We start from the raw sequence: 72089 nt of genomic DNA on the forward strand, positions 1-72089 counted from the left end.
CTCCTTGCATACGCAGAAAGAAACACGTATAACATTTAGGCCCTTAAGCAGTCAAACTGTTTTGGAGGCGTGAGTTCCCTTTGTAATGAGACGCAGCACAGCTGTCAAAAATCCCACCTTGGTGCTGGGCGCGGCCTCCTGAGCGTCGTTATTTGCTGCACAGGAGTCTGCGCTGTCGTGTTATCCCTTGGCCTTGCGCTGTTAGCGCTGCCCATCTTCTGACATCATTTAATGTTGGCCGGTGCGGTTCGCGATGACCATGAATCCCAGCCCCGCAGTGTCTTTACATTGTTAAAACACTGCGGGGCTGGGATTCATGGCCTGGCGCAGTACATATGTTCGCCTCTCACACTCGGGTCCTTACACCTGCTTCAGACTGTGTGGCGTCAGCTGATCCCTTGTCGCATGCCACGGCCATGAAGCCGCACAGTCTGAAGAAGGCCGAAGGAGATGAGGGACAGGCGAACATATGCACTGCTCATGCCCATCAATCACACCCTCGCAGTCAAAATAAATAAGACACTGAGGGGCGTTGTGTGGGCCAGGGCGGCCGCAGAGGCGCAGCCAGCCAAACAATGATGCCAGAAGACGGGCAGCGCTACCAAGGGGGTTGCAGCGTGTCATTACAAAGGAAAGTCACACCTCAGGGACGGTTTAATGGTCACAGAGGACTAGTGTTGAGCATTCCGATACCGCAAGTATCGGGTATCGGCCGATACTTGCGGGTATCGGAATTCCGATACCGAGATCCGATACTTTTGTGGTATCAGTTATCGGTATCGAAACAACATTAATGTGTAAGATAAAGAATTAAAATAAAAAATATTGCTATACTCACCTCTCCGACGCAGCCTGCACCTTACCGAGGGAACCGGCAGCCTTCTTTGCTTAAAATGCGTGCTTTTACTTCCTTCCGTGACGTCACGGCTTGTGATTGGTCACGTGCCGCCCATGTGGCCGCGACGCGACCAATCACAGCAAGCCGTGACGTAATTTTCAGGTCCTCAATGCCTAATTCTAGGCATTCATGATTTTAAAATTACGTTCCGGCTTGTGATTGGTCGCGTCGCGGTCACATGGGCGACGCGACCAATCACAAGCCGTGACGTCACGGGAGGCAGGAGACGCGCGCATTTTTAAAATTACGTCACGGCTTGTGATTGGTTGCGTGCCGCCCATGTGACCGCGACGCGACCAATCACAGCAAGCCGTGACGTAATTTCAGGTCCTGATGCCTATTTCTGCATTCAGGACCTGAAATTACGTCACGGCTTGCTGTGATTGGTCGCGTCGCGGTCACATGGGCGGCACACAACCAATCACAAGCCGTGACGTAATTTTAAAAATGCGCGCGTCTCCTGCCTCCCGTGACGTCACGGCTTGTGATTGGTCGCGTCGCCCATGTGACCGCGACGCGACCAATCACAAGCCGGAACGTAATTTTAAAATCATGAATGCCTAGAATTAGGCATTCAGGACCTGAAAATTACGTCACGGCTTGCTGTGATTGGTCGCGTCGCGGCCACATGGGCGGCATGCGAGCAATCACAAGCCGTGACGTCACGGAAGGAAGTAAAAGCGCGCATTTTAAGCAAACAACGCTGCCGGTTCCCTCCGTGAAGTCCAGGCTGCATCGGAGAGGTGAGTATAGCAATATTTTTTATTTTAATTCTTTATTTTACACATTAATATGGATCCCAGGGCCTGAACGAGAGTTTCCTCTCCTTCAGACCCTGGGAACCATCAGGAATACCGTCCGATACTTGAGTCCCATTGACTTGTATTGGTATCGGGTATCGGTATCGGATTAGATCCGATACTTTGCCGGTATCGGCCGATACTTTCCGATACCGATACTTTCAAGTATCGGACGGTATCGCTCAACACTACAGAGGACACATTTTAGACGTGTTCAGTTCCACGTGTGCAAGGGGAATAAGTTTCTGAGCCACCTTGCACACATGCAGCATTACTGCTGTACAAGGTGGCTGTGAAACATACAAACGCTTGGGGGAGGGGGGACAGGTTCCCTTCAATTTCAGTTCTTGTGTCTGCATGGCTGTTGCAGGACACGATGCCGGCTACACAGCAGGGGAACAGCTGGCGGTGCTGAACCCCACTGACACATTGGCGAGGTGTTTGGCTCTGTGCAGCCAGCACTTCTGGGCCCCAACTGGCGTTGTTAGAGCCCAGGGTCAGCAGGAGGAGGAGAGGGAGCGGAGTGTAGGCCGAAGCCTGCACTGGTGGCAGCTTTGTGTCTGCGTGGCTGTTGCAGGACACGATGCCAGCTACACAGCAGGGGAACAGCTGGCGGTGCTGAACCCCACTGACAGAGTGGCATGTGTTTTGCTCTGTGCAGCCAGCACTTCCGGACAGCAACTAGCGGTGTTGGAGCCCGGGCTCTGCAGGTGGAGCAGAGTGTAGGCCGAAACCTAATTGAACCAATTTTAAAGGTAACCTTTAACCCCCCCTCAGGTGTTACAAACTAGAAGAGCCACGCCTTATGCAGCAGTAGTGCTGCACAAGTCAAAGGTTGCTCTTTTCATTTTGTTCCTTGCACAAGCTGAATGAAACACGTACAACATTTTGGCCCTTATACAGTCAATCTGTCTTGGAGCCGGGAGTTCCCTTCGTAATGAGACGCAGCACAGCTGGCAAAAATACCACCTTGGTGCTTGGCGCGGCCTCCTGAGCATCACATTTTGCTGTACAGGAGTCAGCATTGTGGCGTTATCCCTTGGCCATGCGCTGCCCGTCTTCTGACATCATTTCATGCCGGCTGGTGCGGTTCGCGATGCCCATGAATCCCAGCCCCGCAGTGTCTTTACAGTGTTTCACACTGCGGGGCTGGGATTCATGGCCTGGCGCAGTACATATGTTCGTCTCTCGCTCGTGTCCTTACACCTGCTACAGACTGTGCGGCGTCAGCTGATCCCTTATCGCATGCCACGGCCATGAAGCCGCACAGTCTGAAGAAGGCGGAAGGAGCTGAGGGACAGCCTGGCGAAGATATGCACTGCTCATGCCCGTCAATCACACCCTCGCAGTCAAAATAAATAAGACACCGAGGGGCGTTGTGTCGGGCAGGGCGGCCGCAGAGGCGCAGCCAGCCAAACATTGATGTCAGAAGAAGGGCTGTGCTACCAAGGGGGTTGTTGCGTGTCATTACAAAGGAAAGTCACACCTCAGGGACGTTTTAATGGTCTCAGGGGACACATTGTAGACGTGTTTTGTTCCACGTGTGCAAGGAGAATAAGTTTATGAGCCACCTTGCACACATGCAGCATTACTGCTGTACAAGGTGTTTGTGAAACATACAAACGCCTGGGGGAGGGGGGACAAGTTCCCTTCAATTTCAGTTCTTGTGTCTGCGTGGCTGTTGCAGGACACGATGCCGACAACACTGCAGGAGAACAGCTGGCGGTGCTGAACCCCACTGACACATTGGCTGGTGTTTTTCTCTGTGCAGCTAGCAGTACCGGGCCCCAGCTGGCGTTGTTAGAGCCCAGGGTCAGCAGGAGGAGAGGGAGCGGAGTGTAGGCCGAAGCCTGCACTGGCGGCAGCTTTAGGTCTGTTGTGTCTGCGTGGCTGTTGCAGGACACGTTGCCGGCTACACAGCAGGGGTACAGCTGGTGTTGCTGAACCCCACTGACACATTGGCTGGTGTTTTTCTCTGTGCAGCGAGGCACATCTGGGCGCCAACTGGCGGTGTTAGAGCCCAGGGTCAGCAGGAGGAGCATAGTGTAGGCCGAAGCCTGCACTGGAGCAAGTTGAAAGGGGACCTTTAACCCCCCCCCCAGGGGTTTGTAGCTGAAAGAGCCATATTGTACAGCACTAATGCTGGAAAAGGTAAACTTAGCTCTTTTAATTATGGTCCTTGCAAACGCTGAACTTGACACTTATGAAATGTGTCCCCTCACACCGTTAAACCGTCCGGTCGGAGGGACTTTCCTTTGTCATGTGACGCAGCACAGCTGTCTTTCTTACCCCCTTGGCGCCGTGCGCCTCCTCCTCAGCGTTGTTTGAATCTGTCCCGGAGCCTGCGCTGTTATGTTAGCCCTTGTCCATGCACACATTTTGCGCTGCCCATCTTCTGACATCATTTGGTGTCAGGCTGGCTGCGCCTGTGCGGCTGCGCTGGCCAAGATCCCGCCTCGCTGTGTCATCTAATGTAATCACTCTGCGGACCTGTGATCCATGGGCATGCGCAGTGCATATCCTTGCCTCTCAATCCCCTCCTTCCAGCTTCTTCAGACTGTGCGGCGTCATGGCTGTGGCATGCTATTAGGGATCAGCTGACGGCGCACAGTCTGAAGAAGGCTGAGGGAGATGAGAGAGAGGCGGAGGTTAAGATATGCACTGCGCATGTCCATGGATCACAGGCCCACAGTGGGATTAAATCAAAAGACACTACGAGGCGGGATCTCGTCCAGCGCGGCCGCACAGGCGCAGCCAGCCTGACACCAAATGATGTCAGAAGATGGGCAGCGCAAAATGTGTGCATGGACAAGGGCTAACATAACAGCGCAGGCTCCGGGACTGATTCAAACAACGCTGAGGAGGTGGCGCACGGCGCCAAGGGGGTAAGAATGACAGCTGTGCTGCGTCACATGACAAAGGAAAGTCCCTCCGACCGGACGGTTTAACGGTGTGAGGGGACACATTTCATAAGTGTCAAGCTCAGCGTGTGCAAGGAGCACCACAAAAAGAGCCACTTTTTCCTTTTGCATCATTATTACTGCTGAACAAGGTGGCTCTTTCAGTAACAAACGCCTTGGGGGGGGACAGGTTCCCTTAAATTTAAGTTGCTGTGCCTGCGTGGCGGTCGCATGACACGTTGCCGTATACACAGCAGGGGAACAGCAGGCATTACTGAACCCCACTAACACATTGGCGAGGTGTTTGGCTCTGTGCGGACAGCACTTCTGGACAACAACTAGTGGTGTTGGAGCCCAGGGACAGAAGGAGGAGGAGGAGGTGGAGGAGAGAGGAGGGATTGCCACACACACAGCTGGGGAACAGCTGACATTACTGAACCCCAATAACAGAGGAGAGACTGTGGACTGTGCGTACAGCACTACCAGGCAACAACTAGCGGTGTTGGAGCCCAGGGACAGAAGGAGGAGGAGGTGGAGGAGAGAGGAGGGATTGCCACACACACAGCTGGGGAACAGCTGACGTTACTGAACCCCAATAACAGAGGAGCGACTGTTGACTGTGCGTACAGCACTACCAGGCAACAACTAGCGGTGTTGGAGCCCAGGGAAAGAAGGAGGAGGAGGTGGAGGAGAGAGGAGGGATTTCCACACACACAGCTGGGGAACAGCTGACGTTACTGAACCCCAATAACAGAGGAGCGACTGTTGACTGTGCGGACAGCACTACCAGGCAACAACTAGCGGTGTTGGAGCCCAGGGACAGAAGGAGGAGGAGGAGGTGGAGGAGAGAGGAGGGATTGCCACACACACAGCTGGGGAACAGCTGACGTTACTGAACCCCAATAACAGAGGAGAGACTGTGGACTGTGCGGACAGCACTTCCGGACAACAACTAGTGGTGTTGGAGCCCAGGGACAGAAGGAGGAGGAGGAGGTGGAGGAGAGAGGAGGGATTGCCACACACACAGCTGGGGAACAGCTGACGTTACTGAACCCCAATAACAGAGGAGCGACTGTTGACTGTGCATACAGCACTACCAGGCAACAACTAGCGGTGTTGGAGCCCAGGGACAGAAGGAGGAGGAGGTGGAGGAGAGAGGAGGGATTGCCACACACACAGCTGGGGAACAGCTGACGTTACTGAACCCCAATAACAGAGGAGCGAATGTTGACTGTGCGTACAGCACTACCAGGCAACAACTAGCGGTGTTGGAGCCCAGGGACAGCAGGAGGAGCAGAGGAACACAGTGTAGGCCGAAGCCTGATTAGAGAAAGTCGAAAGGGAACCTTTAACCCCCCCCAAGGTGTTTGTAGCTGAAAGAGCCAGCTTGTGCAGCACAAAGGATGCAAAAGGAAAAGGTGGCTCTTTTCATTATGCTCCTTGCAAACACAGAACTAAACACTTATAAAATGTGTCCCCTGATACCGTGAGACCGTCCCGGAGGTGGGACTTTCCTTCGTAATATGACGCAGCACAGCTGTCATTCCTACCCCCTTGGCGCCGTGCCCCGGCTCCTCAGCGTTGTTTGATTCCGTCCTGGAGCCTGCGCTGTTATGTTATCCCTTGGCCAGGCACACTTAGCGCTGCCCATCTTCTGACATCATTTGGTGTCAGGCTGGCTGCGCCTGTGCGGCCGCGCTGGCCGAGAGCCCGCCTCGCAGTGTCGTCTAATGTAATCCACAAAGAACAAAGAAAAAAGAATGGACTAAATCAAGCCTGCACGACCATGTAACAACAATATCAAAACATATTTATTGAACACCACAGAGAAAAACACTTAAAAACATCTAAAATACACTATGTGTAAAACACCCCAGTGTGTCCTGATAAATAGACAGCAATTTAAATATATTGTATAACAACCGACCATCCTAAATGTATAGTGATATATGCCAATAGACCTGAATATATCCATTAAGGGAGCAATATAATACGAAATCTTGTGCAAATCAAATACATAGAATGCAATAATCAAGATACATTACCAACTGATGGCAGAAAAAATGAGTCACTAGAAAATGTGACCCAAAAGAAAAAATATATATTGGTAAATAAAGCAAAGCTCCCCTCTAGGAGATCTATGAAGTCGGCATGCCGCCAAGTAAGCACTCAGCTGAGTCTAGAGTCATGATAAATATAGATCAGAGGGTCGGAGGATAAAGATACAGCTGCAAAAACCACATGCCATAAATGGCCAGTCAGTGATCAGGAGGGGGTGTAAAAAGCAGAGCCCCACGCGTATCGCCGCCGCAGCGGCTTCGTCAGGGGAAGTGGGGTATGCAGTGTTCAACCCACATATAAATACGAACCTAAATCTGCATGACAGCAAACCGGTGTGTTCCTCCATGGAGCGGCAGGTAGGAGGCGGAGTGAAGATGCAACCGCGTATAGAAAAGAGAGAAATATACGGAGGCCTCCGTAGGACAAAGTCGGCGCCTGCGCAGATGCGGTTCCATGTCCGAGCCACACTGCGCATGCGTCAAAAGTGCAGAGCCACAATAGAACAGGCAGAGCGCCGAAATAGAAGGTATGCAACGAGAGGAAAAACGCCCCCCACCCCTCCCGCTAACCAGAGAGTAGGGAACGGAGTATCCTGTATAAGTATATCTTAACACCCCTAGAGGAAACCCACCAAGATAGGTGGTGAAGTATATTTGAAAATGAATGACAATACGTCATAATGAATAACACCTATACAAAAAACCGGACCTAAAAAGGAAACACGTATATTAATGATGTTAAATAAACAATGCCTAATTGACACCTGTATGCTAATAAAAAGAAAAAGAAAAGGAAAAGCTCAAGATATAAATCCAGAGTGTCTCTTATATATGTCCATGGAGGTGAGTTTTCATATGCACAATAATCCTCCATTGATTGGCATGAGGCAAGATGATAAAAGTCCCCATTAAATGCTTCCGTGCAGATAGAGACTCCTCAAGCAATATAGCTTGTGACAGGAAAAATGGTAATCCGGAAGCAGGATAGCACAAGTCATGTACAGGAGAAATTCAATGCAGATCCATCCTTGTTCTATGATGAACGTACGTCCCCAGCAACTTGAACTCCAATATAATGATGAACGTAGTGAAAACTGTATACATAATAGCTGTGAAGTCCCATAGGGCAGATACTAGCGAATAACGATCCAGTAGATGGCTAGAAGAAAAAAGGACAAAAAAGCAAATAGCAATAAGAGTCAGACCAGGTTTATTACCGATTTCAACAACAATTGGAAACAGGTTAGTGATATTTTGTCCAGGCACTGGCAGATCCTCCGGATGGATACACACACCTCGGAGGTCACCAGCAATAGACCCCTTCTTACGGCACGACGGGCACCTAACCTTAGAGATATCCTGACCCGGAGTCACTTCAAGAGACCAACGTTTAAACTAAATCGTGGCATTACTTTGAGAGGGTCATTTCCATGTGGGGACTGTAATATCAGTCCCCACATGGTACCTACTCGTGACTTTTTTGTGCACCCCATTTTGCTGTCTAGACACTTCCTTAAGTCTTACATCAATTGTAGATCTAGGGGTGTTATCTATGCTCTTATCTGCCCCTGTAGGATGATATATGTTGGGCAGACCACCCAAGAACTCAGGAAGCGTGCCCAAAAACATATCTCTACAATACATCTGGCAGCTTCGGATCAGAGAAAGGGCAAGGCTCTCACCCCAGTGGCTGAACACTTTTTGGTCAAGCACGGAGGCTCTTCAGCTAATTTGCAGGTGGTGGGCCTGCAAAAACTGGTCCCCAATGAGAGAGGGGGGAATAAAAGTAGGGTCCTTCTTCAAATTGAATCCAAATGGATTTTCAAGTTACATACAGTGGCCCCTGCAGGTTTAAACGAAGAACTCCTCTTTACGGGGTTCTTGGGATAGTAGATCCATCTTTACGGAGTTGTAGTCGGTATGACACTAGGTGTCTTTATGCTATTTGATTGACCTATGATTTTAAAGGCATCGTTCGTCTCTTCTTATTGCTATTTGCTTTTTTGTCCTTTTTTCTTCTAGCCATCTACTGGATCGTTATTCGCTAGTATCTGCCCTATGGGACTTCACAGCTATTATGTATACAGTTTTCACTACGTTCATCATTATATTGGAATTCAAGTTGCTTGGGACGTACGTTCATCATAGAACAAGGATGGATCTGCATTGAATTTCTCCTGTACATGACTTGTGCTATCCTGCTTCCGGATTACCATTTTTCCTGTCACAAGCTATATTGCTTGAGGAGTCTCTATCTGCACGGAAGCATTTAATGGGGACTTTTATCATCTTGCCTCATGCCAATCAATGGAGGATTATTGTGCATATGAAAACTCACCTCCATGGACATATATAAGAGACACTCTGGATTTATATCTTGAGCTTTTCCTTTTCTTTTTCTTTTTATTAGCATACAGGTGTCAATTAGGCATTGTTTATTTAACATCATTAATATACGTGTTTCCTTTTTAGGTCCGGTTTTTTGTATAGGTGTTATTCATTATGACGTATTGTCATTCATTTTCAAATATACTTCACCACCTATCTTGGTGGGTTTCCTCTAGGGGTGTTAAGATATACTTATACAGGATACTCCGTTCCCTACTCTCTGGTTAGCGGGAGGGGTGGGGGGCGTTTTTCCTCTCGTTGCATACCTTCTATTTCGGCGCTCTGCCTGTTCTATTGTGGCTCTGCACTTTTGACGCATGCGCAGTGTGGCTCGGACATGGAACCGCATCTGCGCAGGCGCCGACTTTGTCCTACGGAGGCCTCCGTATATTTCTCTCTTTTCTATACGCGGTTGCATCTTCACTCCGCCTCCTACCTGCCGCTCCATGGAGAAACATACCGGTTTGCTGTCATGCAGATTTAGGTTCGTATTTATATGTGGGTTGAACACTGCATACCCCACTTCCCCTGACGAAGCCGCTGCGGCGGCGATACGCGTGGGGCTCTGCTTTTTACACCCCCTCCTGATCACTGACTGGCCATTTATGGCATGTGGTTTTTGCAGCTGTATCTTTATCCTCCGACCCTCTGATCTATATTTATCATGACTCTAGACTCAGCTGAGTGCTTACTTGGCGGCATGCCGACTTCATAGATCTCCTAGAGGGGAGCTTTGCTTTATTTACCAATATATATTTTTTCTATTGGGTCACATTTTCTAGTGACTCATTTTTTCTGCCATCAGTTGGTAATGTATCTTGATTATTGCATTCTATGTATTTGATTTGCATAAGATTTCATATTATATTGCTCCCTTAATGGATATATTCAGGTCTATTGGCATATATCACTATACATTTAGGATGGTCGGTTGTTATACAATATATTTAAATTGCTGTCTATTTATCAGGACACACTGGGGTGTTTTACACATAGTGTATTTTAGATGTTTTTAAGTGTTTTTCTCTGTGGTGTTCAATAAATATGTTTTGATATTGTTGTTACATGGTCGTGCAGGCTTGATTTAGTCCATTCTTTTTTCTTTGTTCTTTGTGCCATACCATAGTGGACTTAGCCTTGCACCCTTCTTCTTATTGCATCTCTGGCTAGAGTGCACCCTGTGTTTATACTATAGTCTAATGTAATCCCACCGCGGGCCTGGGATCCGTGGCCATGCGCAGTGCATATCCTCGCCTCTCACTCCCCTCCCTACGGCTTCTTCAGACTGTGCGGCGTCACGGCCGTGGCATGCTATTAGGGATCAGCTGACGGCGCACAGTCTGAAGAAGGCATAGGGAGATGAGTGTGAGGCGGAGGTTCAGATATGCACTGCGCATGTCCATGGATCTCAGGCCCCCAGTGGGATTAAATCAGAAGACACTGCGAGGCGGGCTCTCGGCCAGCGCGGCCGCACAGGCGCAGTCAGCCTGACACCAAATGATGTCAGAAGAGGGGCAGCGCTAAGTGTGCCTGGCCAAAGGATAACATAACAGCGCAGGCTCCGGGACGGAATCAAACAACGCTGAGGAGCCGGGGCACGGCGCCAAGGGGGTAGGAATGACAGCTGTGCTGCGTCATATTACGAAGGAAAGTCCCACCTCCGGGACGGTTGTACGGTATCAGTGGACACATTTTATAAGTGTTAAGTTCTGCGTGTGCAAGGAGCTAAACAAAAATAGCTACCTTTTCCTTGTGCAGCATTACTGCTGCACAAGATGGCTCTTTCAGTAACAAACGCCTTGGGGGGGAACAGGTTCCCTTACATTTCAGTTGTTGTGTCAGCGTGGCGGTCGCAGGACACATTGCCGGCTACACAGCTGGGGATCAGCTGACGTTGCTGAAACCCAAGAACACTGGGTCGTATGTTTTGACTGTGCAGACGGCACTTCTGAGCCTCAACTGGCGGTGTTGGAGCCCAGGAATTAAAGTTCAGGTGGTAGAAAGATGAAAACAACAGGAGACCTGGATACTGTAGACAGTCACCTAATTATTTAATCAGGAAGAGGAGTGGCAAATTCCTGCGAGATCCAGGCCTTGTTCATTTTCAGGAAAGTAAGCCGGTCAACGTTATCGGAGGATAGTCGCATGCGACGGTCAGTCAGTACACCACCTGCTGCACTAAAGACGCGTTCCGATAATACACTAGCCGCAGGGCAAGCCAGCACCTCCAATGCATACTGGCTTAGCTCTGGCCATGTATCCAGCTTTGAGACCCAAAACTTGAAAGGGGAAGAGCCGTCTGGGAGTACAGCAAGAGGGCAAGACATGTAGTCTGTCACCATCTGACGGAACCGTTGCCTCCTGCTGACTGGAGCCGTCAGTGATGGTGTAGACTTTTGTGGCGGGCACACAAAACTGTGCCACAGTTGGGCCATACTGGTCTTGCCTTGGGCAGAGGCACTGCTTCTGCTCCCTCTTTGTGCAGAGCCTCCTCCACTGCCTGGACGCACTGAGCTGCTTTGTAATGCACTAGCAGCACTTCTCTCAGTTGGAATGGAGAAGATGATGGAATTCACCAGTGTGTCTTGGTACTCCCGCATTTTTCGCTCCCGGTTCAACGGTGTGATGAGGCTTTCTACGTTGTCCCGGTAGCGAGGATCGAGGAGGGTGAACACCCAATAATCAGACATGTTGAGAATGTGGGCGATGCGGCGGTCGTTTCTCAGGCACTGCAGCATGTAATCCACCATGTGCTGCAGACTGCCAACTGGCCAAGAAACGCTGTCCCCTGCTGGAGGCGTGATCTCTGCCCGCACGTCATCACCCCACCCTCGCTGTACACACTGAGTACTGGACAATTGTGTAACTCCCTCCTCTGGACGGATGTCTTCCTCCTCCATTGACTCCTCCTCATCCTCCTCACAAAGTGTCCCCTGCCTACGCGTTTGTGAGGAACCACGTGGCGCTGACTGTCCAGAAGATGATGGAAATGGTGAATCCTCATCCTCCACCTCTTCCACAACATCATCCCTTAGCGCTTGCAGTGATTTTTCAAGCAGGCAGATAAGGGGGACAGTCATGCTGACTAGTGCATCATCTGCACTCGCCATCCGCGTGGAATAATCGAAGGGACGCAAAACCTGGCAGAAGTCCTTCATAGTGGCCCACTCTGTGGTTGTGAAGTCTCAATGGCGCGGAGCGCGACTTCTTTGCGCCTGATGCAGCTGGTACTCCATTACAGCTTGCTGCTGCTCACACAACTGCTCCAACATATGTAACGTGGAATTCCACCTGGTAGGTAGGTCACATATGATGCGATGTTCCGGCAGGCGGTGTCGGCGCTGCAGAGCCGCAATGCGCGATTTTGCCGTGCTGGAACGCCGCAAGTGAGCACACTCTAGGCGGACCTTGTGCAGCAGTGCATCAAGATCCGGATAGTCCCTCAAAAAACTTTGCACGACCAAATTGAGCACATGTGCCAGACATGGGATGTGAGTGAGGTTGCCGAGGCCCAGAGCTGCCACCAGATTTCGGCCATTATCACACACTACCATGCCTGGCTGGAGATTCGCTGCCACAAACCACACATCGCTCTCCTGCTTGATGGCATTCCAGAGCTCCTGCGCTGTGTGGCTTCGATTCCCCAAAGAAATTAATTTCAAGACGGTCTGTTGACGTTTGGCCACGGCTGTGCTCATGTTGGTCGTAACAGGTAAACGTTCATCACTGGTCCATGTGGAGGTGGACTGTGACGGCTCCTGCAGCGATGATTCTGAGGAACTGGTGTAAGAGGAGGAGTCAATACGTACAGAATGGATTCCTGCAATCCTTGGAGTGGGCAGGACACGTCCTGCGCCACTCGCACGATCTGTACCCGGCTCAACGACATTAACCCAATGGGCAGTGAGGGAAAGGTATCGCCCCTGTCCATGTTGACTGGTCCACGCATCGGTGGTGAGGTGGACCTTGCTACTGACGGCGTTCAGTAGCGCGTGTTTTATGTGTCCCTCCACATGCTTGTGCAGGCCAGGGACAGCTTGCCTGCTGAAGTAAAAGCGGCTGGGCACATTGTACTGTGGGACTGCCAATGACATCAAGTCACGGAAGCTGTCAGTCTCCACCAGCCTGAATGACAGCATTTCCAGTGACAGAAGTTTGGCAATGCCTGCAGTCAGAGCCTGTGCTCGTGGTTAGTTTGACGAGAAAGGCTGCCTTTTCTCCCATGCCTGTACTACCGATGGCTGTAGACTGGGCTGGGAGTGTGTGGATGACAGGGAAAGTGGTGCTGCGGGTGGAATTACAGTGGGTCTCTGGACAACAGGGCCAGAGGTTCTTCCACGGCGATCCTGGGAGGAAGCCGAACCAGCTGCGTGTGAGCTGGAGGAAGAGGCAACACGAGCTGAAGAGGTGGTAGCTGCCGCTGTTGGTTGGCCTAGCTCTTCAGTGTGTTTTTCTAACTCCGCCGCGTGTCTGTTGCGCACATGTTTCCACATGTTGGAGGTATTGAGGTTGCTGACATTTCGACCTCTTTTGACTTTGTGATGACACACCTTGCATTTGACATAGCAAATATCATCTGAAACTGTGTCAAAAAAGGGCCAGACACTGCAAGTCTTGGGAGCGCCCTTTTTGGCTTTTGGAACAGACATGCTCCTAACGGGTGCCAAAGTGGAGGCTACAGGCTGCGCAGTCTTCCCCCTCCCTCTACCTCTTTGGCCCGTTCTAGGAATCTCTTCCTCAGAGCTGCTCCCACCACCTTCCTGTCCCTCACGCCATGATTGGTCAAGGACCTCATCATCTACACTACCCTCTGCCACCAACTGCTCCTCCTGGGTAGTCTCAGCAGCAGAGCACGCACCAGAAAGTGGCACCTGAGTGTCATCATCAGCGGATGCGGCCTGCGATGTGGTGACCGGAGGCACTGGCCCACCCGCCTCTTCAGACTCAGAGAGAAAAAGCTGTTGGGCATCACTGCACCCTGCGTCTTCTTCCATTTCTCCAATGCTGCTTGGCTGGCCCCCTGTTTCCAAGCCAAGAGATTCAGAGAACAGAAGTAGAGACGGCTCCTGTCCTGGGCTCTCTGTCTGCCTGGCCAATTTGGCAGGTGGTGAAGAGACAGATGGCTGCTATCCAGTGCTCTGTGTCTGAGAGGATGTGGCACTAATTGAAGTCGATGCGTTAGCTGCCATCCATCCAACAACGGCTTCAATTTGGTCTTCACGCAGCAGCGGTGTACGGCGCTCTGCGACAAAGCTGCGCATGAAGGACTGTTCCCTGGTGAAACTGGGTGCTGAGGAGTCACCGATGCCCGCAGCAGGCACAGAATCCCCACGTCCTCTCCCTGCAGCGCCCACGTGCCTTACTCCCTGCCTTCTTCATCTTGGTTGACTGATAAAGATAAGCAGAAAAGTACTAACGGCTTTGTGTGCTTATTCCTGAACAGCTCCGAGTCCTAACAGGTATAGGAAACACTAATTTTCTAAAGTGTGGACTAGACTTTAATATGAGCTAATGTGGCCTACACAAATGTAAAGTGGTGTGTTTGGTGAACTTTATTATTTATTTATTTTTTGGGGGCTGAACTGACAACAGAGAGAGCTGCAGTCACACGGAGACCGTGCAGACAGCCGTAAACGGCGCTGCAAGGCCCAAAAAACCTCCTCTACTTTATCCTATGTAGTGTTTTTCCACAAGTTAGCTGGATACGGGTGGAAAGACACTAATAGGAAATTTTTGAAAAAATGTGCAGCAGCCTGCACTACTTAAAACAAAAGGAAAATTGATTTTACGGTATGACGCAGTGAAGAACCCTGAGCTGGATACAACCAGGCTATGGCTGCTCACAGACTACAGGGCGAGCTGCAGTCACACGGAGACCGTGCAGACAGCCGTAAACGGCGCTGCAAGGCCCAAAAGACCTCCTCTACTTTATCCTATGTAGTGTTTTTCCACAAGTTAGCTGGATACGGGTGGAAAGACACTAATAGGAATTTTTTGAAAAAATGTGCAGCAGCCTGCACTACTTAAAACAAAAGGAAAATTGATTTTACGGTATGACGCAGTGAACAACCCTGAGCTGGATACAACCAGGCTATGGCTGCTCACAGACTACAGGGCGAGCTGCAGTCACATGGAGACCGTGCAGACAGCCGTAAACGGCGCTGCAAGGCCCAAAAAACCTCCTCTACTTTATCCTATGTAGTGTTTTTCCACAAGTTAGCTGGATACGGGTGGAAAGTCACTAATAGGAATTATTACAAAAAATGAGCAGCAGACTACACTACTTGAAAAAAAAAAAAAAAAAAAAGAACAGTATGAGGCAATGAACCACCCTCCCTGAACTCAATACAACCAGCTATGGATGGCCTATGGCTGCACACAGACTAGAGAGTGGGCTGCACTCACACACACACACACACACACAGACCTTGCTGATCGCTGTGAAAACAGCGCTGCAAGGCAAAAGCAAGGTGATTAGTAGGTGAACACAGCGGTTGCTAAATTAGCCTTGGAAAAGCACAAAGAAGCAAATCGCTATCTCTAAACTGGCCCTCAGTCAGCAAACAGCGTCCTGTCAATAACTGAATTCATAGCAGAGTGAGCGAAAAATGGCGCCAGCGACTTTTAAACTGCATCATGACATCATTTCAGCAGCCAATCACAGCCTTGCCAGTAGTTTCATGCCCTCCATGCTGAACAGGATGTGCCCACACTTGGAATCATTCTCATTGGCTGATTTCATGCAAATTTGTGCAGTTTGAATCCTGGGAACTTCCGATTCCGGTATCCGATACGCGGCAAGTATCGGATCTCGGTATCGGAATTCCGATACCGCTAAGTATCGGCCGATACCCGATACTTGCGGTATCGGAATGCTCAACACTATTCATGAGAAAACAGTCTCAGAATCAGTGGGATCCATTGAAGCATTCTACTTTAAGCTACATTCACACTAGCGTCGGGCTCGGCCCGTCGCAGTGCGTCGGGCCGAGGTTACCGACGCTAGCGTTCTCTGCGCCGCACAACGGGGGCAGCGGATGCATTTTTCCAGTGCATCCGCCACCCCGTTGTGAGGTGCGGGGAAGTGCGGGGAGGTGGGGCCGGAAAAAGCGGACCGTCGGCAGCAAAATACGTTACATGTAGCGTTTTTTTGTGCCGACGGTCCGCCACAACACGGCGTATCCATCGCACGACGGTTGCGACGTGTGTCAATCCGTCGCAATACGTTGCTTAATGTTAGTCTATGGGGAAAAAACACATCCTGCAAGCACTTTTGCAGGATGCGTTTTTTCGGCCAAACGACGCATTGCGATGGATTGCAAAAAACGCTAGTGTGAAAGTAGCCTTAGAGTTATGACCTCATAAATTTACATAAAATTGGCCTGGTCAGGAAGGTGAAAACAGGCTTCTGGGTGAAGGGGTTAAGGGTACTGATTTGATGTCCTATACTTTCTGTAGGATAGAAATTTCAACTTTACCTTCAGTTCAGTTTAATAATTAGTATAAATGACTGTCACTAATTCGCTATGTTTTAGGTGTTTCTTTATTAATGATAAAATGTCTCTTTAGCTTCAATTTTCTAATGAAGACTTGTAAATTTACAAATAAATAAAAATCTTTCGGTTTATATGTAGGGCAGAAAGATAGACCTTTTGCCAAAATAGATTTCTCAGCATCTTTCAGTTGATGGCCAGATAAATTGAAAACATTTGATGGCTCTACTTATAGAACTTCGGTGACAGGCTGATTTATCCTTTTTTCTTTTTGACCTGCCATGACAAAACCATGTATTACCACCACATAGTGACTGAATAATACCAAATACAGTACAAGAGTAGAGATGAGCGGTGTTCGAGTCGAACTGTTCACCAATTTCAAATTCGAGCTGTTTTGGGCGGTGTTCGAGTCGTTCGACGAACCCGAACAATTTGCTTAAAATTCGGCTGTTCGAGTTTCTGTTCGATAACTGTTCGTTCACCAAAAGCCTAGCTTGATTTGCACATTAAAACTGTTTATCATTGTTAATGGACTGTTTCAGTGTATAGTGAGCGGGGGATAGATCTGTGCTGAAATAACGCCGATCTCCATTTTTTTTTCTTTCCCGCATTTACAGAGGGGCGGTGCAGTCTCTCAGCCTATCAGCAGTGTGCACACACACAGCAATGTGCATGTGATGCAGACAAGCAAGGGCATGTGTCATTGGCTGTGTATGTCACATGTCTCTTCTTGCCCAATGAGAACCAGCCATTTGCCCCGTCGTCACCATTTCCTCACTGCTGCAGCTTAGTGTTAGACGGTACCGCTGCTGCTGTGGGCACTATACAGTCAAAGAGTCTTTTTTTGCCAGCGAATTTTCCGAGAGATAGGTTTAGGGAGTCGGGAGTTGGGACTAGTTGTAATATCAGCCCTTTTCAGGGTAGGTTACAGCAGTTCATAGCACTGTTTGCCAGGCAGGTCTGAGCCAGTGCTGTGCAAGTGTTAGTCACAGCATTTGGTGTAATCTAGCTCAGCCAATCCTTTTGGGCTAGTAGCATTGTCTGATAGTCATCTGAGTAGCCCGCCTATGAAGCTAGCTACACCGCCTGTGTATCTCAATTTTTAAGGCATCTAACCCAGTAAATCGTTTTGGGGTTTTGGGCTTAGTAGCAGTGTCTGCATGTCAGCAAAGTAGCCCGCCTGTGAAACAAACTATACCGCCTGTGTATCTCTATTTTCACTGCATCTAATCCAGTTGATAGTTTTGGGCCTAGTAGCATTGTCTGCATGTCAGCAGAGTAGCCCGCCTGTAAAACAAACTATACCGCCTGTGTATCTCTATTTTCACTGCATCTAATCCAGTTGATAGTTTTGGGCCTAGTAGCATTGTCTGCACGTCAGCAGAGTAGCCCACCTGTGAAGCTATCTACACCACCTGTGTATCTCAATTTTTACGGCATCTAACCCAGTAAATTGTTTTGGGGTTTTGGGCTTAGTAGCAGTGTCTGCATGTCAGCAGAGTAGCCCGCCTGTGAAACAAACTATACCGCATGTGTATCTCTATTTTCACTGCATCTAATCCAGTTGATAGTTTTGGGCCTAGTAGCATTGTCTGCACGTCAGCAGAGTAGCCCACCTGTGAAGCTATCTACACCACCTGTGTATCTCAATTTTTACGGCATCTAACCCAGTAAATTGTTTTGGGGTTTTGGGCTTAGTAGCAGTGTCTGCATGTCAGCAGAGTAGCCCGCCTGTGAAACAAACTATACCGCCTGTGTATCTCTCTTTTCACTGCATCTAATCCAGTTGATAGTTTTGGGCCTAGTAGCATTGTCTGCACGTCAGCAGAGTAGCCCGCCTGTGAAGCTAGCTACACCGCCTGTGTATCTCAATTTTTACGGCATCTAACCCAGTAAATCGTTTTGGGGTTTTGGGCTTAGTAGCAGTGTCTGCATGTCAGCAGAGTAGCCCGCCTGTGAAACAAACTATACCGCCTGTGTATCTCTATTTTCACTGCATCTAATCCAGTTGATAGTTTTGGGCCTAGTACCACAGTTTGGCCACTCAGTTCTGCTTGGTTTTCATCCATCGGTTGTTGTGCCAACAACTTCAGATACAGAGTTGCTAATTAAGCACTAAAATGAGTGGCAAAAGGCCTGCTGCTGGTGGAAAGGGGAATAGGCGTGTTGGAAAGGGAAAAAAAGGTTGTGTCTGTGGGGTAGGTGATAAAGCAACAGTAACATCTGCAGAAGAAAGACCATCTTCCAGCCAAAGTAAGATGTCTACTTCTTTTCATGGACAATCTGATATGATCCCTTTCTTACGACCATCGCTACAAGCATCTCCAAAAATTCCAAATGAGGCACAAAAACAGCAGGTGCTTGAACGGATATCAAGTGCTCGTTCAAGTGGGCTCTCCTCCATGTCAACTTCAACATCACAACTACTCCAGTCCTCAGAGTTGTCACCCCAATCGCACTTGCTTCCTCACAGCTCCCAAGTCTCCAGCTGCCCGTCTGGGCATGGGGTAGCACACATGGTTGAGTCTGTAGAGCTGTTTACGCATACTATAGCCTGGGAATCAGAGGTTTGCTCCAGAGCTTCTGTGAATCCAGACGAGGAAATGATCTGCACTGATGCCCAGAATCTTTGTGAGTCAGATCCAGGCCCAGATGAAGAAGGTTCTGAGCATAATGTAGACCCTCCTTCCCAAACTGTAACTCCTGTTGGTGGAGACTATGAGGAAGATGATGATGAGACTGAGATACCTGATTGGAAAGAAAACTTGACTTTTCGGTCGGGGCAGGAAGAGGTTGGCTCTGAGGACGACGGGTGTGAGAACACACAGGATGATGATGACAAGGTTGTAGACCCCAATTACTGTCAACCCCCAGTCCGCCAGTCCATGAGGTCAGCAGAGGAGGTGGAGGAGGATGCTAGTGACAAGTCTGATGATGAGGTAACAGTGCGTCTTCCTGGACAGAGACGGAGTACTTGCATAGCCTGGGCATTTTTTGACATCGCAAAGGATGACTCAACTCATATTGTCTGTAAGATTTTTGTCAACAAAATCTCAGTAGAGGCCAAAAAATCACTAGCTTGAGTACTTCATGCATGAACCGTCACATGGATATGAGGCATAAGTTGCAGTGGGAAGCTCACTGTGCTACAATGCGGCCTAGTGGGCCGGGTTAACCACCGTCTGCCCCATCAAGTGCATCCGCATCCTCTTCATCCTCTGTGACTGTGGGGACAGCAGTCACACATGGTTTTGGAAGCAGACCTTCCACTTCTTTACCCGCAACAGCCAGTGTGATTGGCAGGTCATCATGACATTTGCAAGTGGAAACACCTGCTGGTGTTGAGCACTCTCCGACATCGACACCACATTTTGATCTAGGCAACATAACATCTCTGCCTGCACCTTCCTCACAGACCAGCAGTTTGCTGGGGACATCCTACTCAACTCCGTCTAAGCACGGCAGCCAGCCCTCAGTCCCTCAGATGTGGACAAGTAAAAGACCATTTCCTCCTAGCCATGACAAAGCTAAGAGGTTGAATTTCTCCATCTGCAAGCTGTTGGCTACAGAAATGCTGCCTTTCCGCCTGGTGGACACAGAGGATTTTCGAAACCTTATGTCCATCGCAGTGCCCCAGTACCAGATGCCCAGTCGCTACTACTTCTCAAAGAAAGCTGTGCCTGTGCTACACCAGCATGTCGCACACAACATCACCGCTTCCTTGAGAAACTCTGTGTGTGACAGGGTGCATTTCACCACAGACACTTGGACGAGTAGACATGGACAGGGGCGTTACATGTCGGTGACTGGGCACTGGGTAACCACGGCGACATCAGGAGAAGGGGCTGCTGTCCAAGTCTTGCCGTCCCCATGAGTTGCTCGTCGATCCTCTGTATCTAGAAGTTCCTCCACTGCTTCTGCCTTCTCAACCTCCTCTCGGTCCTCCACCTGCACTGAAAGCCTGTCTGGTAATGCCACCCGTGTTGTAACTGCACAGAAGGAATCCAGCACACCTCCTCACTATGCTGTCACCAGGGCTCAACGGCATCAGGCAGTGTTTACATTGAAATGTCTGGGAAATGTGAGTCACACAGCTGAGGATTTGTGGTCAGCTCTGGAGACCGAGTTCCATCAATGGTTGTCTCCACTCAATCTGCAGCCAGGGAAGGCCATGTGCGACAATGCTGCAAACCTGGGTGCGGCCCTTCGCCGGGGCAATGTCACACACGTGCCTTGTATGGCTCATGTTTTGAACCTGGTTGTCCAGCAATTTTTATCCCACTATCCCGGACTAGATGGGCTTCTGCAGAGGGCACAGTCGCTGTGTGCTCACTTCCGCCGTTCGCATCCTGCAGCTCGACAACTTGCACCTCTACAGAAGTCGTTGGGCCTGCCAGTTCACCGGCTGAAATGCGATGTGCCCACATGGTGGAATTGAACTCTGCACATGTTGCAGCGACTGTGGCAGCACCGACGAGCCCTGGTGCAATACGTTATGACGTATAGCCTGGGCCATCGAGATCAAGAGGTGGGGCAAATCACGCTGCAGGAGTGGTCTCAGATCAGGGACCTATGCACCCTTCTGCACAGTTTTGAAATAGCAACGAAGATGTTTAGTGCTGACGATGCCATTATCAGCATGACCATTCCGGTGATTTACATGCTGGAGCACACCTTACACAGTGTTCGGAGTCAGGTGGTGGAACAAGAGGAGGAGGCGGAGGAACAGGAGGAGTCGTATGCGGAAGGGATCATATATCCAAGGTCAAGAAGGTTAGCAGTACCAAGGCGGCTGGCATTGGAGACTGGGGGAGAGGGATTACTGAGGGTGCATGGTAGCAGCCAAACTGTTGAGGAAGGTGCAGGAGATGAGGAAGAAGTGGAGGACGAACTGGCGCTGGGCATGGAAGACTCATCAGATGAGGGAGACATTGATCAAATTTCTGTTGTGCGAGGTTGGGGGGAGAGGGCAGACGATGGACGCATGATTCTCACCTTGCCACCACCAAGACAGCAAGGACTTGGTCCTCCTGGATGCGCAAGACACATGAGTGCCTTCTTGCTGCACTACCTGCAACATGACCCTCGGATTGTCAGAATCCGAAGTAATGCCGACTACTGGGTTGCCACACTCTTAGATCCCCGATACAAAAGCAAATTTGGCAAAATAATTCCTGCCATAGAAAGGGATTCACACATGCAGGAGTATCAGCAGAGACTGTTACAGAATCTAACATCTGCTTTTCCACAAAACACCAGTGGTGCACGTAGTGAATCTCTGAGTTCTAACTTGCCAACCGTGGGACTATCGAGTCATCACTCAAACCGTAACAGTAACATCGTATTTGGTGGTAACAGCAATTTTTTCCAATCGTTTCAAGATTTTTTTAGACCATCCTTTGCAAGGCCACAGGAGACAAGAAGTCTGATGCACAGCCAACGCCTAGAGAGGATGGTACAAGAGTATCTCCAAGTTAACATCGATGCCATGACTGTGGAACTCGACCCTTGCTCATTTTGGGCTTCCAATCTTGAAAAATGGCCTGAGCTCGCCACTCACGCCTTGGAGATCTTGCCGTGCCCCGCAGCCAGCGTTCTCTCTGAATGTGTGTTCAGCGCTGCTGGTGGTGTGCTGACAGATAAGCGCACGCGGCTGTCCAGTGACAATGTAGACAGACTAAAGGCCCCATCTCACATAGCGAGATCGCTAGCGAGATCGCTGCTGAGTCACTAGTTTTGTGACGCAACAGCGACCTCAGTAGTGATCTCGCTATGTGTGACACGTACCAGCGATCAGGCCCCTGCTGCGAGATCGCTGGTCGTGTCGGAATGGCCTGGACCTTTTTTTGGTCGTTGAGCTCCCGCTGACATCGCTGAATCGGTGTGTGTGACACCGATCCAGCGATGTCTTCACTGGTAACCACGGTAAACATCGGGTTACTAAGCGCAGGGCCGCGCTTAGTAACCCGATGTTTACCGTGGTTACCAGCGTAAATGTAAAAAAAAAAAAACAGTACATACTCACCATCTGTTGCCCGTCAGGTCCCTTGGCGTCTGCTTCCTGCTCTGACTGAGCCGCCGTACAGTGAGAGCAGATCACAGCAGTGACGTCACCGCTGCGCTCTGCTCTCACTGTACGGCGGCTCAGTCAGAGCAGGAAGCAGACGGCAAGGGACCTGACGGGCAACAGATGGTGAGTATGTACTGTTTGTTTTTTTTGGTAACCAGGGTAAACATCGGGTTACTAAGCGCGGCCCTGCGCTTAGTAACCCGATGTTTACCCTGGTTACCCGGGTGCTGCAGGGGGACTTCGGCATCGTTGAAGACAGTTTCAACGATGCCGAAGTTGTTCCCCTGATCGTTGGTCGCTGGAGAGAGCTGTCTGTGTGACAGCTCCCCAGCGACCACACAGCGACTTACCAACGATCACGGCCAGGTCGTATCGCTGGTCGTGATCGTTGGTAAATCGCTATGTGAGACGGGGCCTTAACGTTCATCAAGATGAACAAATCCTGGATCCGCAAGGACTTTTCTACCCCTGTGTCATCTTGGGGAGACTAAAAGCTTGATGATTTTTGAAAATCACCTCACCAACCGTTTTAAAAAACTCTGGCGAAATTGATGCCACTTAAGTGGTGTCTGTGGCCGAATTTTTGGAAAAAATGGAGACTCTTTGATTTAGTCTCCTTGCTGAGTTTTACATGACGTTGCCATCGTCAATTCCAGGTGGGTGGGGTCGTCTGCAGAGTTGTTTACTCATACTATGGCCTGGGATTCAGAGGTCTGCTCCAAAGCTTCAGTGTCTGCTAGTCAGCAGAGTAGCCCAGCAACCCACTGCCTGTTTACCTAAGTTCTATTTTTAACAGCACCTGGACCAGGAAATCCTTTGGGGCCTAGTAGAATGTGGTGCTACTCAGCAGCGTACTTCACCCATGAAGCAAGCCACACCGCCAGTTTACCTAACTTCTTTTTTGTAACGGCATCTAGCCCAGGAAATCCTTTTGGGCCTAGTAGAATTTAGTGCTACTCAGCAGTGTACCGCACCCATGAAGCAAGCTACACATCCTGTTTACCTAACTACTATTTTGTAATGGCATCTAGCCCAGGAAATCCTTTTGGGCCTAGTAGAATTTAGTGCAACTCAGCAGCGTACCCCAGCCATGAAGCAAGCTACACATCCTGTTTACCTAACTACTATTTTGTAATGGCATCTAGCCCAGGAAATCCTTTTGGGCCTAGTAGAATTTGGTGCAACTCAGCAGCATACCCCACCCATGAAGCAAGCTACACCACCTGTTTACCTAACTACTATTTTGTAACGGCATCTAGCCCAGGAAATCCTTTTGGGTCTAGTAGAATTTAGTGCTACTCAGCAGCGTACCCCACCCATGAAGCAAGCTACATCGCCTGTTGATCTAATTACTAATTTTTAACTGATCTAGCCCAGGAAATCGTTTTGTACCTAATAGCATTTTGTGCTACTCAGCAGAGTACCCCACCTATGAAGCAAGCTACACCACCTGTTTACCTAACTACTATTTTTTAATGGCATTTGGCCAAGGAAATCCTTTTGGGCCTAGTAGCAATTTCTGCTACTCAACAGAGTACCCCACCCATGAAGCAAGCTACACCGCCTTCTCTCTTTCTCAATCTAACCCCTCGGCTCTGGGGTGTCCACTCTCTCTCCAGCTCTCTCCTTCTCCCAGGTGGACTACCGCATGTTTTCACACTGTGGCGAATCTTTTGGGCCCAGGCATAAGAAGTCGTCGAGGTAATGGATAATATGTGCCGCCTTACAAATGTCCATGACGACACATTCGAGGAAGCAACTAAATGCCTCAAATAGTGAGCAGGATATGGAGCACCCCATGGGCAAACAGTTATCTATGTAGTATGCTCCTTCACAGAAGCAGCCCAATGGGAGGATACTATTCGGAGGCACAGGTAGTAACCGGAACGCCCCCTCAATGTCTGTTTTGGCCATTAGGGTGCCCCTTCCCAACTTCTTGACCCACCTGATTGCCTCATCAAAGGAGGTACAGTACATAGTACTGTACTTGGTTCCGCGTCGATGTTGTCGTTTACTGACCTGCCCCTTGGATATGACAAACGGTGGATTAGTCTGAATGTATTGGGTTCATTTTTTGGCACAACTCCCAACGGGGGCACCACTACATCTTCTAAGGAAAGTGTTCTGAATGGACCCACCGCCATTCTACCTAAAGATATTTCTTTTCTTTCTTTTTTTTTGTCAAGACGTCTGGGTGTTGGTAGAGTGAGTTTAGATTTTTACTCCAGCCTTTCTTAACTTTAGAAGGGCATGACATGCCTATATCTGTGTCTCCTCCTCCTTTTACTCCTCCACCTCTTTTCTTTTCGCATGACTATGTGTATTTGTGACTTTTCCATGTGTTTGTTGTGTCTTCTGAGCAGTTTGTTAGCTTTTGGACACCTTTTAAGGTGTTTTCTATGTGTTTTCCATGTGTTTGTATGTGTTTGTGTTTGCCTGCCATTTGTTTCAATGGGGTTCGACGGTGTTCGTCGAACAGTTCGACGAACAGTTCGGCAAACATCTCCCTGTTCGATGAACCGAACCAAACCCGAACATTAGGGAGGTTGCTCATCTCTATACAAGAGACAAATACTGCAACACCATGACCAGACCACATATTACCACCACATAGTGACCAAATACTACAATACTGATCATTAGTAAAAAAAATCTTTCTTTTCTTCTTCATCCAGAGCATATTGCCATCACTTCTTCCACCAGGACTCATTTCTGCATAAAATAACACAGGTGATTACACCTGGTCTTTTGTAGGACCTTATTCAGTCTGTTTTTGGAGATATATTCAATGAAATATCACTGCCAGCCTCAATGCAGAATATTGGCATGGTATATTTTTACATGTTTCATCTCATAATCTGCCCCGGAGTATTATAATACATACCTAGGTTTTACTTTTTCCCAATCTATCTCTCCTACTGACTGGGACTGGCGTCTATTATAAGCCGATATTCTCAAGAGGCACATTCTCTAATATTTAAATTATACAGTGAGCTATATTTGGAAACTTATTCTAACACCCATTGATCATACTAAAGATACAGTGTCAGGTTCAAAGTCATATTGGTGATGGCTTGGTGAGGGATTCCATTTTTAGGGTCAAACAGCATTAATCCACGTGGAGCAGGGATGCCATTACGTTCCTGGTGAACAAGCACCCTTAAGCACCAAAATTTGTATTACAAAAAAAAAATTTGTATTACAAAAAAAAAATGGCCCACACACCCTTAGCATAAAATAGATGTATGCGTGCATGGATATACTTTGGCCTATATATAAGCCTTTACTTACACACTGTGTCAACATTGTGCAATAAATAAATACATGAACTCCAGTAAGGTAGTAAGTTAACATTTTTTGATCACCAAAAAAGAAACTCCTTGATGTGGTTGAATGGCTTTTGCATTTTTTGATTAAAATTTTTAAATAAGTACGTTACATTTTTAATGTGTACAGCAATAGTGGAATTTATGTATTCATTTGTTGCAAGGTGCTGACTCATAGTGGGTATATCAAGGTTTTTATATTGGCTATGGTGTATAGCCAAGAAACGTCAAGTTGTGTATTTAACAAAATTAGACACACTGATAGATACAATTAGCCACAAAAGTCACAAGCAGAAATACAAGGTATTTTCCCACAAAGAATACATAACCTTGTGAAAAAGTGAAGCCTTGAATTTGAATCCTTACAGAAAAATCCTTAAATGACTAAGAATCAGCTGTACTTTCGAATAAGTGAGTGGGATATCCAAAAATAAATGTCAAAAAGTGGAAATAATATGCTAAAAGTAAACACTGATAAGTATATGTAGGTAAAGGGGATTACACATTTTATCACTTACCCATACACTGTTCTTTTTATTATATGTTAAAATGACAACCTTTATCTACATATTTGTAAATGTTGGGATTTTTGTGTTTGTCTTCATAAAGTATCATAGTTATCAAGAATTAGAACTCATTCAGGCATCCATGTTTCACATACGTGTTCTACCTGTGTTCTTTTAGATAGAACATGTAACCATTATAAACTTTTGGGTAACTAAATGAGAATCTGATCCAGCCTAACAATATGAAGCTCTCAAAATAAAATAGTACTATATATAAAGAAAATGCCCAATGAACAGTCTTTGATTTGTTGGGGAAAAAGACTAACAATTGTCTTTGTGGAAAATCAAGTTACCTTTTAAGCTGAAGTGAAAAAATAGTCTTTAAGTGATAATAAAGCCAATTATAAACAAACTCCATGTTAGCGCTGGCGGAACGCACCGAGAGATAGTATAGGTACGTTCGCAGCCCGGGGTCCACCTTGTAGGAGTTGAACCTGCTGCTAGATAATGGCGGCACTATATGGCGGTACTACGCCTGAATAGACACAGGTACCATCACCTGGTGGTCTGTATAGGGGAGAGCTCTGTTGCTTCACAGAGTCGCTAGGATTAAAGATAATGATGTGCCCTGTTAGCATTCACAGGGCGCAGCAAATCGATACTAGTGGGATCTCTGCTATTCACCCCCACTATGCTGGTGGTTGATCCCACTCTGACCCTCGGTGGCTTTTGAGCCCATGCCTGAGGATGCCCTGAGTCAGATGCTGGGATCAAGTGGGAGTTCCCACCCTACACTGACGAATAGTCAGGCGACACTAAGATAGCCGCACAGAGTGCGTACAGTACCGCAGTGGCGGTCACTGCAGGATAGACACAGTATATATTGTGTCTGGTGCTGGATGGCACTATCTGGCGCTAGACAGTTACAACACTCACGAGCATTCAACAACGCTAGGGATGGGAATGATTCGGAGCTTTCACCAGAACAGGCATACATCCACACATAGACAAATACTGAATTATACTAGCACATGGCCGAGCGGCCATGCGAACCTTTTATAGCTGCAGCTCTTCAGGACCTTCCTGGTGGACCATTAGGAGCTGCTACAGGACCTGAGCGTGTGACCTCCGACCTCCAATGAGAGATCCTCCCTTGAGCAGAAGGAGAAAAGCAGAACTTAGTCCCAGGGACGCCTGCTCGCTGCTGAACAGTATTGGTTATAACGGCTGAGCCTGGAAAGGCAGCAGTAACCAAGTGCGTAGCATCTGTCTGAGTCAGGCGCTGGGACCGACGTCTCCGCTGAGCAGGCTCCACTGCGGCTGAAGGAGAATGGGAGACTGCAGCAGAGATGGTTCGAGATTCCACCTGTGCAGCGGCGGGAACTTGACACCTAACACTCCATACTAAATTTTCATTTTGTCCAATACATATTGTTGTTGTTTAAGAATAGATCCCAAGGTCACAAATTGCTGGCTTAAAATCCTCCTAAAATAAGGCACCCAGAAAAGCGTTCAACTTTATAGACAATTGACAGTTTACAATGTCGTTGAAAATGTGCATATCTCTAAAGAATTATTTTTAATGTTTTGTAATGTCAGCTATAATTTCATACTTGGAAAAATCATTAAACTGTAATAAAAGCCAACCCAATCCAACCTTAAGGGGATTTTGAAAGTAAAAGAAATAGATTACAAATATCTCTTTTTATGAGATTTTCCAGGCAAACTAGAAGCATTCATATCACAGTTATATTTCAAGAATATAAACTTCATGAATGTTTTCAAACTCAATGAATATTTAAAATAGAGTATCATACCATCCATTAAAATAATCCGCCAAGAAATTTATAGTCCATATTAAAATGTAAATAAACATATACAACTTTAATACACTTTGAGAATGTTTCATAAATTTTGATTATGCAATATTATTAGATTTTTGGTAATAACTGTTGCATACTGTTACTTTGTCGTATGAAGATCTTCTGCTGTATCTCTCACTATAGCGCAAGAACAGTAGTTTACTATATTATATTTTTTCGATTACTCTAAATTAATTGGATAAATAAAGTGACATGTTAGATAAATAAAACAGTGACTTGTGATTGATTTCATTATATTCTTATCTGTAAATCTTCACAACTGAGATTCAGTTTGTATATTTAAAAGGTCATGTGTCTATTCCTTAACAGAGTGGTTTTGAACTATGGGTCACAGGAACTTTCACGGCACTCTGTTTTAATTTGCAGTTTTCCTATAATAAATGTTGAAAATATATTGCTACTGTCTAGACATTTTATCTGAAACAAGTGTCCTTCATAGTCTCAAAGGACTTTTCTGTTTTATTTCCAGTAAATCAAAGCATGTGAAGTGCTTTCCTTCTTATTAAGCCATAACCTTCACAGTCCAGTGATTGCCAATAGTGGCATGCCATTGACAGTTCATTTGCATATAAGTGATTACCTCCATCAGTTAACAGGATAAGTAATACAATGAACATTTAGACCTTACCCAATATGTCTTGTAGGATAATGATAATTTGGTACTTATTGTAAACACAACAGTGAAACAATCAAAGTTTTATGTATATATAACTTACCTGAGAGAATATTAATCTCCAAAGTGGTAACTTATAATTTTCAGTAATCAGCAATTATTACATTATAATAATGCTATACTTATACAAATCTTAATTTAATATTTCCTTCATCATCAGCTGACTGATTCATGATTTTATTAAAGAATAACTTGTTTCATCTCTGAAAAATTGTGTTATTCTAGTTTCGTAAGTTTTATAATTTATGTTGATTATGCTTGAGGTTGGTTGGTGGACTTACGTTTGTCGATACAGTACCTGTGATTTTGGCGCCACTTCTGTGGTCTCCATGCCACAGCACATTTTTTTCTTTTGCTACTTTCTGCATTAACTGACATTATTGAACTACAGTGATTGCCATTACATTTTCTGTGTTTAATATTAGACACTATCCAGCATACCTTTTCAACTGTGAGGTCTTATCATGGTGAAATCACATACTAGGGGGCCAATATGTAATTGGGAAAGAATGAGGAGAAGTAAGAGGAAGCCCCTTTATTCAAGTGTAAGCTTACATCTCCTGCAGTTTTTAGCATTAGAGTCATGGCTTCAGAACATGTGTAAAAAGTGCTGTTCTGTGGTCTCTTGGGAATATCATTGTTTACCAGAAGGAGGTTATATAGTATTTGGCAACACCACCACCAGCACTGCTTAGAGATGGTACAGAATCACAGTGCTTTTTAATTTATTACTGAAATTAATAATTTCTGCAACATGCTTGTACATGGCAGCACATCTAACAATATTGACGGAAATAGTAATAATAGACCAAGAATACCAATAAGGACATTAGGTAAAACTGTGTCCAGTTACTATGGGATAAGGCAACATTTTTAAGATGACCTATCACTTGTCATGAATATGTATTTTTTTATCAAGTATACATGCCATTTGTTTCTTCTAAATATGACATTTTTATTTTGTTTCTGCACCTCTCTCTTTCTAAAAGGTGTGGCCATCAAAGCTCCTCTGTGGGAGTCTTCTTGAGAAACATGACCAGTTGGCTAGAAAAAAACATTTACTCATACAAGGAAGAGAAATCCTCATCTTATTAACAGGAAGAATGAGTTCAATTTTGGAGAATTAATTTAAAAAATAAAATTTATTTTAAGCCATGTTATTTTCCATGTGATCAATTCAGTCTGAGATTTGAAAAGGCAAAGTAAAGGTCACAGATAATGTTCAAGTTTATTAGCCTGTTAGGGTTATGGCTTGTTCACTATCATCATTAACCCCTTCATGACCCAGCCTATTTTGGCCTTAATGACCTTGCCGTTTTTAGCAATTCTGACCAGTGTCCCTTTATGAGGTAATAACTCAGGAACGCTTCAACGGATCTTAGTGATTCTGAGATTGTTTTTTCGTGACATATTGGGCTTCATGTTAGTGGTAAATTTAGGTCGATAATTTCTGAGTTTATTTGTGAAAAAAACGGAAATTTGGCGAAAATTTTGAAAATTTCGCAATTTTCACATTTTTAATTTTTATTCTGTTAAACCAGAGAGTTATGTGACACAAAATAGTTAATAAATAACGTTTCCCACATGTCTACTTTACATCAGCACAATTTTGGAAACAAAATTTTTTTTTGCTAGGAAGTTATAAGGGTTAAAATTTGACCAACGATTTCTCATTTTTACAACAAAATTTACAAAACCATTTTTTTTAGGGACCACCTCACATTTGAAGTCACTTTGAGGGGTCTATATGAGAGAAAATACCCAAAAGTGACACCATTCTAAAAACTGCACCCCTCAAGGTGCTCAAAACCACATTCAAGTAGTTTATTAACCCTTCAGGTGTTTCACAGCAGCAGAAGCAACATGGAAGGAAAAAATGAACATTTAACTTTTTAGTCACAAAAATGATCTTTTAGCAACAATTTTTTATTTTCCCAAGGGTAAAAGGAGAAACTGGACCCCAAAAGTTGTTGTCCAATTTGTCCTGAGTACGCTGAAACCTCATATGTGGGGGGGAACCACTGTTTGGGCGCATGGCAGGGCTCGGAAGGGAAGGAGCGCCATTTGACTTTTTGAATGAAAAATTAGCTCCAATCGTTAGCAGACACCATGTCGTGTTTGGAGAGCCCCTGTGTGCCTAAAGATTGGAGCTCACCCACAAATGACCCCATTTTGGAAACTAGACCCCCCAAGGAATTTATCTAGATGCATATTGAGCACTTTGAACCCCCAGGTGCTTCACAAATTGATCCATCAAAATGAAAAAGTACTTTTTTTTCACAAAAAATTTATTTTGCCTCAATTTTTTTCATTTTCACATGGGCATCAGGGTAAAATGGATGCTAAAATTTATTGGGCAATATCTCCTGAGTACACCGATACATCACATGTGGGGGTAAACCACTGTTTGGGCGCACGGCAAGGCTCGGAAGGGAAGGAGCGCCATTTGACTTTTTGAATGAAAAATTAGCTCCAATCTTTAGCGGACACCGTGTCACGTTTGGAGAGCCCCTGTGTGCCTAAACATTGGAGCTCCCCCACATGTGACCCCATTTTGGAAACTAGACCACCCAAGGAACTTATCTAGATGCATATTGAGCACTTTGAACCCCCAGGTGCTTCACAAATTGATCCATCAAAATGAAAAAGTACTTTTTTTTCACAAAATTTTTATTTTTGCCTCAATTTTTTTCATTTTCACATGGGCATCAGGGTAAAATGGATGCTAAAATTTATTGGGCAATATCTCCTGAGTACACCGATACATCACATGTGGGGGTAAACCACTGTTTGGGCGCACGGCAAGGCTCGGAAGGGAAGGAGCGCCATTTGACTTTTTGAATGAAAAATTAGCTCCAATCTTTAGCGGACACCATGTCGCGTTTGGAGAGCCCCTGTGTGCCTAAACATTGGAGCTCCCCCACATGTGACCCCATTTTGGAAACTAGACCACCCAAGGAACTTATCTAGATGCATATTGAGCACTTTGAACCCCCAGGTGCTTCACAAATTGATCCATCAAAATGAAAAAGTACTTTTTTTTCACAAAAAATTTATTTTTGCCTCAATTTTTTTCATTTTCACATGGGCATCAGGGTAAAATGGATGCTAAAATTTATTGGGCAATATCTCCTGAGTACAACGATACATCACATGTGGGGGTAAACCACTGTTTGGGCGCACGGCAAGGCTCGGAAGGGAAGGAGCGCCATTTGACTTTTTGAATGAAAAATTAGCTCCAATCTTTAGCGGACACCATGTCGCGTTTGGAGAGCCCCTGTGTGCCTAAACATTGGAGCTCCCCCACATGTGACCCCATTTTGGAAACTAGACCACCCAAGGAACTTATCTAGATGCATATTGAGCACTTTGAACCCCCAGGTGCTTCACAAATTGATCCATCAAAATGAAAAAGTACTTTTTTTTCACAAAATTTTTATTTTTGCCTCAATTTTTTTCATTTTCACATGGGCATCAGGGTAAAATGGATGCTAAAATTTATTGGGCAATATCTCCTGAGTACACCGATACATCACATGTGGGGGTAAACCACTGTTTGGGCGCACGGCAAGGCTCGGAAGGGAAGGAGCGCCATTTGACTTTTTGAATGAAAAATTAGCTCCAATCTTTAGCGGACACCATGTTGTGTATGGAAGGTATGTAGTGTATGTCAGGTTGGTGTGTGTGGTGTAGTATTCACCACACACACACACACCAACCTGATGTACACTATACCACACTACACACCAACCTGACGTACACTACGCCATACACACCAACCTGACACACTATGTCAGGTTGGTGTGTGTGGTGTAGTGTACGTCAGGTTGGGGTGTGGTGTAGTGTACGTCAGGTTGGGGTGTGTGGTGTAGTGTACACCACACACACACACCAACCTGACGTACATTATACCACACCACACACCAACCTGATGTACACTACGCCGCACACACCAACCTGACACACTACGTCAGGTTGGGGTGTGGTGTAGTGTATGTCAGGTTGGGGTGTGGTGTACTGTACGTCAGGTTGGGGTGTGTGTGTGGTGTTGTGTATATCAGCCTGGTGTGGGTGAGTTCTGTAGTGGAATATCAGGATGTGGCTAGTCCACGGACGTGTGATGAATTCTGAAGCATTCATTCAAACACAGTGCCGGTTTGTCGGGACACGTTTCACATTGGAAACGAGATTCCCTTCTTATCCCCCTTTTATAGCACACCCGACACCTTTTTTTTGCTCTCCCCTCACAGGGAAAATGTTGCCCTGGTACCATACGGGATCCTTGAGTTCCAGGGGTGCTGGGGCCCGCTCCTTCCACGCCTCCAATCAGGGCCTTTATCACCGCCTCCTGGAACTGAAGGAAGGTGTTGTTGGTCTGACCTGCACATCGTGATAGCACGTATGCATTATACAGTGCCATTTGTACGATGTGCACAGCCAGTTTTTTATACCACACCTTCGTCTTCCGCATGGCACTATAGGGCTGGAGGACTTGATCAGAAAGATCAACTCCCCCCATGTGTTTGTTGTACCCCAGGGTACAGTCCGGTTTGTGGACCTGTGCTGGGGTACCTCGAACGGTGGTGGCCGTGGTGCCGGGACCATGGATTGTGGTCAAGAAAAAGACGTCCCTTTTGTCTTTGAACTTGACCGCAAGCATGTTGCCACTACATTGGGCCCGGCTCTCACCCTTTGGGAGAACCTGCTCAATTAGCGACAAAGGGAGACCCCTCTTGTTTCTGCGCACAGTACCGCAAGCGACGGTAGCTCTGGCAGAGAGGGATTGAAAGAGTGGGATGCTTGTATAAAAGTTATCAACGTACAGATGGTAACCTTTATCAAGCAGTGGGTGAACTAAATCCCACACTATTTTCCCACTCACCCCCAGAGCGGGTGGACATTCTGGGGGCTGGATACTGCTGTCCTTTCCTTGATAAACTCTAAAGCTGAGAGTGTACCCTGAGGTACTCTCACAGATCTTGTAGAGCTTTATCCCGTACCTCGCCCTTTTGCTTGGCAGGTACTGACGGAACTGAAGCCGCCCTTTGAAGTGGACGAGGGATTCATCCACACAAATTTCTCTTTGGGGAATGTACACTTCAGCAAACTTGTTGCTGAAGTGTTCGATGACCGGCCGAATTTTGAACAGTCTATCAAAATTCGGGTCACCGCGGGGAAGGTTGTCAGTGTTGTCCCTAAAATGAAGAAATTTATGAATCGCCTCAAAACGTTTGCGATTCATAACCATGCCATATATTGGAGTTTGATATAAAATATCAGTACTCCAGTATTGGCGAATTTCTGGTTTCTTCACAATCCCCATGTGAAGGACCAGTCCCCAATATTTCATCATTTCTACGGAGTCAACGGGATTCCAAGTAGTAAATGATGAACTTGGGTTTTGGGCAAAAAATTGCAGGGCATATAAGTTTGTTTGCTCCACCATGAGACTGACAATTGACTCCGAAAAAAAGACTTTGAAAAAGTCTATTTCCCTGAGGTTGGCAGTCTCAAATTGGATTCCTGATTGGGGAATGAAATCAGGAATCCGTGGAGCAAAATTTTCAGGGACGGGGGTCCAGGTGGGGGCACTAGTGCTAGGTTGGGCGTGACTAGCACTAGGTTGAGGGATACTCACCCTTGGCTGTGTGTCTCCTCCCCTGGGCTCCGGCTCTCCTCCGCTGGGCTCCGGCTCTCCTCTCCTGGGCTCCGGCTCTCCTCTTCTGGGCTCCGGCTCTCCTCTCCTGGGCTCCGGCTCTCCTCTCCTGGGCTCCGGGCGATTTCTCGTCCTGCGACATCTTGTGGGTGGCGAGTCCGTGTCACTGGAGGAGGAAGAGGGGGAGGAATACAGAAAAGTAGGGTCCTCACCCTCACTATCAGCATCGGAGGCAAGAAAGGAATATGCCTCCTCAGCTGAGTACAGCCTTTGTGACTGGGACTGGGATGACTGGGATGAGCGGGACATTGTGTGTGTGGTGTGTGTAAAAAAAACTTTATTATAGTGTGCGTGTGTGTATGTGCGAGTGTTTGGTGAAACTTTCCACTGCAGGAGGGGGCTGTCAGGCGCGCGGGGGCTGTCAGGCGCGCGGGGGCTGTCAGGCGCGCGGGGGGCAGAGGCGATGCAGCAGCAGATGGAATCGGCGGCAGCAGCAGCAGGGGGGTGATCAGGGGGGCAGGGGGTGATCAGGGGGGAGGTGGGTGAACACCGGGGGACAGGAGGGGGCTGTCAGGCGTGGGGGGGCAGAGGCGATGCAGTAGCAGCAGCAGATGGAATCTGCGGCAGCAGCGGGGGGTGATCAGGGGGACGGGGGGTGATCAGGGGGACGGGGGGTGATCAGGGGGACGGGGGGTGATCAGGGGGGGCAGGAGGGGGCTGTCAGGCGCGGGGGGCAGAGGCGATGCAGTAGCAGCAGCAAAAGGAATCAGCGGCAGCAGCAGAGGTGATCAGGGGGACGGGGGGTGATCAGGGGGACGGGGGGTGATCAGGGGGACGGGGGGGTGATCAGGGGGGGCAGGAGGGGGCTGTCAGGCGCGGGGGGCAGAGGCGATGCAGTAGCAGCAGCAAAAGGAATCAGCGGCAGCAGCAGAGGATCAGGGGGATGGGGGGTGATCAGGGGGGCAAGGGGTGATCAGGGGTGCAGGGGGTGATTAGGGGGGCAGGGGGTGATGGGGGATAGGAGGGGGCTGTCAGGTGCGGGGGGGGCAGAAGCGATGCAACAGCAGATGGAATCAGCAGCAGCAGCAGGGGGTGATCGGGGGTGATTAGGGGGGCAGGGGGTGATCAGGGGGGCAGGGGGTGATCAGGGGGGCAGGGGGTGAACACCGAGGGGCAGGAGGGGGCTGTCAGGCACGGGGGGGCTGAGGCAATGCAGCAGGAGCAGATGAAATCTGCGGCAGCAGCAGGGGGTGATCAGGGGGGCGGGGGGGTGATCAGGGGGTGGGGGGGTGATCAGGGGGCGGGGGGGTGATCAGGGGGGTGGGGGGGTGATCAGGGGGGCAGGGGGTGATCAGGGGGGCAGGGGGTGATCACCAGGGGGCAGGCGGGGGCTGTCAGGAGCTGGGATGATGGAGCTGGCAGCAGCAGCAGGAGGGGTTGAAAAGGGGGGCAGGGGTTAAGATCGGGGGGGAGGGTGATCAGGGGGGCAGAGCGCAGAGGTGGATGGCAGAGAGGGGAGTACCTGGCGGCAGCAGCAGGAGCACAGGCGGCAGCGGCGGCGGCGGCAGGAGCACAAGCGGCGGCGGCACACGCGGCAAGAGCAGCGGCAGCGGCGGCAATCGGCGGCGATCGGCGTGAGCTATGAGGGGGGGTCCTCGTTCTCCAGCTTCCAGCAACGGGATGAGTCTGGAGAATGAGGACAGAGCTATTTTACTCCGCCCCTCCAGGTCTGATTGGAGAGCTAGCGTCACAAGGATGCTAGCTCCAATCAGAGCTGGAGGGGGTTAAAAAAAGGTCACTGTGAGCGATCGTACACCCGGGGGGGCAAAGCCACCCCCCCTGGGGTGAAGTACAGGTCCCCCTGCACCTGCGGGTACGGTGACATTTGAATGACCCCGGTCACCGGACCCGCAGGGAAGCATTCCCGCCATGACGCCACATAGGCGTTATGGGTCGGATTGGCACCGACTTTCATGACGCCTACGTGGCGTCATGGGTCGGGAAGGGGTTAAGAAAGGTGATGAAAATTTCCCAGCTTTATAAAAACCCAGCCTTCTCTAACCTTGTGCCAAAACACAGCAGCTATGGGTTCTTCTAAGCAGTTTCCTAGCACTCTGAAAATGAAAATGGTGGAGGCCAGCAAAGGAGAATGCTATAAGAAGATATCAAAGCATTTTAAGTTGCCATTTCCTCAGTTCAAAATGTAACTAAGAAATGGTGGCTAATAGGAAAAATGGAGGTCAAGAAAACGTTTGGAAGACCAAGCAAAATTTCAGTTAGAGCTGCTCATAGGATTGCTAGAGAAGCAAATCAGAACTACTGCTTGTCTACAAAATACATTCAGAAAGTTCTAGCAGACTCTGGAGTTGTGATATATTGTTCCAATGTTCAGAGCAACCTGCACATATATGGTCTTCATGGAAAAAAATCTGAAGAAAACCTCTCCTGCATCCTCACCATAGAATTCAGCATCAAAAGTATGCAATAGAACATCTAAAGAAGCCTGATGCATTTTGGAAAGACGTCCTGTGGACCAAAGAAGTTAAATAGAAGATTTTAGCCACAATGATCAAAGGTACAGTACAGACCAAAAGTTTGGACACACCTTCTCATTTAAAGATTTTTCTGTATTTTCATGACTATGAAAATTGTAAGTTCACACTGAAGGCATCAAAACTTTGAATTAACACATGTGAAATTATATACTTAACAAACAGTACATGCAAGACGACCCAGGAATCTTACAGAACTGGGAGATTTTTCCAAGGAAGAATGGATGAAAATCCCTCAAAAAAAGAATTGAAAGACTCTTAGCTGGCTACTAAAAGCATTTACAAGCTGTGATACTTTTAAAAAAGTGTGCTATTAGGTACTAACCATGCATTGCAATCCACCCGCAGCTATTAACCAGTTAAATGCCACTGTCAAATGCTGACAGCGGCATTTAGCTAGAGCTTCCGGCCATCAGGCTGGAAATGCGCGCACGTGATCGGGGGTCAGCAATGTGTCGGCATGACAACCAAAAGTCACCTTGAGACCTCTATAGTTGTTGATGCCGGATTGCTATGAGTGCCACCCTGTGGTCAGCGCTCATAGCAATGCAGGTATTCATTTACATAGGAGTGATCTGAACATCACTTCTATGTAGCAAAGCCGATCGAGTTGCACCATATTTGGCATCGGCGCGTTCAGAATCGCCCAATCTATCAATAAAAATGCATTAACCTGATCTCTAAACAGTCAAAAAAAAATTTAAAATGCCAGAATTACTTTTTTTGGTCTCTGCGACATTGCATTAAAATGTAATAACGGGCGATGAAAAGAACGTATCTGCAATAAAATGGTATAATTAAAAACGACAGCTTGGAGCGCAAAAAATAAGCCCTCACCTGACCTGAGATCCCTAAAAATGGACACACTACGGGTATAGGAAAATTGGGCAATTTTTTTTCTTTTTAGCAAAGTTTGGAATTTTTTTTCACCACTTAGATAAAAAATAACCTAGACATGTTTGGTGTCTATGAACTCATAATGACCTGGCAGGTCAGTTTTAGCATTTAGTGAACCTAGCAAAAAAGCCAAACAAACAAGTGGGATTGCACTTTTTTTTGCAATTTCACCACACTTGGAATTTTTTTCCCGTTTGCTAGTACAAGACATGGTAAAACCAATGGTGTCGTTCAAAAGCAAAATTCGTCCCACAAAAAACAAGCCCTCACATGGCCATATTAAAGGAAAAATAAAAAGTTGTGGCTCTGGGAAGGAGGGGAGCGAAAAACGAAAACAAAAAAATGAAAAAGGGCTCCGCCATGATGGAGTTAAAGCCTTTTGGACTGCTGAAATGGAAAGGACTGTTATTTCTGTTCAGCTGAATATTTCTGTGGCAAAAGACTAAAGGTGATCTTGATGACGAAGAAAATAATATTGCCATCATATTGTTTAATAACACCCTTATGTGCTGATACCAAAGAGAACCTTGACATTTTTGGAAAGTCTCCCGTTCTGCTTTTAATTCTCTGAAGTTTGAGCACATCTTCTGAACTGATATTGGCAAGATTCACTGAAGAGAATTATCCTGTACCTGTGCCTCCCAATCTTTTGTGGATGGCTTCTATAGTTATTTTGATATATGGTGAAAGGATCTAGGACCTTCCTTTCTACAGATATCTTGGAGAGACCCACCAGTCTAGAGATTCTTTCTCACAGAGGAAGTTAAATTTTCTTGTCTTATGAGTCCAGATTTTTGTACAAGGACTAAAGATTTAGTTGTTGTAGGCTCCAGAAGTGAAACTGGCTCTACTGTACTCTTGGAAAACAGGAAGTCATGAGGCCAAAGACTTTCATAATTTTGTAGTTTACACCACCTTTTCCATTGAAAAGCTAATATCTTTTGCCTGATGTCTTCATGTTTGTGATCTGGAAGGAAGGAAGCAAGGTATCTTGAATCTAGGAGGACCCATAGAAAAAACTTCTGAGTTTCAGGAACTAGATCTGAATTTTTCAAATTTATAATCTAAATCAATTTATTAGAACAGAGATGTTTAAAGCAAGGTGAGACTGAAGCTCCTGAGGAGAGTCTGCTATCAAAAGGAAATAGGCCAGATAAGTAATTCTCATAACTCCTTTGCCACTTAGCAAATGCATGACCTCTTCCACAATTTTTGCAAAAATTCAAGGATCAGATGGCAGCCCAAAGTGAAGGCACTTAAACTGGTAGTAACACAATTTTAAGTTGGTTTGTAAAGCAAATAAGACATTTTTTGACAAGATGAATGAATGCGTACTTGATAATATGGATCTTTTAGATCTATTATGTACTGCATTTTGATTTATTAAAGAGACTGTTGTCCTGACAGTCTCCATCATGACGATTCTGGAAGATATCTCTTTGTTTAGCTGCTTAAAATGTATGATCGCTCAGAAGGTCCAAGGTCCTATTTATTATGAGGAATAATTTTAAATAATGACTAGTGTTGAGCATTCCGATACCGCAAGTATCGGGTATTGGCCGATACTTGCGGTATCGGAATTCCGATACCGAGTTCCGATACTTTTTTTCCTTCAATACTTATTTTATTTTCAAACAATAACACATAGCAACAAAAACATACATTATTTCCATTACAAATTATAATAATATATAAAATAAAATAAAAAAATAAATAAATAAATAAAAAAATCCAACAGCTGTGTTAGGGCAAATAGTATTTACTCACAGTCCAGGTTTGCCAAATCTTTGCTACTTTTTTTCTCCTAATGCGAGACTGAGACAACATTAATTCATATTTACAGTTCACATTCAGCTTTTCGGTCAGCTCTTTTAGGGTTGGAGGAAAGGTCTCCTTCCATTTTCTAGCCACCAGTGTCCGAGCTACTATCAATATATGTGATATCAACCCTCTAATTTGTTTAGGAAATATTTCCAAACCGATGTGTAAAATCGCCATTGAGGGTGTAATTTGTGCCATTACCCCCGTAATCTCCATAATCAGCTTCAACACACCGCCCCAGAAGCATAAAAGCTTCGGGCACAAATACCAGATATGACTCTGGTTGCCTACTAATCCACATCCTCGCCAACACAAATGGGAGGATTGCGGATTAAATTTTGCAATTCTCTCTGGGCATAAATACCATCTCATTTGAGTTTTCTTTAATTGTTCCACGTGATTTATACAAGATGACACTCTCTTAACCTCCTTTATACTATTTCCCCATAGTTTTAGTTCTAATACCTCCCCTAACTCTAGTTCCCATTTTTCCATATAGGGTAGTTTAATCTCTTCCACTGGATTAATTAAAGCTCTATAGAACACTGATATTCCTTTTATAATTGGACCTGATGTTACTATAAGTTTTCCCATCTTTCCCTCTCCCGTAGTACCAGAATGTCTCGCTATTACAATTTTATTTAGAAAATTCCTAATTTGTAAATACTGATAAAAATATTTTCGTATTCCAGTGTGTTTATTGGCCAGTTGATCAAAAAGTATAACTCCAGTGATTTCCATTATGTCTGCTAACGTTTGTATACCTGCCCCTCGCCAATGTTGGAGGTTTAAATAAGGAATATGGGGCTCAATTGCATATATTGATAATGTTTCACATGGAATCCCTAGCAACGAGGGCAGTAACAGTCTCCATAACCTAATTGCCGCCTGCATTGTTGGCAATAAGGGGGAGGTGGGTCCAGTTTGAATTAACTCTGTCTCTAGCGCCAGACGCATGGAGCCCCGTCTAGAATAAAATTTTTCTATCTGTATCCATCTGTGGTTTCCAGTCATCTGCCACCATTCTTTTAACCCCACTAATATTGAAGCTCTATGATATGCCATTAAATCCGGGACTCCCATCCCCCCTGCTTCCATAGGTAGATATAATAACGCCCTTGCTACACGTGGTTTCTTATATGCCCATATACACTCACCGGCCACTTTATTAGGTACACCATGCTAGTAACGGGTTGGACCCCCTTTTGCCTTCAGAACTGCCTCAATTCTTCGTGGCATAGATTCAACAAGGTGCTGGAAGCATTCCTCAGAGATTTTGGTCCATATTGACATGATGGCATCACGCAGTTGCCGCAGATTTGTCGGCTGCACATCCCAAAGATGCTCCATACAAGGCAGGATGGATCCATGCTTTCATGTTGTTTACGGCAAATTCTGACCCTACCATCCGAATGTCGCAGCAGAAATCGAGACTCATCAGACCAAGCAACGTTTTTCCAATCTTCTACTGTCCAATTTCGATGAGCTTGTACAAATTGTAGCCTCAGTTTCCTGTTCTTAGCTGAAAGGAGTGGTACCCGGTGTGGTCTTCTGCTGCTGTAGCCCATCTGCCTCAAAGTTCGACGCACTGTGCGTTCAGAGATGCTCTTAGGCCTACCTTGGTTGTAACGGGTGGCGATTTGAGTCACTGTTGCCTTTCTATCAGCTCGAACCAGTCTGCCCATTCTCCTCTGACCTCTGGCATCAACAAGGCATTTCCGCCCACAGAACTGCCGCTCACTGGATTTTTTTTCTTTTTCGGACCATTCTCTGTAAACCCTAGAGATGGTTGTGCGTGAAAATCCCAGTAGATCAGCAGTTTCTGAAATACTCAGACCAGCCCTTCTGGCACCAACAACCATGCCACGTTCAAAGGCACTCAAATCACCTTTCTTCCCCATACTGATGCTCGGTTTGAACTGCAGGAGATTGTCTTGACCATGTCTACATGCCTAAATGCACTGAGTTGCCGCCATGTGATTGGCTGATTAGAAATTAAGTATTAACAAGAAGTTGGACAGGTGTACCTAATAAAGTGGCCAGTGAGTGTATATTTACTAGCTAATAGTTGTAAATCATAAATGTATTTTTTTGGTATATTTAGGGGGAGGGTTCTGAAATAATACAAAATCTTTGGTAAGGCTATCATTTTGAACGCATTAATACGAGCTATCCACGAAGTGGTGATTTTATGCATATCTACTAGTAAAATTTTAATTTGTGTGTATAGATTTTTAAAGTTTACTTTTATTATCTGATCTGTAGTTGTCAATATTATCCCTAAGTACGGAATTCCTTCTTTTAACCACTGAAATGAAAATAATTTCTTCATTTCTTGTATGGACTCTATTGATATTGCCACCGGAAGAATTGATGATTTTTTCAGGTTTAATTTATAAAACGATATCTCACTGAATTCCTTCAGCTCCTCCAAAACTGTCGATAAGGACTGTTTGATGTTTACACAAGAAATAATAATATCATCCGCATAAAGACTTATTTTATGAGCTTCCTTTCCTACCATTACCCCTGAAATTAAAGGCAAAATCCTAATCCTTTCTGCCAGTGGTTCCATACATAGGACAAAAATTATTGGGGACAAGGGGCAACCCTGTCGCGTCCCGTTTGTTATATAAAAAAGTTCCGATAGAGCGCGTCCACACTCTTGCCGAAGGGGCCGCATATATAGCTAAAATAGCTGCGAGAATTGGTCCTCCCAACCCAAATTTTTCCAGTACTGCCCGGACATACCCCCAGTGCACCCTGTCAAAGGCCTTCTCTGCGTCCAATGACAGGAATGCACTGGGGAGGCCAGACAGCTCCGCAATCCGAACTAGATCTATCATTCGGCGTATTCCATCTTTCGCCTCTCTACCCCTCACAAACCCTACCTGGTCTGGTGAGACCAGATCTGGAATGATCTGATTTAAACGTGAGGGTAACATTTTAGTAAAAAATTTTATATCGGTGTTCAAGAGAGCTATAGGTCTAAAATTTTCTGGGGTTGTGGGTGTTTTGCCGGGTTTCGGTAAAGTAATAATGGTAGCCTCCAAATTAACTTTCTCGATTGACCCCTCATCCCTCCACCTCGAAAATATTCTCAACATAAAAAGGGACCAACTCCTCCTGAAAAATTTGATAATAATAGTTAGGAAATCCATCCGGCCCAGGCGCGCTAGCCCTTTTAGATTGTTTTATGATTGAAATAATTTCTTCTTTTGTGAAGGGAGCATTCAAATAGCTCAATTGCTCATCTGAAATCTTAGGGAGATTCACGGATCCGAGATAGTTTTTTATTCCCAGCATCGAGGGTTGTGGGATCGACGGGTCACTCCCCAGATTATACAACTCTATATAATATTTAACAAATTCTTCAGCTATTTCCATAGGATTTCTCACATAAGACCCATCTGACTTCAAAATATATTCAGTCCTATTTTTTAGGACTGGCCCCCTCTTTATCCCCAGCAGAATACCACTTCATTTTTAATTTACGCATGTTATGTGCATACGCGGACAGCATTGCGTCTCGTAATTTAAATCTGATTGAAAATATTTCAGCAGTGACCGCCTTCTTATTAATAGATTCTAGGGTTTGCAATCTACTCAAAAGTTCTCTTTTCTCCTTCTCCTTTCCTTGTTTCAGAATAGAAGCTTGTTGTACTAACACCCCCCTTATAACCGCTTTATGTGCCATCCACAAAGTTTCATCATTGATCTCCCCATTGTCATTTTGATCAAAATATTCCCTTACTGCAGAACCTATTATCGAAGATACCCTTTCATTCAGGAGCATTTCCTCATTCAAGCGCCACCTAAATATGGGCGCTTGTTGGTGGGACAGTGAGATCTTAAAATATATAGGAGCATGATCCGACCATGTTATCAGACCAATCCTTGCTTCCATACTCCTTAATAAAATGTTATCATCCACCAGAAAGTAATCTATTCTGCTGTATGTCTGGTGACGGTGGGAGAAAAAAGTATAATCTCTTTCTGATGCTTGAACATATCTCCAATAATCATGATAATGAAATTCAAGTGCTAATGATCTCAACTCCCCTCTACTCCGCTCACCCCCTTGAGACCTATCCATCTCTCTACTCATAGGAAGATTAAAATCCCCACAAACTATTTTACCACCTTTTCCAACTGCCTGTATTTTTTTAAATACCTTTCTAATAAATTTTCCTTGTCCCCTATTCGGAGCATATATTGTCGCTAATGTATGAATTATCCCATTTAAAGTACAGGACAAAATCAAAAATCTCCCTTCTGAGTCTACATATGTCTGTAACACTTCACTTGCCACTGAATGTTTAATTATAATACAGACCCCACATTTTTTGGCCGTATTATTAGAAAAAAAAATATGTGGAAACTGATCATGGTGAAATCTCCTATTATCTATTTCAAGCAAATGTGTCTCCTGTAAACAAATTATTTCTGCTTGTGATTTTAACACCTCCGACCAGACCATGCTCCTTTTACTAGGGGAATTCATGCCTTTAACATTTAATTTATACTCATTGCAACATATATATATCTTCTGCTATAAAATCCTCCTCCTCCTTACCCTTTGAACTGATCCTATTAAGTACACTAATATCTGTAATATCCAACGCTATAAAGCAAGCAGATATCTCAGTCGCTTTCAGGCCCAAACTGCAAAAAAAAAAAAAAAAATTTTCCTTAAACAAAACAAAAAAAAAAAAAAAAATTTAAAAAAACGACATACATTCAAAGCCCTATGGTTGATCACAAATACCATAGGGGAGGCCCTGTACCTCGGGCAACGGGCAGAAAAAAAAAACATCTGCCTTGTTGGGGTCTGGAAAACAAAAAACAAAATTTGTCTCCACTAAATGTCTCGAGGGCCGGCCACGAGGCCTACATTCTCGCCACTTTAGACTTAGACTTTAAACTTTATTCCAGTCATTTACTACTTTCTTCCCTTTTTCCACTCTAGCAGGGGCACATGCAATTTTCCACCCCGCTAATTTCTCCTCAGCTGATTTAGGTGAGACGCAAGCCACTATATTACCTTCATATATTATAAGGAGTTTCACAGGATTAAACCCCCATTTATACCTAATGCTAACGTCTCTCAAGGCTGCGCATACATGTGCATACTCTCTGCGCTTTGCCAATGTTGCTGCAGATAAGTCTGAATACACCTGTAACCCTTGAAATTCCATAGGAAGTGTAAGGGGCTTTCTTGTTTGTTGTATGAATGCTTCCTTAGTGGGAAAACGTAACAATCTGGCCAAAGTGTCTCTAGGATATGTAGAATCCAGGTGTCTTGGTCTTGGAATCCTGTGAACCCTTTCAATAAGCAGTTCTGCAGGTGAAAAGTCAGGTAGTACCACAGCCAAAAATCTTAACATAAAAGGGGCCAGCTGTTTATCTATTATATCCTCCGGGATACCTCGAACTCTGATGTTCTGCCTTCTGGACCTGTCTTCTAAATCATTTAATTTATCATGCACCTTAGACAACTCACTTTTTAGAGTCTCATTTTCGTCCACAAGGGCATTAATAGCTGTCGTATATTCCGCCATTTTAGACTTTACAGGTCCTTCTCAAAAAATTAGCATATAGTGTTAAATTTCATTATTTACCATAATGTAATGATTACAATTAAACTTTCATATATTATAGATTCATTATCCACCAACTGAAATTTGTCAGGTCTTTTATTGTTTTAATACTGATGATTTTGGCATACAACTCCTGATAACCCAAAAAACCTGTCTCAATAAATTAGCATATTTCACCCGGCCAATCAAATAAAAGTGTTTTTTAATAACAAACAAAAAAACCATCAAATAATAATGTTCAGTTATGCACTCAATACTTGGTCGGGAATCCTTTGGCAGAAATGACTGCTTCAATGCGGCGTGGCATGGAGGCAATCAGCCTGTGACACTGCTGAGATGTTATGGAGGCCCAGGATGCTTCAATAGCGGCCTTAAGCTCATCCAGAGTGTTGGGTCTTGCGTCTCTCAACTTTCTCTTCACAATATCCCACAGATTCTCTATGGGGTTCAGGTCAGGAGAGTTGGCAGGCCAATTGAGCACAGTAATACCATGGTCAGTAAACCATTTACCAGTGGTTTTGGCACTGTGAGCAGGTGCCAGGTCGTGCTGAAAAATGAAATCTTCATCTCCATAAAGCATTTCAGCCGATGGAAGCATGAAGTGCTCCAAAATCTCCTGATAGCTAGCTGCATTGACCCTGCCCTTGATGAAACACAGTGGACCAACACCAGCAGCTGACATGGCACCCCACACCATCACTGACTGTGGGTACTTGACACTGGACTTCAGGCATTTTGGCATTTCCTTCTCCCCAGTCTTCCTCCAGACTCTGGCACCTTGATTTCCGAATGACATGCAAAATTTGCTTTCATCAGAAAAAAGTACTTGGGACCACTTAGCAACAGTCCAGTGCTGCTTCTCTGTAGCCCAGGTCAGGCGCTTCTGCCGCTGTTTATGGTTCAAAAGTGGCTTTACCTGGGGAATGCGGCACCTGTAGCCCATTTCCTGCACACGCCAGACTCAGTCCACTGCTTCCTCAGGTTCCCCAAGGTCTGGAATTGGTCCTTCTCCACAATCTTCCTCAGGGTCCAGTCACCTCTTCTCGTTGTACAGCGTTTTCTGCCACATTGTTTCCTTCCAACAGACTTACCATTGAGGTGCCTTGATACAGCACTCTGGGAACAGCCTATTTGTTGAGAAATTTCTTTCTGGGTCTTACCCTCTTGCTTGAGGGTGTCAATGATGGCCTTCTTGACATCTGTCAGGTCGCTAGTCTTACCCATGATGGGGGTTTTGAGTAATGAACCAGGCAGGGAGTTTTTAAAAGCCTCAGGTATCTTTTGCATGTGTTTAGAGTTAAAGGGAACCTGTCACCTGAATTTGGCGGGACCGGTTTTGGGTCATATGGGCGGGGTTTTCGGGTGTTTGATTCACCCTTTCCTTACCCGCTGGCTTGCGCAGGCGTGTACTCCGGAGGAAAGAGAATGAACTTCAATCCAATATTGTGGCCAGCATGCAGCCAGCGGGTAAGGAAAGGGTGAATCAAACACCCGAAAACCCCGCCCATATGACCCAAAACCGGTCCCGCCAAATTCAGGTGACAGGTTCCCTTTAATTAGTTGATTCATAAGATTAGGGTAATAGGTCGTTTAGAGAACCTTTTCTTGATATGCTAATTTATTGAGACAGGTTTTTGGGGTTATCAGGAGTTGTATGCCAAAATCATCAGTATTAAAACAATAAAAGACCTGACAAATTTCAGTTGGTGGATAATGAATCTATAATATATGAAAGTTTAATTGTAATCATTACATTATGGTAAATAATGAAATTTAACACTATATGCTAATTTTTTGAGAAGGACCTGTATATGCGCTGTTCTCTCTCCCAGAGACTCCACATCTTTCCTTGTTTCACTTAGCATTTCAAACAAATCTTCTTTTAGTGATGCCCGTACTGTGGCTATAAACTCATTCATATCCCCTTTTGTAAATGGGGCTGAGCTGCTGCTACCGCAACTGCTGCTCTCATTGTGCAGGGCTGGTGCAATGCTTCTACCATTTCTCCCACCTCCTCCCTGCAGGGAGTGTGGTTCTCTAGGTGGAGTAGCTGAAATTACCTTTCCCCTCGCATGTACCGTCTGGCCTCCTGGATAGAAGTCCGGCAGTCTAGGAGGTGATGTTTGTTTACTCTTTCCCCGGGTCATCATGTAATTATAGATGATAAACAGTAATCAGATTCCTCTGACAGGAACAACTAGCGCTCAGTGTGGCTCCACGGAAGGGGAAGCAGCTTATAGTATCTCTCCAAGTAGCTTCAGAAACGGGAAGCAGCTGTAACAAAAAGTCCTTGGCGGCTGAGAAACTCTATGAAGCCGGCATGGGCTGCTAACAACCTCGTGGCTTGGAACCCTCACAAACTAGGCGTCAGTCACATTCAGCATCCGGTCACGCCCAGCATCTAACTAAAAATAAAAGGGACTCATGGGAAGCTTCGTAGCTAGAGCATATTACCCGTATTACAGCCAGGAGATGTCCTCGAGCGTCCTCCCCGATGCGCGTTTCGGCACTGTAGCCTTTCTCAAGGGGAAGAGAAAGGCTACAGTGCCGAAACGCGTGTCGGGTAGGATGCTCGAGGACATCTCCTGGCTGTAATACGGGTAATATGCTCTAGCTACGAAGCTTCCCATGAGTCCCTTTTATTTTTAGTTAGATGCTGGGTTACAATAGTTTAGGCTAGGTGGCGATAGTGCAATATATGTATAGAGTAATACTTACCTAGCCTTCTATTTAAACATATGTCCTGACGGGCGTCCATTTCTGGCATGTGCTAGTGGTTGTACCCCTTCCTCTTCCTTTTTGTCATCCTTACCTGTTTCTTTAATAAACTCATTGTGGATTATTTAATATCACATTTTTGGAGTTTTCAGTCGTGGTTTTTTCGTGTTTTACTGTAAAATCCCTGTATTGTGCCAAATTTTAATCTTTGCATATCTGATCATCTATATTTTCTACCTTTCTATCATTGCAAGCTTTAACTTTTTTCATCAATTTGTGCTACAGTAGCACTTCTTTGGATACAGACAAAATGATATTGTCTTTGCTTTCTGTGCATATTAATGACCACCCCACAATACCTGCTGTTTCAGAAATGCTCTGACTCAGTTGTTTACCGATTCAGTACCTTAGAATTGCTTATAATCAGGTCAATTTAGCCCCAAAGAAACATAACCTAAAAAAATGACAACAAAATGTCTGTGAACATTTTTGTCTCTACCAAGTGTAGTCATCATCAGATAAAAGTTTACCAAGATCTGCCAACCAGAAGAGGGTTATTTTCATGATGACCCTTGTAATCCGTCAAAATTGACAAATTCTTCTAGCAGTTTTTATTTTTAACCCCTTAGTGACAGAGCTAATTTGGTACTTAATGACCAAGCCAATTTTTTCATTTCTGACCGCTGTCACTTTATGAGGTTATAGCTCTGGAACACTTCAACGGATCTCACTGGTTCTGAGAATGTTTCTTGTGAAATATTGTACTTCATGTTAGTGGTAAAATTTCTTCGATATGACTTGTGTTTATTTATGAAAAAAAAAACAAAATGTGGCAAAAATGTAGAAATTTTTGCAATTTTCAAACTTTTAATTTTTGTAACTTAAATCAGAGAATTATATTGCACAAAATAGTTAATAGATAACATTTCCCACATGTCTACTTTACATCAGCAAAATTTTTGAAACGTAATTCTTTATAGTTAGGAAGTTACAAGGGTTAAAATTTGACCAGTGATTACTAATTTTTCCCTCAATTTGCGCAAAATCACATTCAAGAAGTTTAATAACCCTTCAGGTGCTTCACGAGAACTAAAGCAATGTGGAAGGAAAAAAATAAAATTTTACTTTTTCGCAAAAAATTTACTTTGGAAATTTTTTTTATTATTTTCACAAGGGTAACAGGAGAAAATGGACCTCATAATTTGTTGTGCAATTTCTCCTGAGTACGCCGATACCCCGTATGTGGGGGAAAGCCACTGATTTGGCTCATGGCAAGGCTCAGAATGGAGGGAACACCATTTGACTTTTTGAACGCAAAATTGGTTTGAATCAATGGCGGGTGCCATGTTGCGTTTGGAGACCCCCTGATGTACCTAAACAGTGGAAACTCCTCAATTCTAACTCCAACTCTAACACAGCCCTAACCCCAGCACACACCCCTAACCATAATTCCAACCTAAACCATAACCCTAACCACAACCCTAACCCCAACACCACGCTAACCCCAACACAACCCTAACCCCAACCCTAACCATAGCCCAACCCTAACCCTAGCCCAACCCTAACCCTAGCTATAACCCCAACTATAACCCCAGCCATAACCCTAGCCCAACCCTAACCATAGCTATAACACCCCTAACCGTAATTCAACCTAAACCATAACCCTAACCACAACCCTAACTCCAACACCATGCTTACCCCAACACAACCCTAACCCCAACCCTAACCATAGCCCAACCCTATCCCTAGCTATAATCCTTGCCCCAAACCTAACCCTAGCACAACCCTAGCCCCAACCCTAACCCTAGCTATAACCATAACCCTATCCCAACCCTAACCCTAGCTATAACCCCAACCCTAACAATAGCCCCAATCCTAACCCTAATGGAAAAATTGAAATGAATACTTTTTAATTTTATTATTTTTTCCTAACTAAGTGAATTATAAAGGGGAGGGGTCGTTTTACTATTTTTTTACTTAGCTTACTGTGATAGGTTATATCACAGTGATCAAGATGAACAAATAGGAAAAATTTCCTATTGTTGCCGGGTGCTGGCCGGCAGATCTCGGCAGGTGCACTGCATATGCACCTGCCATTTTCTTCCCAGAAGAAGACACCGAAGGCCGGGAACATCACTAGAGGGTGCAGGAGGTTCCAGGTACACCAGAGGTACGGGGGACCCCATTTCTTTCTAGTCTGATGTGCTAGATCACATCAGAGAATAGAGAAATTAAATGGGAAATCACACTTTTTTTGCGGTTGCCGCTATTCCGTGAATAACGGTGATTGCAACACTGGGGTCAGTGAAAACTGACCCAAATCATGTTCTCCGGGGTCTCAGCTACCACCAGTAGCTGAGACCCCGGAGAATTTCTGACGCTGGGTGGCGCTACACACTTATTTCTCAGTGCCATTAAAAAGCGGCGCTGAGGAATAAGTGCTGGATTGGAAATCAATGTCTGTGACTAGTTGGGGTTGTCAAGGGGTACATAGTGACGTTCCTTTAATGTCAATTTCCTCTTCCCCCTCTTCTGATGTTCCTGAATTTTTGTCAGATTTCCAGGATGTATTTGATGAGCCCAAGTCCAGTTCCCTTCCTCCACATAGGGACTGTGATTGTGCTATTGACTTGATTCCTGGCTGTAAGTTCCCTAAGGGCTGATTTTTCAATCTGTCTGTGCCAGAGCATGCAGCCATGTGGAGCTACAGTGCCTACAAGTAGTATTCAACCCCCTGCAGATTTAGCAGGTTTAATAAGATGGAAATAAGTTAGAGCCTTCAAACTTCAAACAAGAGCAGGATTTATTAACAGATGCATAAATCTTACAAACCAAAAAGTTTTGTTGCTCAGTTAAATTTTTATAAATTTTAAACATAAAAGTGTGGGTCAATTATTATTCAACCCCTAGGTTTAATATTTTGTGGAATAACCTTTGTTTGCAATTACAGCTAATCGTCTTTTATAAGACCTGATCAGGCCGGCACAGGTCTCTGGAGTTATCTTGGCCCACTCCTCCATGCAGATCTTCTCCAAGTTATCTAGGTTCTTTGGGTGTCTCATGTGGACTTTAATCTTGAGCTCCTTCCACAAGTTTTCAATTGTGTTAAGGTCAGGAGACTGACTAGGCCACTGAAACACCTTGATTTTTTGCCTCTTGAACCAGGCCTTGGTTTTCTTGGCTGTGTGCTTTGGGTCGTTGTCTTGTTGGAAGATGAAATGACGACCCATCTTAAGATCCTTGATGGAGGAGCGGAGGTTCTTGGCCAAAATCTCCAGGTAGGCCGTGCTATCCATCTTCCCATGGATGCGGACCAGATGGCCAGGCCCCTTGGCTGAGAAACAGCCCCACAGCATGATGCTGCCACCACCATGCTTGACTGTAGGGATGGTATTCTTGGGGTCGTATGCAGTGCCATCCAGTCTCCAAACGTCACGTGTGTGGTTGGCACCAAAGATCTCGATCTTGGTCTCATCAGACCAGAGAACCTTGAACCAGTCAGTCTCAGAGTCCTCCAAGTGATCATGAGCAAACTGTAGACGAGCCTTGACATGACGCTTTGAAAGTAAAGGTACCTTACGGGCTCGTCTGGAACGGAGACCATTGCGGTGGAGTACGTTACTTATGGTATTGACTGAAACCAATGTCCCCACTGCCATGAGATCTTCCCGAAGCTCCTTCCTTGTTGTCCTTGGGTTAGCCTTGACTCTTCGGACAAGCCTGGCCTCGGCATGGGAGGAAACTTTCAAAGGCTGTCCAGGCCGTGGAAGGCTAACAGTAGTTCCATAAGCCTTCCACTTCCGGATGATGCTCCCAACAGTAGAGACAGGTAGGCCCAACTCCTTGGAAAGGGTTTTGTACCCCTTGCCAGCCTTGTGACCCTCCACGATCTTGTCTCTGATGGCCTTGGAATGCACCTTTGTCTTTCCCATGTTGACCATGTTTGAGTGCTGTTCACAAGTTTGGGGAGGGTCTTAAATAGTCAGAAAAGGCTGGAAAAAGAGATAATTAATCCAAACATGTGAAGCTCATTGTTCTTTGTGACTGAACTACTTCTTAATATTTTAGGGGAACCAAACAGAATTCTGGTGGGTTGAGGGGTTGAATAATAAATGACCCTCTGAAAAGACTTTTCACAATTTAAAAAAAAAATAAAGAAATAACATTCTTTTTTGCTGCAGTGCATTTCACACTACCAGGCTGATCTACAGTCCAAATGTCACAATGCCAAGTTAATTCCAAATGTGTAAACCTGCTAAATCTGCAGGGGGTTGAATACTACTTGTAGGCACTGTATGTAAAGGAGTCTTTAGAGAAGGGGCATATTCGGCTGTCTTCGTCACCATTGGCAGCGGGATTCTTTTTTGTTGCCAAGAAGGATGGCTCCTTGAGACCTTGTATTGATTATCATCTTCTTAATAAGATCATGGTCAAATTCCAATACCCTTTACCTTTGCTCTCTGATTTGTTTGCTCAGATTAAGGGGGCTAGTTGGTTTACCAAGATTGACCTTCGAGGGGCATATAAAACTGCATTTAATACGCCCGAAGGCCATTTTGTATACCTGGTGATGCCTTTCGGGCTTTCTAATGCTCCTTCTGTATTTCAGTCCTTTATGCATGATATTTTCCGCAATTATCTTGACAAATTCTTGATTGTGTATTTGGATGATATTTTGATTTTTTCCAATGATTGGGAGTCTCATGTGAAGCAGGTCAGGATGGTATTCCAGATCCTTCGTGATAATGCTCTATTTGTGAAGGGGTCTAAGTGCCTATTTGGAGTTCAGAAGGTCTCTTTTTTGGGGTTTATTTTTTCTCCTTCGTCTATAGAAATGGATCCTGTTAAGGTCCAAGCCATTCATGACTGGATTCAACCCACATCTGTGAAGAGTCTTCAGAAATTTTTGGGCTTTGCTAATTTTTATCGCGGTTTCATTGCCAACTTCTCTAGTGTGGTTAAACCCCTGACCAAGTTGACGAAGAAAGGCGCTGATGTGACTAATTGGTCCTCTGAGGCTGTTGAGGCCTTTCAGGAGCTTAAACGCCGATTTACCTCTGCCCCTGTCTTGCGTCAGCCAGATGTTTCTCTTCCTTTTCAGGTTGAGGTTGACGCTTCTGAGATTGGGGCAGGGGCCGTTTTGTCACAGAGGAATTCTGATGGTTCCTTGATGAAGCCATGTGCCTTCTTTTCCCGAAAGTTTTCGCCTGCGGAATGCAATTATGATGTCGGCAATCGGGAGTTGTTGGCTATGAAGTGGGCATTTGAGGAATGGCGACATTGGCTTGAGGGAGCCAAGCACCGCATTGTGGTCTTGACCGATCATAAGAATCTGATTTACCTCGAGTCGGCCAAGCGGCTGAACCCTAGACAGGCTCGGTGGTCCCTGTTTTTCTCCCGTTTTGATTTTGTGGTCTCATATCTTCCAGGATCTAAGAATGTTAAGGCGGATGCCCTCTCTAGGAGTTTTTTTGCCTGATTCTCCTGGAGTCCTTGAGCCGGTTGGCATTCTTAGGGAAGGGGTGATTCTGTCTGCCATCTCCCCTGATTTGCGGCGGGCGCTTCAGGAATTTCAGGCTGATAAACCTGACCGCTGTCCTGTGGGGAAGCTGTTTGTTCCTGATAGATGGACAAGTAAGGTAATTTCTGAGGTCCATTGTTCTGTGTTGGCCGGTCATCCTGGGATTTTTGGTACCAGAGATTTGGTTGCTAGGTCCTTTTGGTGGCCTTCCTTGTCGCGGGATGTGCGTTCTTTTGTGCAGTCCTGTGGGACTTGTGCCCGGGCTAAGCCTTGCTGTTCCCGCGCTAGTGGGTTGCTTTTGCCTTTGCCTGTCCCGGAGAGGCCTTGGACGCATATTTCCATGGATTTTATTTCGGATCTTCCTGTGTCCCAGAGGATGTCTGTTATCTGGGTGGTTTGTGACCGGTTCTCTAAAATGGTCCATTTGGTACCTTTGCCTAAATTGCCTTCCTCCTCTGATTTGGTTCCATTATTTTTTCAGCATGTGGTTCGTTTGCATGGAATTCCAGAGAATATTGTGTCTGACAGAGGTTCCCAGTTTGTTTCCAGGTTTTGGCGGGCCTTTTGTGCTAAGATGGGCATTAATTTGTCTTTTTCTTCGGCGTTCCATCCTCAGACAAATGGCCAAACTGAGCGAACTAATCAAACCTTGGAAACCTATTTGAGATGCTTTGTGTCTGCTGATCAGGATGATTGGGTGGCTTTCTTGCCGTTGGCCGAGTTTGCCCTTAATAATCGAGCCAGTTCGGCTACTTTGGTTTCGCCTTTCTTTTGTAATTTTGGTTTCCATCCTCGTTTTTCTTCAGGGCAGGTTAAGCCTTCTGATTGTCCTGGTGTGGATTCTGTGATGGACAGGTTGCAGCAGATTTGGACTCATGTGGTAGACAATTTGACATTGTCCCAGGAAAAGGCTCAGCGTTTTGCTAACCGCCGTCGGTGTGTTGGTCCTCGGCTTCGTGTGGGGGATTTGGTCTGGTTATCCTCTCGTCATGTTCCTATGAAGGTTTCTTCCCCTAAGTTCAAGCCTCGGTTTATTGGTCCTTTGGTGATTTCTGAGATTATCAATCCAGTGTCCTTTCGTTTGGCCCTTCCAGCCTCTTTTGCCATCCACAATGTTTTCCATAGATCTTTGTTGCGGAGATATGTGGTACCCGTTGTTCCATCTGTTGATCCTCCTGCCCCGGTGTTGGTTGAGGGGGAGTTGGAATATGTGGTTGAGAAAATTTTGGATTCTCGTTTTTCGAGGCGGAGGCTTCAGTAAGTTGTCAGGTGGAAGGGTTATGGCCAGGAGGATAATTCTTGGGTGGTTGCCTCCGATGTCCATGCCGCCGATTTGGTTCGTGCTTTCCATTTGGCTCGTCCTGATCGGCCTGGGGGCTCTGGTGAGGGTTCGGTGACCCCTCCTCAAGGGGGATACTGTTGTGAGTTCCGCTCTTGGGCTCCCTCCGGTGGTTATAAGTAGCATTTTTGTGGGTTCTGCTCTTGGGCTCCCTCCTGTGGTTTTGAGTGGTATGGCTGCTTCTTGGATTTAGCATCAGCAGCTGTTCTCACTGATCGTCTTTCTGGCTCGGCTATATTAGTCTGGCCTTATTCCTAATTCAATGCCAGTTGTCAATTGGTGAGCTTGGAGTCATGGCTCTCTGAGGATTTCACTGCCACTCTGACCATTTCAGCAAAGCTAAGTCCTTGCTTGTCTTTTTGCAGTTCACTTGTTGTGGACTTTGTTGTTTGGCATTTTCTATGTTTTGCTCATTTGTCCAGCTTATCAGTATGGATCTATTTAGCTAAGCTGGAAGCTCTGGGCAGCAGAGTTTGCCCTCCACACCTTTAGTCAGGTGTGGAGATTTTTGCATTTCTCTGCGGTGGACTTTTTCTAGTTTTTATTACTGACCGCACAGTTTTCTGTTCTGTACTAATTCTGTCTAGCTAGTAGTGGCCTCCTTTGCTAAATCTTGTTTCATACTACGTATGTCATTTCCTTCTCCTCTCACAGTCATTATTTGTGGGGGGCTGTCCTATCCTTTGGGGATTTTCTCTGAGGCAAGATAGCTTTCCTGTTTCTACCTTTAGGGGTAGCTAGTTCTCCGGCTGTGACGAGGTGTCCAGGGAGTGACAGGAACATCCCACGGCTACTGCTAGTGTCTGTGTTAAGATTAGGAACTGCGGTCGGTATAGTTACCACCTGCTCAGAGCTAGTCGCATGTCGCTCCTTACTCACCAGACCATAACAAATAAGTACCTTTTACCGCCACTGTTAAAAGGTGTATTGGCAGTCGTTAAGGGGTTAAGAGTCTTTTACTTTCTTATTATTTTTTAAAATCATGCCTACTCAAGAAAGGTCTGGCAGATGCTTGTTCACTTTTCCTCGGTTCGGGCTTACTGGACTCACATTTCATCGAATGAATGTCTTTATTATTCACATAATGTTTTCGACATTGCACATGCTTTTTACAGCCAGCAGTGACAACAACATTGTTCCATCTTAGAATACTTGCTGCATTTATGCCATCAGCATCCTTCTCAAGAACTAAACAATGCTCACTAAGATTAGTAATCATTTTTATTGATAAGCAAATACAATCGACACTATTCGTTACCTGCACCAATAGTACGCTATTCGAGCTATTCGTTACTCGGCAAGTACCATATTTTTCGGATTATAAGACACATTTTTATGATCTCCAAAATTAGGGGGAAAATGGGGATGCGTATTATAAACCGAATACTGTTCTTACTGATGCTGCAGGCCCGGAGCTGGGGGTGTTGCAATGGTGGTGCGATGGTCCTGCGATGTGCAGTGGTGGTACGATGTCAAGCGGTGGTCCTGCGGTGGTGGTATGGTGGTGATTGGTAGTAGTACGGCGTCGAGCATAAGCCCTGCAGTGGAGGCATATGGCGACCAGCATTCATCTTCTGGCATCTGGCTTCTGGCTTCTTACTTGGTGCAGGCTCAGATGGATGAAAGCCAAGACCTCCATCCGCGCCTGCCTCTACATGATGTCTCCAGGAAAATAGCTGTGGATGCGGCACAGGCACAGGTGGAGATCTCGGCACCAACATCTCAGAAGATGAGATCTCAGCGCCAAGATCTCCACCTGCACATGCGCCACCTCAGCAACCATTTTCCCAGAGTCCACCGCATAGTAAACAGTGTGAGGGCTCTGGGCTTTCAGAAAATGGGGCGGCGGAGCCCCTATACCACCGGACACCGAACAACCTGCTCCACTGCAGCCTGCACCACCGAAATCCAGCAGTGACCCTAGGACCCCGATTCACTGCAGCCACCACCCCTAGTAAGCAATAAGATGCCTGGATTGTAACAAGCACCACCATTTTATAAAAAAAAGTTTTTTTCCTATTTTTCTCCTCAAAATTTGGTATGCGTCTTATAATCTGGTGCATCTTATAAATCGCAAAATACGATAATTTGCTATTTGCCTCGGTATATTCAATTGACCCGCTGAGCAAGTTTGGCTCTTTATTTGCAGCCAATGAATATGCTGGGCTTACTTGCAAATCACATCAATGCTCGCACCATCTATAATGTGGCATTACTGTGATTGGCTGGCCTCACAGCGTCATAGGGGATATTTAATCCCTGCGGGCACCATCTTGCGCACATTACATCCAGAAACAATGTAGTGAGAGCGTAGTGTTAGTGTAGGTAGAGGGAAAGCAGAGTATAGGGAGAGTTTCTGATTACAAAAAAGCTCTCTTAGATTCAGATAGCATAAGGAGAGATTTAATATGTGGGAGAGGGAAAGGCAGGCAGGGTGTTATCATTGCAAGTACATGCTGCAGATCTCTGCTTGTTTGCATTGTATATACTGTAGGAATAGACTGTGGGATTAGGGAGAGATATAGGGTTTCATATTTTCTACCATAATGTACAAAAAAACACTTTTTAGAGCCAACTAATATTACTCAGTACCAGCATATACTAAACAAACTGCTTTTTTAATAGCTAAACAATATTCAGTTCAAGCATATACTAAACATATTTTTTAAATTTAATTACTAAATAATATTCCTTCCCTATTGCTGAAATAGCTAATATTTATCTAGCAGTTGTGCGACTGGGGCAAAACCTGCTGAGATACACAAGGTTCACTATTTACTAGTAATTTCCCTGAGTATGCTGTTGCTGTGTGTCATAAAAGCGATATAAAAAAAATTATATTGGTTAAATAAATAGCGTGTATTTATCTAGCAGTAGTGCGACTGGCGCGAAGCCTGCAGAGATATGCAAACATCACTATTTACCAATAATTTTCCTGGTTCTGCTTTTGGCATGTGTCATAAAGGCGATATAAAAGAAATTGCTTTGCTATTGGTTAAATAAATTGCGAGTATTTAGCAAACAGTTGTGTGACTGGCATAAAGCCTGCTGAGATACAAAATAGTCACTATTTACCAGTGCTAATAATTTTCCTACATCTGCTGTTGGCATGTGCCTTAAAGGTGATGTAAAAAAATCTATTGGTTAAATAAATAGCATATATTTCTCTAGCAGTTGTGCGACTGGCGCAAAGGCTGCTGACATACACAAACATTACTATTTATCAGAGCCAATAATTTTCAAGAGTCTGTGGTTGCTGTGTGTCATAAAGGTAATATAACAAAAAATTACTCTGCTATTTATGTAGCAGTTGTGCGACTGGCGCAAAGTCGGCAGAGACATGCAAACATAACTATTTACCAGTTCCAATAAGTCTGCTGTTGCTGTGTGTCATAAAGGTGCTTTAAAAAATTACTTTGCTATTGGTTAAATAAATAGTTAACCTTTATCTAGGAGTTGAGCGACTGGTGCAAAGCCTGTTGAGAAACGCAAACGTGACTATTTACCTGTAATTTTCCTGAGTCTGCTGTTGTCATGTGTCATGAAGATGATTGAACAAAAAATTACTCTGCTACTGGTAAAATAAATAGCATCTGCTACTGGTTAAATAAATAGCGTGTCTTCATCTAGCTGTTGTGTGACTTTCGCAAAGCCTGCTGAGATAGGCAAACTTGACTATTATCTGTAATTTTCCATAGTATGTTGTTGCTGTGCGTGATAAAGCACAGTAAAAAACATAATATCAGAAAAAAATATACCCACACATTGCTAGATACAGGGAATTTCTAAACAACACCTCTGTGAGGGCGCATGTGAAAAATAAAGCCAGAATTTTTTTTTTTTTAAATGCATTCAATATGGGAAAGGGTGATATTAAAGAATGGGGACATTGATGTGGTGGTGCCTGCCAAGGCCATGTGAAAGATCAGAAGGTGACTGTATCTCATTCTAGCTTCCTGTCAAAATTCAGTCAGCACATTACACCACTATCAAACTCAGACAAGTGCGAGGATGTTGTGGGTTGGATGGCAGACAATGGCTCCAGTGTGATGACAAGCAGCACCACCAAGTCTTCCACACGGTCCAGTCTCAGTAGCCTAGTGGCTGGGTCTCAGAATCCTCAACCTGGTCCTCATTTCTCTCCCCATCAAGATTCCCAGGAGACATATGATCCCAACACTGGCCACTCCGAGGAACTGTTTACATTCCTTTGTAATTATTCAGGCCTCTCAATGTGTTAGGGCTAGCGGAATGCACCGAGTATAGGAAGGAAACAACAAGGTGCGTTCACAGCCCGTGGTCAACCGTGCAGAGATATCTGCTGCAAAGTAATTGGTGGCACTATATGGCGGTATAAGCAAACTCTGTTAACTTCACAGAATCGCAAAGATATGAAAATGCTGTGCCCTGTTAACCTCACAGAGGATCACAGCTACCTAACTGAACAAAACAAAGAGTGGTCATGCAGTCAGCATAGCACACAAACAACTCCTCACCGGAGGTGCCAGTATTCTAGGGGCTCATATCAGCCGGGCCCTGAATCCAAGCATACAAAACTTCTCACCGGAGGTGCCGGTATTCTAGGGGCTTATTTCAGCCAACCATGACCACATGCAGACATGACCACCAACTAGCAAAGCTCAAAACATAGGTTGATACTAGCGCATGGCCATGCGGCCATGCAAACCTTTTATAGCTGCAGAAGACAAGGACCTTTCTAGTGGTCCAATGGGAGCTGCTACAGGGCCTGAGCGTGTGACCCCCGACCTCCAATGAGAGGTCCTCCCGTGGGCATGCTCAGTGTGTGCAAAGCAGGAATTAGTCCCAGAAAAGCCTGCTCATCGCTGACCAGTGCAGGCTACAACAGCAGGGCCTGGAAAAGCAGCAGTACCCTTTGCACAGTATCAGACTGAGTGAGACGCTGGGACCAACATCTCCGCTGAGCAGGCTCCACTGCGGCTGATGTAGAAAGGGAGACAGCAGCAGATATGCTTCGAGATTCCCCCTGTGCAGCGGTGGGAACTTGACTCCTAACTAGTGTTGAGCGATACCTTCCGATATCGGAAAGTATCGGTATCGGAAAGTATCGGCCGATACCGTCAAAGTATCGGATCTAATCCGATACCGATACCCGATCCCAATGCAAGTCAATGGGACGAAAATATCGGAATTAAAATAAACCCTTTATACACTTGTAGGTTCATTCTACATGAAGGAAAACAACTAAGAATAATGTAGGATGTATTGGGGGACGTGGCGGAGATATTAAAGGCACAGAGGTTTAGCCCAATGTAATAGAATAGCAGGATTTTGCGTTTTTTTTATGACGTTCGGCGTTAGAAAGAATTTGACTATGTTAATTTTTTTTTTAATGTCAGATATTGATGTTTCACTGCTTCCACGCCCTTCACCTTTTTGTTTACTTCTCCCACGCTTTCTTCTTAATTATCCTCATCATCAGCTTCTTTAACATCAACTTCTTCACCTTATTCATCTTCTTCTTCATCTTCTACCTATTATTTTTTGGGTTACATTGTTCATATTGTTTTTAGTTTACTATTATCTTCATCATATTCTACTTCTTCATCATATTCTTATTTGTGACAGGCATTCCCGTAGTTGTTATCTATAAAAGTTTGAAGATTACACCTTCCGTTCTGCCTGTCACAAAACAGTTACATTTGTCCGCGTTCAGTTTGGCCTGCAGCATCAGGCTTTATCCAGGGGCACCACGAGGAGGAACGGACTCACCCCCATACACTGCTTAGTCTTCTTCTGCTTATAATTTACATAATATTTTTTGCTCTGATATTTTGTGTTATGCTTAATGTCCTTCTGCTCTTTGTTCTGCAGCCTCTTGTTCTTCTGCTTCTCGGTCTTCCAGGTCGTCGTCGTCTCCAGGGTCGTCGTCTCCGGGGTCGTCGTCATCGGGGTGGTCTCCGGGGTCGTCGTCATCGGGGTGGTCTTCAGGGTCATCGTCTCCAGGGTCGTCGTCATCACGGTGGTTGTCGTCTCTGGTGTCGTCGTCATCTTAGGGGTGGTCTTCCGGGTCATCGTGTTTAGTCTCTTGAACTTGGAAATGTAGCAGAAGGTACAAGAAGGCTGAGAAAATGCCGAGAACCAGCTGATGGAACTGGAACTCGGATGGCTACCCGAAGGTCCAAGAGCCAATGGAACGACCGAGGACCAGCTGACGTTACTGGAACCCGGTTACTAAGCAGGAGGTACCTGTGCTGAAAGCACTACCAAGGACCACCTGACGTTGGTGGAACTCAGATACCCAGAGGGAGGCACCTAAGCCAAAGGCTCTGCCCGGAACCAGCTGACGGTACTGGAACCAGGATGGGGAGCAGAAGGTACAAGAGCAAAAGACACTGCCGAGAACCAGCTGACGGTGCTGGAACCCGGATGGGTAGCCGAAGGTCCAAGAGCCAATGGAACTACCGAGGACCAGCTGACGTTACTGGAACCTGGTTACTAAGCAGGAGGTACCCGTGCCTGAAAGCACTACCAAGGACCACCTGACGTTGGTGGAACTCGGATACCAAAGGGAGGCACCTAAGCCAAAGGCTCTGCCCGGAACCAGCTGACGGTACTGGAACCAGGATGGGGAGCAGAAGGTCCAAGAGCAAGTGTCTGCGTGGCTTTTGCAGGACACGTTGCCGGCTGCACAGCAGGGGAACAGCTGGCGGTGCTGGACCCCACTGACACATTGGCTGGTGTTTTTCTCTGTGCAGCTAGCACATCTGGGCCCCAACTGGCGGTTTGTTAGAGCCCAGGGTCAGCAGGAGGAGGAGGAGCAGGAGCAGGGGGAGGGGAGTGTAGGCCGAAGCCTGCACTGGCGGCAGCTTTGGGTCTGTTGTGTCTGCGTGGCGGTCGCAGGACACGTTGCCGGCTACACAGCAGGGGAACAGCTGGCGGTGCTGGACCCCACTGACACATTGGCGAGGTGTTTGGCTCTGTGCAGCCAGCACTTCCGGACAGCAACTAGCGGTGTTGGAGCCCGGGCTCTGCAGGGGGAGCAGAGTGTAGGCCGAAGCCTACTTGAACCAATTTCAAAGGTAACCTTTAACCCCCCCTCAGGGGTTAGAAAGTAGAAGAGCCACAGCTTATGCAGCAGTAGTGCTGCACAAGTCAAAGGTTGCTCTTTTAATTTCGCTCCTTGCACACGCTGAATGAAACACGTATAACATTTAGCCCTTTATACAGTCAAACTGTGTTGGAGGCGCGAGTTCCCTTTGTAATGAGACGCAGCACAGATGTCAAGAATCCCACCTTGGTGCTGGGTGCAGCCTCCTGAGCGTTGTTATTTGCTGTACAGGAGTCTGCGCTGTCGTGTTATCCCCTGGCCTAGCGCTGTTAGCGCTGCCCATCTTCTGACATCATTTAATGTCGGCCGGTGCGTTTCGCGATGACCATAAATCCCAGCCCCGCAGTGTCTTAACATTGTCAAAACACTGCGGGGCTGGGATTCAGGGCCTGGCGCAGCACATATGTTGGCCTCTCACACTCGGGTCCTTACACCCGCTTCAGACTGTGCGGCGTCATCTGATCCCTTATCGCATGCCACGGCCATGAAGCCGCACAGTCCGAAGAAGGCGGAAGGAGAGGAGGGACAGGCGAACTGATGCACTGATCCTGCCCATCAATCACACCCTCGCAGTCCCAATAAATAAGACACCGAGGGGCGTTGTGTGGGTCAGGGCGGCCGCAGAGGCGCAGCCAGCCAAACAATGATGCCAGAAGACGGGCAGCGCTACCAAGGGGGTTGCAGCGTGTCATTACAAAGGAAAGTCACACCACCGGGACGGTTAAATGGTCACACAGAGGACACATTGCAGACGTGTTTTCAGTTCCACATGTGCGAGGAGAATACGTTTCTGAGCCACCTTGCACACATGCAGCATTACCGCTGTACAAGGTGGCTGGATAACGTAAAAACGCCTGGGGGAGGGGGGACAGGTTCCCTTCAATTTCAGTTCTTGTGTCTGCGTGGCTTTTGCAGGACACGTTGCCGGCTGCACAGCAGGGGAACAGCTGGCGGTGCTGGACCCCACTGACACATTGGCTGGTGTTTTTCTCTGTGCAGCTAGCACATCTGGGCCCCAACTGGCGGTTTGTTAGAGCCCAGGGTCAGCAGGAGGAGGAGGAGCAGGAGCAGGGGGAGGGGAGTGTAGGCCGAAGCCTGCACTGGCGGCAGCTTTGGGTCTGTTGTGTCTGCGTGGCGGTCGCAGGACACGTTGCCGGCTACACAGCAGGGGAACAGCTGGCGGTGCTGGACCCCACTGACACATTGGCGAGGTGTTTGGCTCTGTGCAGCCAGCACTTCCGGACAGCAACTAGCGGTGTTGGAGCCCGGGCTCTGCAGGGGGAGCAGAGTGTAGGCCGAAGCCAACTTGAACCAATTTCAAAGGTAACCTTTAACCCCCCCTCAGGGGTTAGAAAGTAGAAGAGCCACAGCTTATGCAGCAGTAGTGCTGCACAAGTCAAAGGTTGCTCTTTTAATTTCGCTCCTTGCACACGCTGAATGAAACACGTATAACATTTAGCCCTTTATACAGTCAAACTGTGTTGGAGGCGCGAGTTCCCTTTGTAATGAGACGCAGCACAGATGTCAAGAATCCCACCTTGGTGCTGGGTGCAGCCTCCTGAGCGTTGTTATTTGCTGTACAGGAGTCTGCGCTGTCGTGTTATCCCCTGGCCTAGCGCTGTTAGCGCTGCCCATCTTCTGACATCATTTAATGTTGGCCGGTGCGTTTCGCGATGACCATGAATCCCAGCCCCGCAGTGTCTTAACATTGTCAAAACACTGCGGGGCTGGGATTCAGGGCCTGGCGCAGCACATATGTTGGCCTCTCACACTCGGGTCCTTACACCCGCTTCAGACTGTGCGGCGTCATCTGATCCCTTATCGCATGCCACGGCCATGAAGCCGCACAGTCCGAAGAAGGCGGAAGGAGAGGAGGGACAGGCGAACTGATGCACTGATCCTGCCCATCAATCACACCCTCGCAGTCCCAATAAATAAGACACCGAGGGGCGTTGTGTGGGTCAGGGCGGCCGCAGAGGCGCAGCCAGCCAAACAATGATGCCAGAAGACGGGCAGCGCTACCAAGGGGGTTGCAGCGTGTCATTACAAAGGAAAGTCACACCACCGGGACGGTTAAATGGTCACACAGAGGACACATTGCAGACGTGTTTTCAGTTCCACATGTGCGAGGAGAATACGTTTCTGAGCCACCTTGCACACATGCAGCATTACCGCTGTACAAGGTGGCTGGATAACGTAAAAACGCCTGGGGGAGGGGGGACAGGTTCCCTTCAATTTCAGTTCTTGTGTCTGCGTGGCTTTTGCAGGACACGTTGCCGGCTGCACAGCAGGGGAACAGCTGGCGGTGCTGGACCCCACTGACACATTGGCTGGTGTTTTTCTCTGTGCAGCTAGCACATCTGGGCCCCAACTGGCGGTTTGTTAGAGCCCAGGGTCAGCAGGAGGAGGAGGAGCAGGAGCAGGGGGAGGGGAGTGTAGGCCGAAGCCTGCACTGGCGGCAGCTTTGGGTCTGTTGTGTCTGCGTGGCGGTCGCAGGACACGTTGCCGGCTACACAGCAGGGGAACAGCTGGCGGTGCTGGACCCCACTGACACATTGGCGAGGTGTTTGGCTCTGTGCAGCCAGCACTTCCGGACAGCAACTAGCGGTGTTGGAGCCCGGGCTCTGCAGGGGGAGCAGAGTGTAGGCCGAAGCCTACTTGAACCAATTTCAAAGGTAACCTTTAACCCCCCCTCAGGGGTTAGAAAGTAGAAGAGCCACAGCTTATGCAGCAGTAGTGCTGCACAAGTCAAAGGTTGCTCTTTTAATTTCGCTCCTTGCACACGCTGAATGAAACACGTATAACATTTAGCCCTTTATACAGTCAAACTGTGTTGGAGGCGCGAGTTCCCTTTGTAATGAGACGCAGCACAGATGTCAAGAATCCCACCTTGGTGCTGGGTGCAGCCTCCTGAGCGTTGTTATTTGCTGCACAGGAGTCTGCGCTGTCGTGTTATCCCCTGGCCTAGCGCTGTTAGCGCTGCCCATCTTCTGACATCATTTAATGTCGGCCGGTGCGTTTCGCGATGACCATGAATCCCAGCCCCGCAGTGTCTTAACATTGTCAAAACACTGCGGGGCTGGGATTCAGGGCCTGGCGCAGCACATATGTTGGCCTCTCACACTCGGGTCCTTACACCCGCTTCAGACTGTGCGGCGTCATCTGATCCCTTATCGCATGCCACGGCCATGAAGCCGCACAGTCCGAAGAAGGCGGAAGGAGAGGAGGGACAGGCGAACTGATGCACTGATCCTGCCCATCAATCACACCCTCGCAGTCCCAATAAATAAGACACCGAGGGGCGTTGTGTGGGTCAGGGCGGCCGCAGAGGCGCAGCCAGCCAAACAATGATGCCAGAAGACGGGCAGCGCTACCAAGGGGGTTGCAGCGTGTCATTACAAAGGAAAGTCACACCACCGGGACGGTTAAATGGTCACACAGAGGACACATTGCAGACGTGTTTTCAGTTCCACATGTGCGAGGAGAATACGTTTCTGAGCCACCTTGCACACATGCAGCATTACCGCTGTACAAGGTGGCTGGATAACGTAAAAACGCCTGGGGGAGGGGGGACAGGTTCCCTTCAATTTCAGTTCTTGTGTCTGCGTGGCTTTTGCAGGACACGATGCCGGCTGCACAGCAGGGGAACAGCTGGCGGTGCTGAACCCCACTGACACATTGGCTGGTGTTTTTCTCTGTGCAGCTAGCAGTACCGGGCCCCAACTGGCGGTGTTAGAGCCCAGGGTCAGCAGGAGGAGCAGGGGGAGCGGAGTGTAGGCCGAAGCCTGCACTCGAGCAAGTTGAAAGGAAACCTTTAACCCCCCCCCCCCCAGGCGTTTGTAGCTGAAAGAGCCATTGTGTACAGCACTAATGCTGGAAAAGGTAAACTTAGCTCTTTTAATTATGGTCCTTGCACATGCGGAACCTAACAGTTATGAAATGTGTCCCCTCACAGCGTTAAACCGTCCGGTAGGTGGAACTTTCCTTTGTCGTGTGACGCAGCACAGCCATCATTTTTACCCCCTTGGCGCCGTGCGCCGCCTCCTCAGCGTTGTTTGAATCTGTCCCGGAGCCTGCGCTGTTAGGTTAGCCCTTGGCCATGCACACATTTTGCGCTGCCCGTCTTCTGACATCATTTGGTGTCAGGCTGGCTGCGCCTGTGCGGGTGCGCTGGCCGAGATCCCGCCTCGCAGTGTCGTCTAATGTAATCCCACCGCGGGCCTGTGATCCGTGCCCGTGCGCAGTGCATATCCTCGCCTCTCACTCCCCTCCCTATGGCTTTTTCAGACTGTGCGGTGTCACGGCCGTGGCATGCTATTAGGGACCAGCTGACATCGCACAGTCTGAAGAAGCCGTAGGGAGGGGAGTGAGAGGCGAGGATATGCACTGCGCACGGGCACGGATCACAGGCCCGCGGTGGGATTACATTAGACGACACTGCGAGGCGGGATCTCGGCCAGCGCACCCGCACAGGCGCAGCCAGCCTGACACCAAATGATGTCAGAAGACGGGCAGCGCAAAATGTGTGCATGGCCAAGGGCTAACCTAACAGCGCAGGCTCCGGGACAGATTCAAACAACGCTGAGGAGGCGGCGCACGGCGCCAAGGGGGTAAAAATGATGGCTGTGCTGCGTCACACGACAAAGGAAAGTTCCACCTACCGGACGGTTTAACGCTGTGATGGGACACATTTCATAACTGTTAGGTTCCGCATGTGCAAGGAGCACCACGAAAAGAGGCACTTTTTCCCTTTGCATCATTACTGCTGCACAAGGTGGCTCCTTCAGTAACAAACGCCTGGGGGGGGGTGGGACAGGTTCCCTTAAAGTAAACTTGTTGTGACTGCGTGGCGGTCGCAGTACACGTTGCCGTATACACAGCAGGGGAACAGCTGGCGGTGCTGAACCCCACTAACACATTGGCGAGGTGTTTGGCTCTGTGCGTACAGCACTTCTGGACGGCAACTGGCGGTGTTGGAGCCCAGGGACAGGTGGAGGAGGAGGAGGTTGGAGGAGGTAGGAGGGATTGCCACACACACAGCAGGGGAACAGCTGACGTTACTGAACCCCAATAACAGAGGAGGGACTGTTGACTGTGCGTACAGCACTTCTGGACGGCAACTGGCGGTGTTGGAGCCCAGGGACAGGTGGAGGAGGAGGAGGTTGGAGGAGGTAGGAGGGATTGCCACACACACAGCAGGGGAACAGCTGACGTTACTGAACCCCAATAACAGAGGAGGGACTGTTGACTGTGCGTACAGCACTTCTGGACGGCAACTGGCGGTGTTGGAGCCCAGGGACAGGTGGAGGAGGAGGAGGTTGGAGGAGGTAGGAGGGATTGCCACACACACAGCAGGGGAACAGCTGACGTTACTGAACCCCAATAACAGAGGAGGGACTGTTGACTGTGCGTACAGCACTTCTGGACGGCAACTGGCGGTGTTGGAGCCCAGGGACAGGTGGAGGAGGAGGAGGTTGGAGGAGGTTGGAGGAGGTAGGAGGGATTGCCACACACACAGCAGGGGAACAGCTGACGTTACTGAACCCCAATAACAGAGGAGGGACTGTTGACTGTGCGTACAGCACTTCTGGACGGCAACTGGCGGTGTTGGAGCCCAGGGACAGGTGGAGGAGGAGGAGGTTGGAGGAGGTAGGAGGGATTGCCACACACACAGCAGGGGAACAGCTGACGTTACTGAACCCCAATAACAGAGGAGGGACTGTTGACTGTGCGTACAGCACTTCTGGACGGCAACTGGCGGTGTTGGAGCCCAGGGACAGGTGGAGGAGGAGGAGGTTGGAGGAGGTAGGAGGGATTGCCACACACACAGCAGGGGAACAGCTGACGTTACTGAACCCCAATAACAGAGGAGGGACTGTTGACTGTGCGTACAGCACTTCTGGACGGCAACTGGCGGTGTTGGAGCCCAGGGACAGGTGGAGGAGGAGGAGGTTGGAGGAGGTTGGAGGAGGTAGGAGGGATTGCCACACACACAGCAGGGGAACAGCTGACGTTACTGAACCCCAATAACAGAGGAGGGACTGTTGACTGTGCGTACAGCACTTCTGGACGGCAACTGGCGGTGTTGGAGCCCAGGGACAGGTGGAGGAGGAGGAGGTTGGAGGAGGTAGGAGGGATTGCCACACACACAGCAGGGGAACAGCTGACGTTACTGAACCCCAATAACAGAGGAGGGACTGTTGACTGTGCGTACAGCACTTCTGGACGGCAACTGGCGGTGTTGGAGCCCAGGGACAGGTGGAGGAGGAGGAGGTTGGAGGAGGTAGGAGGGATTGCCACACACACAGCAGGGGAACAGCTGACGTTACTGAACCCCAATAACAGAGGAGGGACTGTTGACTGTGCGTACAGCACTTCTGGACGGCAACTGGCGGTGTTGGAGCCCAGGGACAGGTGGAGGAGGAGGAGGTTGGAGGAGGTAGGAGGGATTGCCACACACACAGCAGGGGAACAGCTGACGTTACTGAACCCCAATAACAGAGGAGGGACTGTTGACTGTGCGTACAGCACTTCTGGACGGCAACTGGCGGTGTTGGAGCCCAGGGACAGGTGGAAAAGCAGAGGAACACAATGTAGGCCGAAGCCTGAGAAAGTCGAAAGGGAACCTTTAACCCCCCCCCAAGGCGTTTGTAGCTGAAAGAGCCAGCTTGTGCAGCACAAAAGATGCAAAAGGAAAAGGTGGCTCTTTTCATCATGCTCCTTGCACACGCAGAACTAAACACTTATAAAATGTGTCCCCTGCAACCGTAAAACCGTCCCGGAGGTGGGACTTTCCTTCGTAATGTGACGCAGCACAGCCGTCATTCCTACCCCCCCGGCGCCGCGCACCGGCTCCTCAGCGTTGTTTTATTCCGTCCCGGAGCCTGCGCTGTTATGTTATCCCGTGGCCAGGCACACTTAGCGCTGCCCATCTTCTGACATCATTTGGTGTCAGGCTGGCTGCGCCTGTGCGGCCGCGCTGGCAGAGAGCCCGCCTCGCAGTGTCTTCTGATTTAATCCCACTGGGGGCCTGGGATCCATGGACATGCGCAGTGCATATCCTCGCCTCTCACTCCCCTCCCTACGGCTTCTTAAGACTGTGCGGTGTCACGGTCGTGGCATGCTATTAGGGACCAGCTGACACCGAACAGTCTGAAGAAGCCATAGGGAAATGAGTGAGAGGTGGAGGTTCAGATATGCACTGCGCATGTCCATGGATCCCAGGCCCCCAGTGGGATTAAATCAGAAGACACTGCGAGGCGGGCTCTCTGCCAGCGCGGTCGCACAGGCGCAGCCAGCCTGACACCAAATGATGTCAGAAGATGGGCAGCGCTAAGTGTGCCTGGCCACGGGATAACATAACAGCGCAGGCTCCGGGACGGAATAAAACAACGCTGAGGAGCCGGTGCGCGGCGCCGGGGGGGTAGGAATGACGGCTGTGCTGCGTCACATTACGAAGGAAAGTCCCACCTCCGGGACGGTTTTAAGGTTGCAGGGGACACATTTTATAAGTGTTAAGTTCTGCGTGTGCAAGGAGCTAAACAAAAATAGCTACCTTTTCATTGTGCAGCATTACTGCTGCACAAGGTGGCTCTTTCAGTAACAAACGCCTTGGGGGGGGGGGACAGATTCCCTTACATTTCAGTTGTTGTGTCAGCGTGGCGGTCGCATGACACATTGCCGGCTACACAGCTGGGGATCAGCTGACGTTACTGAAACCCAATAACACTGGGTCGTATGTTTTGACTGTGCAGACGGCACTTCTGAGCCTCAACTGGCGGTGTTGGAGCACAGGAATTTAAGTTCAGGTGGTAGAAAGATGAACACAACAGGAGACCTGGATAACGTATACAGTGACCTAATTATTTAATCAGGAGGAGGAGTGGCAAATTCCTGCGAGATCCAGGCCTTGTTCATTTTCAGGAAAGTAAGCCGGTCAACGTTATCGGAGGATAGTCGCATGCGACGGTCAGTTAGTACACCACCTGCAGCACTAAAGACACGTTCCGATAATACACTGGCCGCAGGGCAAGACAGCACCTCCAATGCATACTGGCTTAGCTCTGGCCATGTATCCAGCTTTGAGACCCAAAACTTGAAAGGGGAAGAGCCGTCTGGGAGTACAGCAAGAGGGCAAGACATGTAGTCTGTCACCATCTGACGGAACCGTTGCCTCCTGCTGACTGGAGCCGTCTGTGATGGTGTAGACTTTTGTGGGGGGCACAGAAAACTGTGCCACAGTTGGGCCATACTGGTCTTGCCTTGGGCAGAGGCACTGCTTCTGCTCCCTCTTTGTGCAGAGCCTCCACCACTGCCTGGACGCACTGAGCTGCTTTGGAATGCACTAGCAGCACTTCTCTCAGTTGGAATGGAGAAGATGATGGAATTGACCAGTGTGTCTTGGTACTCCCGCATTTTTCGCTCACGGTTCAACGGTGTGATGAGGCTTTCTACGTTGTCCCGGTAGCGAGGATCGAGGAGGGTGAACACCCAATAATCAGACATGTTGAGAATGTGGGCGATGCGGCGGTCGTTTCTCAGGCACTGCAGCATGTAATCCACCATGTGCTGCAGACTGCCAACTGCCCAAGAAACGCTGTCCCCTGCTGGAGGCGTGATCTCTGCCCGCTCGTCATCACCCCACCCTCGCTGTACACACTGAGTACTGGACAATTCGGTAACTCCCTCCTCTGGACGGACGTCTTCCTCCTCCATTGACTCCTCCTCATCCTCCTCACAAACTGTCCCCTGCCTAAACGTTTGTGAGGAACCACGTGGCGCTGACTGTCCAGAAGATGATGGAAATGGTGAATCCTCATCCTCCACCTCTTCCACAACATCATCCCTTAGCGCTTGCAGTGATTTTTCAAGCAGGCAGATAAGGGGGACAGTCATGCTGACTAGTGCATCATCTGCACTCGCCATCCGCGTGGAATAATCAAAGGGACGCAAAACCTGGCAGACGTCATTCATAGTGGCCCACTCTGTGGTTGTGAAGTCTGTACGGCGCTGAGTGCGACTTCTTTGCGCCTGAAGCAGCTGGTACTCCATTACAGCTTGCTGCTGCTCACACAACCGCTCCAACATATGTAACGTGGAATTCCACCTGGTAGGTAGGTCACATATGATGCGATGTTCCGGCAGGCGGTGTCGGCGCTGCAGAGCCGCAATGCGCGCTTTTGCCGTGCTGGAACGCCGCAAGTGAGCACACTCTAGGCGGACCTTGTGCAGCAGTGCATCAAGATCCGGATAGTCCCTCAAAAAGCTCTGCACGACCAAATTGAGCACATGTGCCAGACATGGGATGTGAGTGAGGTTGCCGAGGCCCAGAGCTGCCACCAGATTTCGGCCATTATCACACACTACCATGCCTGGCTGGAGATTCGCTGGCACAAACCACACATCGCTCTCCTGCTTGATGGCATTCCAGAGCTCCTGCGCTGTGTGGCTACGATTCCCCAAAAAAATTAATTTCAACACGGCCTGTTGACGTTTGGCCACGGCTGTGCTCATGTCGGTCGTAACAGGTACACGTTCATCACGGGTCCATGTGGAGGTGGACTGTGACGGCTCCTGCAGCGATGATTCTGAGGAACTGGTGTAAGAGGAGGAGTCAATGCGTACAGAATGGATTCCTGCAATCCTTGGAGTGGGCAGGACACGTCCTGCGCCACTCGCACGGTCTGTACCCGTGACATTGGGTTAATGACATTAACCCAATGGGCAGTGAGGGAAAGGTATCGCCCCTGTCCATGTTGACTGGTCCACGCATCGGTGGTGAGGTGGACCTTGCTACTGACGGCGTTCAGTAGCGCGTGTTTTATGTGTCCCTCCACATGCTTGTGCAGGGCAGGGACGGCTTGCCTGCTGAAGTAAAAGCGGCTGGGCACATTGT

Source organism: Ranitomeya variabilis, chromosome 1, assembly GCF_051348905.1.
Source record: "Ranitomeya variabilis isolate aRanVar5 chromosome 1, aRanVar5.hap1, whole genome shotgun sequence".
Lineage (NCBI taxonomy): Eukaryota > Metazoa > Chordata > Amphibia > Anura > Dendrobatidae > Ranitomeya > Ranitomeya variabilis.